General features: G+C 34.4%; 12 protein-coding genes and 1 non-coding gene across 24 annotated transcripts in view; 2 read left to right on the top strand and 11 right to left on the bottom strand.

The window, feature by feature from the left end:
- LOC110629327 (histone-lysine N-methyltransferase SUVR5) overlaps window positions 1–7,365 on the bottom strand; it is a 13,229-nt gene extending 5,864 nt beyond the window's left edge. The window contains exons 1-7 of one of the 7 annotated variants that reach the window (XM_021776237.2): window positions 6,984–7,359; window positions 6,453–6,683; window positions 4,400–4,900; window positions 3,804–4,106; window positions 3,578–3,688; window positions 1,658–1,768; window positions 1–921 (exon numbers count right to left, since the gene is read on the bottom strand). The exon at window positions 1–921 is cut by the window's left edge and continues 1,914 nt beyond it. In XM_021776237.2, the coding sequence (XP_021631929.1) occupies window positions 1–921; window positions 1,658–1,768; window positions 3,578–3,688; window positions 3,804–4,106; window positions 4,400–4,885 (1,932 nt within the window). In that variant the 5' untranslated portion in view covers window positions 4,886–4,900; window positions 6,453–6,683; window positions 6,984–7,359. Of the gene's footprint in view, window positions 922–1,657; window positions 1,769–3,577; window positions 3,689–3,803; window positions 4,107–4,399; window positions 6,278–6,452; window positions 6,946–6,983 lie in introns of those variants that run through there. The other 6 variants (XR_002490191.2, XM_043949447.1, XM_021776238.2 and 3 more) reach the window with 6 other exon arrangements.
- A 5,456-nt stretch (window positions 7,366–12,821) lies between these two features.
- Window positions 12,822–18,788, top strand: LOC110629996. Of its 5 annotated transcripts, XM_021777268.2 has the most exons (14): window positions 12,823–13,434; window positions 13,562–13,634; window positions 14,217–14,289; window positions 14,614–14,694; window positions 14,800–14,916; window positions 15,104–15,532; window positions 15,799–16,199; window positions 16,315–16,414; window positions 16,532–16,591; window positions 16,677–16,763; window positions 16,955–17,083; window positions 17,398–17,691; window positions 18,380–18,436; window positions 18,649–18,788. In XM_021777268.2, exons 2-14 carry the CDS (start codon window positions 13,564–13,566, stop codon window positions 18,673–18,675), a joined length of 1,926 nt encoding a protein of 641 aa, XP_021632960.1. In that variant the 5' UTR covers window positions 12,823–13,434; window positions 13,562–13,563; the 3' UTR covers window positions 18,676–18,788. The 5 variants fall into 5 exon arrangements, with proteins under 5 accessions (XP_021632963.1, XP_021632960.1, XP_021632961.1 ...); XM_021777271.2 differs by lacking the exon at window positions 18,649–18,788 and having other exon boundaries at window positions 12,822–13,434; window positions 18,380–18,602; XM_021777269.2 differs by lacking the exon at window positions 18,380–18,436 and having other exon boundaries at window positions 12,824–13,434; window positions 18,649–18,785.
- LOC110629997 (STS14 protein) lies at window positions 18,735–19,544 on the bottom strand. Its single transcript, XM_021777272.2, has one exon. It carries the CDS (start codon window positions 19,397–19,399, stop codon window positions 18,869–18,871), a length of 531 nt encoding a protein of 176 aa, XP_021632964.1. The 5' UTR covers window positions 19,400–19,544; the 3' UTR covers window positions 18,735–18,868.
- Window positions 19,545–21,537: 1,993 nt separating this feature from the next.
- On the bottom strand, window positions 21,538–21,894 carry LOC110629303. The gene has a single exon (XM_021776211.1). The coding sequence runs from the start codon at window positions 21,892–21,894 to the stop codon at window positions 21,538–21,540; it is 357 nt and encodes a 118-aa protein (XP_021631903.1).
- Window positions 21,895–28,519: 6,625 nt separating this feature from the next.
- LOC110630454 lies at window positions 28,520–29,309 on the bottom strand. The gene has a single exon (XM_021777962.2). It carries the CDS (start codon window positions 29,260–29,262, stop codon window positions 28,753–28,755), a length of 510 nt encoding a protein of 169 aa, XP_021633654.1. The 5' UTR covers window positions 29,263–29,309; the 3' UTR covers window positions 28,520–28,752.
- A 4,985-nt stretch (window positions 29,310–34,294) lies between these two features.
- LOC110629653 (pentatricopeptide repeat-containing protein At2g22410, mitochondrial) lies at window positions 34,295–36,859 on the bottom strand. The gene has a single exon (XM_021776727.2). The coding sequence runs from the start codon at window positions 36,733–36,735 to the stop codon at window positions 34,762–34,764; it is 1,974 nt and encodes a 657-aa protein (XP_021632419.1). The 5' UTR covers window positions 36,736–36,859; the 3' UTR covers window positions 34,295–34,761.
- Window positions 36,860–37,518: 659 nt separating this feature from the next.
- Window positions 37,519–40,017, bottom strand: LOC110629566 (CASP-like protein 5C3). Its single transcript, XM_021776591.2, has 3 exons — window positions 39,413–40,017; window positions 38,076–38,208; window positions 37,519–37,989 (listed from the first exon to the last, which is right to left on the bottom strand). Exons 1-3 carry the CDS (start codon window positions 39,541–39,543, stop codon window positions 37,780–37,782), a joined length of 474 nt encoding a protein of 157 aa, XP_021632283.1. The 5' UTR covers window positions 39,544–40,017; the 3' UTR covers window positions 37,519–37,779.
- Window positions 40,018–41,219: 1,202 nt separating this feature from the next.
- LOC110630259 (oxygen-evolving enhancer protein 1, chloroplastic) lies at window positions 41,220–42,827 on the bottom strand. The gene is made up of 2 exons (XM_021777669.1): window positions 42,457–42,827; window positions 41,220–42,138 (listed from the first exon to the last, which is right to left on the bottom strand). Exons 1-2 carry the CDS (start codon window positions 42,700–42,702, stop codon window positions 41,380–41,382), a joined length of 1,005 nt encoding a protein of 334 aa, XP_021633361.1. The 5' UTR covers window positions 42,703–42,827; the 3' UTR covers window positions 41,220–41,379.
- Window positions 42,828–44,584: 1,757 nt separating this feature from the next.
- On the bottom strand, window positions 44,585–48,346 carry LOC110629490 (cold-regulated 413 plasma membrane protein 2). The gene is made up of 4 exons (XM_021776478.2): window positions 47,989–48,346; window positions 47,080–47,187; window positions 46,909–46,979; window positions 44,585–46,300 (listed from the first exon to the last, which is right to left on the bottom strand). The coding sequence occupies exons 1-4, from the start codon at window positions 48,162–48,164 to the stop codon at window positions 46,047–46,049; spliced, it is 609 nt and encodes a 202-aa protein (XP_021632170.1). The 5' UTR covers window positions 48,165–48,346; the 3' UTR covers window positions 44,585–46,046.
- Window positions 44,787–44,874, bottom strand: LOC122721664. Its single transcript, XR_006348368.1, has one exon. It is a non-coding gene; the product is annotated as a small nucleolar RNA SNOR75 (small nucleolar RNA).
- Window positions 48,347–50,189: 1,843 nt separating the features above from the next.
- LOC110628975 (BTB/POZ domain-containing protein At5g66560) lies at window positions 50,190–53,061 on the bottom strand. Its single transcript, XM_021775793.2, has 4 exons — window positions 52,643–53,061; window positions 52,461–52,530; window positions 51,034–52,341; window positions 50,190–50,934 (listed from the first exon to the last, which is right to left on the bottom strand). The coding sequence occupies exons 1-4, from the start codon at window positions 52,678–52,680 to the stop codon at window positions 50,380–50,382; spliced, it is 1,971 nt and encodes a 656-aa protein (XP_021631485.1). The 5' UTR covers window positions 52,681–53,061; the 3' UTR covers window positions 50,190–50,379.
- Window positions 53,062–57,338: 4,277 nt separating this feature from the next.
- Window positions 57,339–60,877, bottom strand: LOC110629847 (NASP-related protein sim3). 2 transcript variants are annotated; one of them, XM_021777012.2, is made up of 6 exons: window positions 60,520–60,877; window positions 59,510–59,772; window positions 58,636–58,836; window positions 58,423–58,513; window positions 57,969–58,242; window positions 57,339–57,890 (listed from the first exon to the last, which is right to left on the bottom strand). In XM_021777012.2, the coding sequence occupies exons 1-6, from the start codon at window positions 60,840–60,842 to the stop codon at window positions 57,564–57,566; spliced, it is 1,479 nt and encodes a 492-aa protein (XP_021632704.1). In that variant the 5' UTR covers window positions 60,843–60,877; the 3' UTR covers window positions 57,339–57,563. The 2 variants fall into 2 exon arrangements, with proteins under 2 accessions (XP_021632704.1, XP_021632705.1); XM_021777013.2 differs by having other exon boundaries at window positions 57,969–58,239.
- A 151-nt stretch (window positions 60,878–61,028) lies between these two features.
- LOC110629848 lies at window positions 61,029–61,700 on the top strand. The gene has a single exon (XM_021777014.2). It carries the CDS (start codon window positions 61,029–61,031, stop codon window positions 61,563–61,565), a length of 537 nt encoding a protein of 178 aa, XP_021632706.1. The 3' UTR covers window positions 61,566–61,700.
- Window positions 61,701–68,871: the final 7,171 nt, after the last annotated feature.

The raw sequence follows: 68,871 nt of genomic DNA, 5'->3' as shown, positions 1-68,871 counted from the left end.
CATGATTGAGATAGGCTCTACTTGAAGGGAACTTTCAACTTCTCCAACCAATACCATATCTTTGCAGCGCGTGGCCTCTGAACCTTCGATAATCTCCTCATGCTTTCTCTTATGTGTGTTTTCAGGTGAACTCGAGGTATTTGTTGTGTCAATCCGGGGTTTGTGTTTCTTACAGAATGAGAAACCTGGTAGAGACCGATGTTTACATCGAGTTCCAAGAACAGTGGTGCCTTCACACATTGGAGTATTAACAGGAGGACTTGCCTCAGCCCTGTTGGAGCTGCCAATGAAACGAGAGGCCAAATGTACACAACAGTAAACATCACCGTCATTTGCCCATCTAACACACTGCCTTCCTTTCGATTCAATAAAGGCAATGCATTGCCGATTCTTATTTCCAGGATCTATCATTTTCTTATCCACAACTTCATTCATATGAGTACTTTCAATATCTTTGGTTTGCATGAGTTCAGATTTTCCAGCTTCAAGTACAATTCCATCCCATTTGTCAGGCACACTGCAAGGAGACTCCATAGGCGCAGATCCCTCTCTAAAATCTTCCTCCTTAGAAAGCTCTAATGCCACAGTAGAAGCATTAATGATGTCTCGGTTATTGAAAAACTCAGAGTCAATTTCAACAGTCATAGTTTGAAGTAGACTGCTTGTTTCCAACTGGGAAGCATGTGAATCTGCACGGCGCACTTCAAGCTTAGGCCTCTTCCTGCCAACTTGCGGACTCATGGTTGAGGGACTGCCATTGCTCCTTGGCTCTACATCTCCACAAGTAGATACAGGATTAGATGTTGAGAACCATTTCATAACTTCATGCTTCCAGGTTTTCCACTCAGAACCTAAAGTTGGCTGCACTGGTGCATTCCAGAGAGAATTGACTTTGTTCCATAGGATAGAATCAGACAATTCCTAACAAGAAACAGGAATCAGCATAAAGTAGAGGATGAATATATATATATATACAGAGCAAATAATTTGAACAGCAATCTTAGAATGGCAATAATTTTAATTTGATTAAGTGAACACAACTGGAGAAGACAGGCAGTCAGGCATAGATGATAATTTTTTTTTCTTTCTTTAGCACCAATATGTGCGAGTAAAGCTGGTGCAAACCATGGCCTTGAAGGCAGCAATAAAGAAATCTTAAAAAAGGTCACCAATTGCAACACCTACAGCATAGAAAAACTTGTGTAGCTACAGGCTGAATACTGCTGTATCTCTAGATACTTCAATCAGTTAATATCCTAAGAAATAATGTAGCCCAGATCTTGTGACAAATGCAAGTCCTGGAATCAATTGGTTATTGGTTGAACATTCTAGAAATACTTGGAAAATTACGAGAGAATAAGCAAGTTCTTAGTAAAAATTAAGTGATATAGAAATGCAGCTAAATTACCTTATTCAACATTTTCAAGAGAATCTAGCTCAACAAGTGGATATCTCTCACATATCATAAAGCATACCAGCGAACCAATTATTCCAATATGAATTTAGGATAACAGAAAATCACAACTCTTGCATATCTGGGACACAGTAACAAAAAGAACCATCCAGACATGGTGATATGTCATATATAAAAAATTATTACAACTCTGCATAAACTATGGTCATTCAACTTCTTAAGCAGCAATACTTTAATGCCTACCTCCCTCAGCAATTCAACAGATTCAGCACTTTGTACAACCTGACACCGTTGTTCCCAAGATTGAAAAGAATGTTCAAGCCAGTCAGATTTTATGTACTGCTGCAATATCATCTGTAGAGAAAGGAGAAGTGACATAACTTCACTGCAAATTGACAGAGGGAGAAGTGACTGACCAAAAATTTCAGTCCACAAAAACAATTGTAGTCATGTACAATTAAGCTCAAAAGTACAGTCCCATAATAAAATTTTAAACATGAAAAAAGGATAGAAACAAAACAGTACATTCACATTCAAAAATAGAAGTTTTTTTGCATGCTCTCTCATATGTAATATATACTTGAACATCATAATACAGGAAATCAAAGAAACCCATTCAAGTAACTATACACATGGAGGAAATGCAGCTCAATAAAACTTTATTTATAAGAAAGAAAGAAAAGACAATGGTTTTCTTTTCCATAATTTCAATGAGCACTATATGCATTATGTCACATGACAAACTCATAAATAAAAAGAACTAAACACATATATGGAAATAAAGTGATATAGCAATGATTTCCAAACAGGCAAGTTTACTTGTTAATTCTTTCTCACTTGTATGCAAAAAGAAAAAGAGGCAAGCACAAGTGGCTCAATAAAGAATTAATGCCCACTCAAATGGAAAATAGACACACTAGATGACTTTCTGTGATGCAGAACATATTTAATTTATAATGCTAACTTAGATTTTTGTTTTTTTCCCACAGATGACAGACAGAAAATCCAAAATATATGCAGTTATCCTGATCAAGTAGCAGTGTCATGTGATATATGGTGAATATATGCTGTTATCATGGTCAAGTAGCAGTATCATGAAATATGGGTGAAGTAATAGTTGTTGCAAGATGGGGACATGTTGTAGCATTGATAATGATCTTAAAGCTCTGCCAAGATCATATGGTCCAAAATAACTAATATTATCATTTACATTACAGAAATAACAACAATGACTGGCAAGAGTTGCAAGAGAACTCTGTAATATGCATAAATATCACATATGTTGTTAGAACTTTACACGGACCAAAAGGCACTAGTTTAATACAGTATAGACAAAAGAGACTTTTTTTATAAGCTTCTAAAACAAAACCTATTTGTAGTTTAATTAACTAAGTAATACTAACACGTAAGCCTTGGAAGTACCTAAACACACACCTAAAATTAAAAATAAAGAGATAGTGAACTGAAGAAGCAAAAAGAAGAAGGGAAAAAAAAAGGGAGTATATTGCCATCGGTAATTTTCATCATTTAAGGTTATTCTTAATTATATTATTTGCTAGGCATGATTTGTGGCAAGGCTAAGGCTAATTAAAAAAAATTGAAAATAATTTTCGTTTGTACTAAATCTCTAACTATTGTAATAGCTAATAAAATAATAAAAAGATCTATATAAATATTTTTAGAATTAATATAAATTGTAAATTTCATTGCATCATGCGAGTATATTGGATTATTTGATATAATGTTAAATATAAATGCTTATAAAATACACATGATTGCTCACAATACAAAAAAAAAAGTACTGAATTGTCATTCACTTATAATTGTTATTAGAAATTTTACCATTGGAATATGAAGAAAGTTTACTTACTTTGCAAGTTCCTAGAATTTATATTATTTTTATCTTTGAAACAAATACTCGCATGTTAACTCTTTGTACCATCATGGCAATGCACATGATGAAATGTCTACTAACTTAAAAGCATAATAAACCAGAAAAGCGCATTTATCTTGAGCAATTTTAGGTTCACAAATGCAATGTTGTGAAGATTCTGGGAGAATGCCTAGCTGTCATGTATTGTAACTCTCAATCTCCACATTGGGAGAAACAAGGACAAAATCTTTTATTCCTATTATCAAAACTATCAGAGCAAAAGAACTTACATTTTGAAGCTTCAAAAGCATTCTTCCAAGATCAGCATAACCACTACAACGTGAAGCCTCCATAGCAAATTCCTTCCAGACCATTACGTCTCGAGCAGTGTCTATCAGAGCCTATAATAAATTTGAGAAAACCAGCATGAAAATTGCAAGAAAATGTGAAGACAAGTATAAGACTACATGATTCATTAGCTTAACAAAGTAAGAACAAGCAAGCATAAAAGTATACCTCACTATGAAATTGATCAACAATATTTAGCATGCCAACAGCTAGCTTTTGCATTATAAACCGCCGTGCAACATTCAAATCCTTAACCATTTTAAGTCCAATTTTATGTGTCCTATATGCAATAGGCTGTGGAAATTCGTTGATTGATCGGACAAGTAGCATATCTGCCCAGGAGTAATTCCTAGTATGTGGAAAAAATATCACAAAATACTTCTTTCGATCATGAGTTGGTTTTGCTTTCAAAGTTGATAGCGGCCAGTCTGCCCTTGCACATCTAATTCCTGCCTGCCACTTCCCTCTCCACTATAAATCATAGAAGTACAAAAGTACTAATGTCAAAACCAAATTGAAAGCACATATTCAATGCATGGCTGCAAATGTTCAACTCATGAATAAACAATGAAAGGAGTAATAATGTCAAAAGGATAGTGCGACAAAGCAAAGAAATTCACATAGTTAATTCTCAAAAAGAAAATTTGTATATGCTGCACATGAGTCATTGTGAAATCAAGGAAGTATGTGTATCCACATGATGTATTTACTCAAGGGAAAAGCTGTTCATTGAAATGAAAAGTGAAAAAATATACACCGTTTACCTTGACCCACAATGCCACAGATTCATCTTGTTCTAGCCACTTGGGCTCTAAAAGGGATTCTGACTCTCCATCCCTATTGTTTGTTGGCTCACTTTCAACACTATCCACAATTAAATTGAAGTTCTCGGGAGCTTCACAAGGTTCTGTACAAGAATTCTGTACATTCAAGTCATCATCTTCAAGATCATGAGAATCACCAGATAATTTTTGGCTCTCCACCTGAACATCAGAATATGAAGGTCCACTTTGATGTCCTTCAGAGAGAGGCAATCCATTTGCTGCCCCTTTTCCATCACTTTGCCTTTCTATTTGAGACCCTTCCCCAACTGGTGATAAGATATTCACTCCACTATCCACCATTTGAACTTGTTTTACTTGTTCAAAGCTATTAGATTCTCCATCATAAGTAAAACTTGTTCCTGAATTCTGTTGAGCACAATCAGATTCTCCAACATATTGAACACCAGAAGAAGGAAGCACTTCCATGACTTAAATTAAAATCTGTAATCCCATATAATGCACAGTGTAATTAATTATTTCAAAATCAATTACCTATTCAAAAAAAAAAAAAGGTTCAACACATAGAAGAATCAGAAGCATGTAAAAAAGAATCAACAGATAATGTAATAGTACAACTGCTTCCGATGCTGGACAGAATCAACAAATCATATGATGGTGCAACCTGAAGATGGCCTTCATAATTTAATGTTCAAAAACCTATGTTGTCAAATGATTGAACATAATGATTTTTCTTTTTTTCTTCTTTTCTTGTTTTATCATCTAACCAGCACCACTATTTGCCCAAAAATTCCCCCAAGATGGTACGGGTATATCAGGCAATTATCTAATAGATATATGCAATGTTTCTACTTCTAAATGTTTGAGAAAAACTTCTAAATGCTTATGATATGGATCTGTCTCTCAACCTTCAAGAAAATTTAAGCATCTTTTTCTCTAAATCTTGTAAGTACACAGTCAACAGTGCACTGCATCCTATAGTAACAAAAGAAGACAGCAAAATATTTCAACCTAAATCAGCTAAATGTAATTCTCTATGTGCAAGTAAAGAAGAAAGACAAAGAACATAACTCCGTGCACTTACATATGTGAATAGCTCATATTTCACCGGGTCAAAGTGACTGAGAAATATGTTGAAAATGTTATAAAAAACCATAGTTATGCATTCCATTTTGAAAGTTGATCTAATAAACTCTAGCAATTTAAGCAAGTTTATCTGCTAACTTTCCTTTTTTCTTAACTTATGTTGCTATTTTTTCTCCACAGTTCACATCTTCCATCATTATTTTCTTTAGACCATATTGACAAGCCTCGTAGTTACCATTTAAATCAATTAACAAAATGCCATATACCTATAAATCAAGAAGCCTTAACCTAATTACTTAAATTTTTCACAGTTGCTTATTGAAGAAACAACATAATATTTCACATTCAACTGCTCAAATGCTTAATATCATTTGGAGTCTTTTTAGCATTATTGTTGTAGTTATTATCACCTCTTAAATGCAAAAAAAAAAAAAAAAACACTGCTGAAATTCTCATGGGATTTTTTTTTAATGATAAGATAGATTTAAATATCTACTTCCAATTGCTTAATTATCTTAAAAATATGGGCATAAGTATAAAATTACATGTAAATATCAAGTGAAAGCTAGTGCAAACATATTGAAGTGGAACTTTTTCATCAAGGCAATTTTTTTTCCTTTCAAAAAAGACACAATAGAAAATTTTACTAAGACGTAGCAAATGCTAAAAACAAGCAACATGGATTCCATCAAATTCTAAAGAGCAAAGGAAATCACTTGCACGCAACTCATTGACACTCAAGATACACAAGAAAGCAATACTAAACATTTTCACCAAGAATCTCACTACCTATCATGTAACTGTACGATATTAGCTTATGCCACTGTCCAACCGCGAGAAAACAAAACAAGAATGCAGCGCGAGCCCAAAAAAAAGCACATGCAAGAAATAACTCAATAAATCAACAGTTAACCAAAAAAATTAAAGACACAGATCCTTAACAACCCACCTGAAAGCCTATAAATTTTGCTAGAAATATGAGCTAAAACCCTAATCTACTAGACCCAGTAACAGAATTTGCCACAGAACCCTACATTATTACGAATTCACCATTAATTCCCTTCACTACTTAAACAGCATCCAAAACCCATGAACATGATCAGATGTATGATCAGCATGTGAAATATATGACCATACGGGTGACCCAAAAGGTGGGGTCCCGATCCAGGATTCTCTAAGCCTGCAACGAAAATAACATCAATAACCCAAAATTGCAAACAAAGACAAACTTTAAGATGAATCAAACAAAGGATTGTTAGATTTTTCATTCCTAGGTCATCCAATTGTAAAGGTATCATAGGTTTTTTTTTCTTTAAATCATTATCTTGTCAAATTGGGCAGCAGAAGAAGCAGCAGCTACAACAGCTAGCTAGGTCAATAAATTCCCCCAAAAAAAATTAATTAATTAAAAAAATGTGACATACATGGTCACCTCTAAAGAGAAAATAAGGGAAAAGGAATCAAAACAGTTGTAATGTACCTTTAAAAGAGTAGCAGTAGGGGAGAATAAGATCAAGTTTTTCGCATGGCTATGGCTTAAAGGTTGTGAATTTTGGCGTCGTGCCCCTTTTGTTTTTGATGAGTTGGGGGTTGTGGGTTCTCCTAATTTGCTTATAAAAAATAAAAATCCTGTGAAAATTAGGCTTTTTTATGATACATACATGTGGGTTTTTGTGACCAGTGTGCCGTGCCCAAAAATTGAAAATCTATATGACTCGCTGCGTTCCGGGGATCAGATCAGAACCGAGCTTCTACTGTTTCTTTTTTTCTTTTCATAATTAAATTAAATATTTATTTTATATTTATGAAAATATAAAATCGAGATTAGAGAAAAAGAGATTGTGGTTTTGGTCTTGGGTTGAATTTGGGATTTTGCGGTTCCAAGATTGGACTTTCTTTCTTCGAGGTATGCCAGATTTATCGCATCTGCCAATTGGCTGGCTCTATCGGGATCCTTTGCAGAACCAACTGGCGACGACATCGTATTGTAGCTGATGATTCTATTCTTGGGATGGGTGGGTGTCTAAGCCCAACCACATTCTGGAGCCCATTTTGTATCTTTTGGGCTCATCCCAATCCACTTTTTTTTTTTTTAATTAGACATGCCGAATCGAAAGTCAATTTTTAATTTTAAAATTTCTATAATAATTACATTAAATTATTTAATAAATACAATTTCTCGTAAATATAATTATGTTAATAAAAATATCCATGTCAACTTTCATTGGATTTTATTCTGCTAATTTCTTTTTCTTTTTCTGAAAACAAGAGAACATGGAATGGGAAGCCATCCCTTCCTTCAATGAATCTTAAGACTAGTAGTTTATCCATCATTAATAATAAGTTCTGCTTAACTTAATTTAGAATTATGGATGTTTGACTAGAATGAAGGGAATAATAATAATAATAATAATAATAATTTGGCTTCTTTTTCTACACTTGAATGATGGTTGGTGTTTTCTTTTTATTCATATACTCATGATTGCAATTTAAATTCAAAATTTTATAATTATAGAAATAACTTTCTTATTATATCAACCTCACTGCCTCTACGGAGGAAGAGAGCTTAACTTTTTTCAAAGCTCAGCATCTTAGATGCTTACTGGTTCATCTATTTCATTTTATTTTTGATAATTTTTTATAGCTGCAGTACATCTTATCTTGGGGTGAAACTAAACTATGAAAAAGAATATAGGTCTAAATCCCATAAAACTGCTCTCAAGTAAACCGGCTCAATCTCGCATGCTTCAGCTCGGTAATGTGAAGCAGACCAGATTATACGCGCAAGTTCAAAAAAAATAGTATAATCCGGTGACGTGAGAAGAGATAAGAGAGTAGATCCAATCACCTCGCAGCCCTATCAGCATGCACGTCGAGAAAATTAAATGGCCGTTTAACAGAGAAGGATATGTTGGCAAGTCCGTACGTATGAATCCGAGTAACAAAGATATGACACTATAAAATGGTGGCGATTATGCGTCATTAGAAGACAAAAGAAAAAAGAAATAAAGGGAGAAGGAGGTGATTTTCCCTGACTAAACTTATTCTCATACCGTAAAACTCTATTTTATGGATCTAACATCATTTTTTATATCATTCAGGGTGTTTATATACTCAATTAATATAGAAATCATTATTTTTGTTAACTAGATATATACACTCAAAATATATGTAAATTTTATTTTTAATCAAAAAATTTATAATCAATCGAACAAATGGGTTAAAAATTCATTTACTTAAAAAAAATATTAAATACTTACTTGGAAAAAAGACTAAATGAATGAAAATTCACAATTCATAACATGTTATGAATTGTGAATATGATAATCCTACCGCTTAGATATTTGTTTATAAGAAAACAATTAGTCTTTAAAAATGCAATTATTGGATAACTAATTAATTAACTAGGCCTAATAAGAATTCATTTTTGGAGTTGGAAGTTGGGACTTGGGACCATTTTATGAGAAGGGGGTGAAAAAAAGGAAGAAAAAGGTGGGGACACAAATGGAGGAGAGGAGGGAAGAGGGAGAGATGCCTTTTGCTGGTTATGATTGGAAGGGACTGATTGTCCAAATGTCTTTGGAAAGTTCACTTTTTATGTCCCAATTGTGGGATTCTTCACCCTTCTCTTATCTCCATCACTGCCATGCATCAAACCTTGTAAGCTCCCATTTTCCCACCACTTCTTTCTCTCTCTCCTCCACCCAACTGACCTTTTTTTATGGATTTTGTTGCTAACTCTTGGCTCTGCTTACCAATTTCAAATCATCAAATTATTCATTCAGAGTTTCTTATGCACTTTTTTTTAAAACAATTTCAAATCATCAAATTATTCAAATCATCAAGTTTCACTTTCTTTAGAATCTATGCTTTGGATTTTTACAAGCTTCCTTTTAACTTCATCTATATTTTTATAGTCATTTCTAATTTGTCTTGTTTTATCATTTCAGTTGAAGATTGTGCATGACTCCTTGAGAATTGAAATTTTGCAGCAATTTGGAACCTGCAGATTCAAGCTTTTGCTCTATCTCATCTGATTTTTCAAATCTTTCATTGAATTTGCTGTCTCTTAAGTAAAAAATCTATGTGTAATTTCATCAGAAATGGTAAACAAAAATGCAAATCTCCAATGGGATCTTGGCATTATTTAAAAAAAAATTAAAAAATAAAAACCATTGAATTGTGTGTGATGTAGATCATTGTAATCAATGGGTGGATTTTATTTTTTGTAATTCACAATTAAAAGAATATAATTAATGAAACAAATAATTTCATAAATCTATGAAGCATGTCTGTCAGATTTGTTGAAAAGTTTGAACCCACTTCAAAAATTCAAGAGATTAATATAAATATATTAATTAGGATAATAAGATAAAATAGAAGTTTCATCAATTTTTTATTTATTGGAACCAGAAAATTTTAAACTTATTATGAAGCTTGAGATTAAAGTATCAGATGTGTCCAAACTGCAGAATCGCTAGCTAACAAAGATAGTATTAAATCCATATGATTCCACTGCCACATATATTTGTTAAATGCAAGATTTTTGTCCCAAGTTAAATTCTCATTTGATGACAGATTAATTTCTTCATGATCACCAACTTGTTACTGTTGAATCCTATATGGCTGTGAATGAAGTCTTTGTGGTTATTATATCCTCTCCTTCCAATCTCAACAAGAAAAGGTTCCCATTAAACAAATCACTCAATGGAAAGTTTTTCAAGAAACTCTCTCTCTCTTTCTCTGTCTGTTTACAGTGAGAAAAGAAACTTTATTTAATTATTTATCTTTGGCAGGTGAGTGTGAGGACCAAAAAGAGAGATCTGGCCACCTGGGACCTTACCCAAAAACCCATAATTATTTAAAGGGAAAATTACTTTTTAGTCCCTGAGGTTTAACGTAATTAACACTTCTGTCCCTCTATTTTGGCGACCCAACACTTAAGTCCCTCACTTTCTCTTCCGTCCAAATTTGTAGTCCTTCCGTCCAAAATAGCCGTTTGGGACACGTGAATTGACAAAATTAACCCTCACTACTTCTCTTTCTTCTCTTTCTTCTTCTTCTCCTTCTTCTTCCTACCTTTTTCTGCAACTTCTCCTTCTTCTTCTTCTTCTTCTTTTCCTTCTTCTTCCTACCCTTTTCTGCAACTTCTCCTTCTTCTTCTTCTTCTCCTTCTTCTTCTTCTTCACTATTCTAATCTCAAGTCTATTCCCATCTCTTTCATCTTCTTACTCTACTTGCTCTGCTACCACTTTCATTTATCTTTCTCTCTCTAAACCCACCATTGCACAACACCACCAGCTCCTCCGTTCTTCTTCTGGGTCTGATCAGAAAGAGTGAAAGATTTCTTTTTTGGGTTTTCTTTTTGGTTTTCTTTATTCTTCTTTTATTATTATTATCGTCATTATCTCTAATCTTGTTCTGATTTTGAATTTAATTCTAGGTGATTATTTTGTCTTTGATAGTGATTTCCACCACCACCTTTATGCTTTTCTTTTTCAAATAGTGGATTTCTTTCTTTTTTAAAAAAGATGCTGCCAAATGGAAGTTGCAGATGAAATAGCCAAGGGTTTATCTTATGATTCGGGTGTTGAAGAACACACACGAATTCAAAATCACCATGGCTGCAACAAGTTAGACTTTTGTTTTCTTGGTCTCTGAGGATAATCTGACAAGAAAATGAGGAGAGAATGGAGGGGGAGGGTATCATCACAAGAGCAAGGCATCATGGGAATCTTTAGCTTTGGCTATATACTGGTGCTGCTTCTTCTTCTTCTGCAACTGGAGAAAACATGAAAAAGAAAAAAAAAATAGGAATTTCACATTAAAAGAGGGGTATTTCTGGAAAAAATTATCACCTCTCACTTTTGACTCTTTGACCAAACGGTTTAAATGGACGGAAGGACTACAAATTTGGACGGAAGAGAAAGTGAGGGACTTAAGTGTTGGGTCGCCAAAATAGAGGGACAGAAGTGTTAATTATGTTAAACCTCAGGGACTAAAAAGTAATTTTCCCTTATTTAAATTGCTGATTCTTTGACAAACGTTACTCTCTTGGATGCTCAAAGACAACATGGGAGCATCTACTCTTTCTTTTTACCCTAATTTTCTCAAAGACAAACACAAACCCCACAAAACTTCAAGCATCCAATGTCTCCTTTATCCCTCACCTTTCATCCCTTTTGAGGCGAGACCTTCTGCTTTTCTTCTTGCCTTATAAATCTTTTTACCAACTTACATTTGGACATCACCCTTTAATTTCCCTTTTCATGTTCAATGTCCTTTATATTTGGAATTCAACTTTTTTACTTTAAAAAACAAAAACTTTGTCTAGAAAAGGAACTTCTTCAATTGTAAAAATAAAAATTTGGTAAACTGGTCCAACAATTTCATGATTTGATATCTTCCAACTATTTAGAAACAAGACTATCAATAATTAGAAACCTCCCATCTATTTTATAATTTATAATTTATAATATATAACTATTATATATTCTATGATTATATATTAAATTTTATTTTTAATGTCCTAAAATCTTGTGTGTAAATTTAGTTTAAAAACATTATGTATTTCTTTTTATTTTCTTTTTTTCTTATCAACAGTTATTCTTTTACAATGTCATTTATTATTATTACACATATCTATACGTACAGACGTACCAGCGTATCATCGGCCATTTAATTCCTTTCTATTACGCATGCTGATAGAACTGTGAGGTAAGCTCTCCTCTAATGGACTCAAGTTTAGAATCAGTCTGATTTGTTTTAGTCACGAATTGAATGGTACGATGATAAATCGATCTGCTCAATGAGATTTATTGAATTTTGAATCTATTTTCTTTTTTAAAATTCAATCTCAATCTGAATGTCAGAAATTTGATATCGTAAATTTTTATATAAAAGTGCAATGTCATATAATTATATATATATAATAAAAAATAAAATAAAAAAACAAAATTTTATTGGAAAATCTCTATTAACGGATATGATATGAAACTATAACACAAGAACTGAATATTTAAACGTTTATCAAAATAAAGTTAAATATTAATATTGATTTTTACATAAACAATCTCCCAATTTTATCATATTTTATAATATTATTATATTTTTAAGTCGATGAATTAAAAAATAAAATATTTTTATAAATATTTATTATATTTATAAAAATTAAACATTTAACTTTATTTATAAAAAATATATAGTATTGAACCACTAATCTCGATGGCTGGTTGATGTCCGTTGATTCTTATCAAGAACACAAAAAGTAATGTGGGAGAGAAGGCAGTATATTACTTGAAGGGACAGGACAAGGGTGGAGGGACGGTCAACAACTCCCACTAGCTTCACAACAAGAGAAGAGAATGTGCAAATTTAGTCGTAGTTATATTTTATTATTATTTAGACTTAGCAGTCATAGGCTCATAAGCCAACTATTTATTTTCCTCAATCAACTGGTCTCCTTTTGTCCTATGGGATCTCTGAGATTGAGAGAAATTGTCCCTTTTTCCACATTTTGACATTTAGAGTCTTCTCTTTACTCTTTATTAGCTTTTACTTTGTAATCTTTCTTCTTCAATTAAAGCCCACGAGCTGGTTTTGTTTCTTTTAATGCACAAAAGACCCTCCATTACCAAAAGCTTACTGATAAATTAGTAAGGTCTAAGGGAAGTCCCTTTAAAGAGAAGATTCACTGGTCAAAATCTCAAAGCTCTTATCTTTACTTGCCCATTTCAGTCGCTGCTATGTTCAGACTCTTAGCTGCAAATGATGACTTTGTGGGTATTTCTTGGAACCTCGTGTTTGCTCAACTGCATTGAGAGAAGTGGAGTTTTTGGAATCTAATTGGTGCTTGCCGTTAACCCATTTCGTTCTTTTTGGACTTCTGGCAGTGGGTCGGCTACCTCTGGTTTATCTCTGGACTCATCTGGGTAATGATTTTTTTTTTTGTTTGCCCAGTGTAATGGTAGCTGTTTTTAGCTCTATTTTCATTTCTTTGCTTCTGGGAAATATTGCTTTGTTTTACTGAAAGTTACTGCTTCTTGGGATGTGTTTCAGAGATGTGGTTTGAAGGTGGAGACAGCAAAATGTTGGGACTGATGGTGACTCCTGCACATAAGCGTTCAAAGAGGTAGCTTTAAATCTTTTGTTAGTTTGCAATTATTGTTTTCTTTTGCATATTTCAGTTCCCTTGTGATTTTTACAACTAGCTGTTATGCAAGTACAATTATGAGCCATGGATGATTTGTGATCCTAATGAAATTAAGAGCTTCAAGAAAGAGGGACGATGGGGTGTTTTTATAGTAGTTTTCAAGAACCTCTTGAAAATTGGGTTTAAGGCAGGAAATCTTCAGAGTTCTCAGTTTATAACATGAGGGAACTTGCTTTGCTTTTCTTTCAGCTTCCCCTTGTTTTCCCTGATCTACTAGGAATGACTGCTTGATTTTGATGAAAGTAAATGAAGATTGTTTACTATGAGACTTGGGAAAATAATTGCCAAGTGGGCCTCTACTAGACGGTAATTGCAAATATATCTGATCTTTTCTTTTCTGATGAGAAAAAAGAAAAGAAGTTTCAACAAACCTGATGTAGATTTTGTTCAAGAATTTGTTAGAAAAAGAAGTGGCCAGAAGTTTAGTTGCAGAATTTCCATTCTTTTCTTCTATAATCCCTAGCCTCAACATCTAAGATTTTGCTGTTTGTTCTTTGTCAGCTTCCCTGATAAGAAAATATTTGAGGAAGATGGAGGAGATAATTCCTTTGAAGCATCACATCGCATAAAGCTGGTAAGTTTACTGCCTTTTTTCCTTAGGAAAAAAAAATCATGTATTTGTTTCTAATGAAGTTTAGAGAACCAGCACCAGAAATATCTCACTATCTTATGTACCAATATAGCCCTAATAGAGTTGAATAGAATAAACTATTCTTCTGAGTTCAATAGAAAAATGATTCATGCACTCAATCCCTAGAAATGGATTCTATTTCCTTTTAGTCCTTTCCAGATCAGTTAATTCACCCATTGAACATTCATCGAAAATGAATGCTCTCCTGGAACATAATATTTCACTTAATTCCCAGTTATATGACTCCTGGGTATGATCTGATAACAGGATATGGGACACTTGAAGAACTCTGTCAAAACCAAGAAAGAATCCCCCAAGACTGAAGTTCAAGTTTCTTTGAAGGAAGAGGTGTGGAACCAAACTTCTTCATCCTTAAAACTACGTGCCATTTAGTTGTTTATCACTTCAAATATTTTTATTAACTACATCTTGGATCTAATCTCTTATGTGCAGATTCTACAGCTTGAGAAAAGATTACAAGATCAGTTTGAAGTCCGCCGCACTCTTGAAAAAGCACTTGGTTATAAGACTTCCTCCCATGATTATGCGCCTGAAATGTCAATGCCCAAGGTAACTTGATGCCATTTTTAGTTAGTAGAATAGCTAACAGTTTCTTGCAGACATAATCTTCATTCTAGTTACATTCTCTAAATTGACTAATGTGGCACTAGAGGCTATTGACTTACTAGCACATGAGGAAACTGGGAACTGTAATCACTAAAGGTTTCTGATTTCCTCCTCTCATTTTTTTTTCCAGCCGGCTACAGAATTAATAAAGGAAATAGCGGTGTTAGAGTTAGAAGTTGCATACTTGGAACAGTATCTTCTTTCCTTGTACCGGAAAGCTTTTGATCAGCAAATATCCTCAGTTTCTCCATCTGGCAAGCATGAAAAACCAAAATCACCTGTGACAACACCAAGAGGGAGGTTCTTGGATGTTTCTAGACCAGATACATTACCAAAGAGGGAAACTTCAGCTATCCAATCTGGTTGCTGGTCACATGACAACACATGGAAGGAATCTAGTGGTATTGGAGGAGGAGAAAAGCTATTAGATTCTGGTGTTCATCGATGTCACTCTTCATTATCACAACGTTCGGCGTTTCCAACTATAACCTCTATTCCAGAAGAGTCTTTCGGAAGAGCTGTACGTGCCTGCCATTCCCAGCCACTGTCCATGATGGAGGTAATTTAGTGCTGAATTCATTAATATGTCCACTTTTCTTTCGGCCCCTACAATTTCCAAGGGACTTGGACCTGCATCATAGCATGAGTTTACTAGTGTTTTCCAGAATTGAAAACAAAAAAATGTCATGTACTCGAGCAATTCTTCCTTTTTGGAGATGTGGTTCCTATCACTTGCATCTGCTTCTGTAATAATAATAACAGCAACAACTACTTAGGAGAGATAAATGCTTAGCTGGAGTTTAAATTGTGATGACTTTTGTGCAGTATGCTCAGGATGCAACAAATATAATCAGTTTGGCTGAGCATCTTGGAACACGCATTTCTGATCATGTTCCAGAGACGCCTAACAAGCTTGCGGAGGATATGATCAAGTGCATGTCAGCTATATATTGCAAACTTTCAGACCCACCTTTGACACATAATGTCCTTTCATCTCCCAATTCATCATTGTCGTCAGTTAGTGCATTTTCACCGCAGGATCAATGTGACATGTGGAGTCCAGGGCTTAGGAATAATTCATCATTTGATGTACGGCTGGATAACCCTTTCCTTGTTGAAGGATTGAAAGAATTTAGTGGACCATACAGTACTATGGTTGAAGTTCCATGGATTTATAGAGATAGTCAGAAGTTGGGAGATGTTGAACACCTGTTGCAAAATTTCAGGTGAGCTATTCTTTGGTCTTTACGAGAAAACTTAATTGATGAAGTACAAAATGAACATGTATATTTTGTGCTGTAATTGAAATTCCCACATGCTTATTGAGTTATTATGTTGTAGATCACTTATCTGTCAATTGGAAGAGGTAGATCCTAGGAAGCTGAAACACGAGGAGAAGCTGGCTTTCTGGATCAACATACACAATGCCTTAGTGATGCATGTAATGTTTCTCTTTAATACAAGTATTTTTGCTTAAAATGCTGACTCATTCATTGGGTTCCAGTTCTGTTTCTGTTGTGAGTGGAAGTGGAACATAACCTTTGCTGTTCCTATACAGGCGTATCTGGCTTATGGAATTCCGCAAAACAATGTGAAGAGACTTTTTCTGCTCCTGAAGGTAAGAAGACCCCCTTAGACTTCTGTAGGGAGGAAATTTTGGTTCAATTCTCTTTTTCTTTTCCTTACAGTTGCACTCTATGCAGGCTGCATATAATGTTGGCGGTTATACAATCAGTGCAGACACAATACAGAATTCTATCCTTGGATGCCGGATGTCTCGTCCTGGACAGGTATGTCCCAGATCTTGGATTTGTCCTTTGTAATAAGATTTTATGGATGTAGAAATGTGTTTTACCTAAGAATAAAGTATATGACTCAGAATAGTTCCCTGGAATTCAGTAATTCACTTGATTTACTTACAATTATGTACAGAAAAATGCATCTAACTTAATGAGGCTTACAAAGCTTGCTTTAATTGTAGTGGCTTCGTCTGTTACTTCCATCAAGGTCAAAATTTAAGACAGGAGATGAACGACAAACATATGCGATTGAGAATCCAGAACCCCTTTTGCACTTTGCACTCTGCTCTGGAAGCCATTCTGATCCAGTGGTACGTAAACCTCAATCTTCTTTTAGTATTTTTATTAAGATGAGAAGTACTAGCAAATGTACTGAGGTGCAGAATCAGCTTTTAAAACTTTATACTTAAGATGAAAAAAAAAAGGGATCACCAAATCAAGTAATTATTACAGTTTTCATTCTGAAGTGCTAATTTCCACCCTTACATACTCTGTATCCTTGCATGGCATATATCATGGAGTTTTAACTTCTTTGTTGAATCATCTTGTTGTGCTCAAAAATTTCCAAAAAGCTAGATTCATGGAGTTGAACAGAATATATTAAATTCATAATGTTGTATTCCAGGTGCGTATCTACACACCGAAAAGAGTGTTTCAAGAGCTTGAAGCTGCCAAAGAAGAATACATCCGAGCTACCTTTGGTGTACGCAAGGACCAGAAAATCCTACTTCCAAAGCTTGTAGAATCCTTTTCAAAGGATTCTGGTTTGTGTCAGGCTGGGGTTATTGAAATGATCCAACAGACTTTGCCTGAATCTCTAAGGAAGTGTACTAAGAAAATCCAACTTGCAAAACCTCGTAAGAGCATTGAGTGGATTCCTCATAACTTCACTTTTCGCTATCTGATATCTAAAGAGCTGGTAAGATAATCCAAAGTTTTTACTACCAGTTGAGTTCATTGGCATTGCTCTCAAGGTTTTTACATATTGAGATTCTATACTTGTACAAAGTAGAAGTTGTTAGGATAGAAACAATGTGCTCTTTTATACTGTATGATGTGATTACCAGTCTGCTATGCTGTGTCGCGGAAGTATTCTTGATTTTTGTAATGCTGGAAAAGAATGATGAATGAAATTGTTTATTGAGCATTGTACATAAATTTGGTTAACTGCTCTTCTTTTTTATAAAACCACAAACTGATTAATACCCTAGAAAAGTTGTTATGAATAAGAAATATAAATTTTAAAAAAATTGATAATGCTCAAGAATATATCTTGCTCCTCCTTTACCAGCTGAAGCTTCTATCTGTGTGTGGGACTTATGTACTATTAAGGAGTTTTGTCAAAATTGTCATGGTTTTGACTTGGATTCAATAGTTGCGTGGCCGTGTGTGCACATCAATCTTTTGACAAAAAAAAAATAAAATAAGGGTCTTTCTGTGATATGCCTCCAGTTTATCTTTTACACTGTCTGCTCTCCTACTGAACCTGAGCCTCGAACCAGCAATGTCTATACTCCAGTTGTTCCCATGAATGTTTAATGTTGTGGCATGGAAAATGAATGAGGCTTTAAAATGATTTGCTGGTTTTTACATTATTGAATGTACAGGCTACATTGCATCAAGTTATTGGATCTAAAATTCCCACAAAAATATGCAGCAGCAAGGTACATCTCATCAATAATTTAACCATTTCAGGTTCACATCTGTCGGTGGATGGTATCCATTTTTTTCTTTTAATAATAATAATCTTCTCTCAAAAAACAGATCATTTATCAGAATTTGTCCTTTATGGACCTACTGTGAGGTGGGGGTAGTTAATGTGACTCTGCATCCTGTCATCCTCATCTCATCAATATTGTCTATTTTGCTTCAACAGATTTGCCTCTGCAATCCTATCCGGTGAAAAATTGAAGCAAAGATTAGCACTTGGGAGATCTAAAGAGGAAAACAAAAAGAGCGAGAAGCTTTAATCTAGAGCACAATTAAAGATTAATTTATAGTACTACACCATGATTTCAGATCTCATTAGCATTTAAATATTGAGAAACCCATTTCACAAACAAAGCCTAAAGAAGCTACATACGAGGGCAGCTTCTCTAATATGGGCTCTCTCCTACAACATTCCCAGGGGGATTATAGAAACACACAGTTAAACTGGCTCGCTCCTTTACACAAGCAGCTTGTGCGCATCCCAATTCCAGAGACTTCTTCCACACAACCTGAGTGTAAACACCGCACTGGTGATTTGGTACACAGGAGTTACTAGCATGGTTGTAGTAAATCTTCTCTTGCACCCAGTGATCAACAGCCATGCGTGGAGTCACAGCCATGCCACTAGCCCATAGTTGGTTTCCACCGTAGGAGCTGTTAATGAGGTTGGCAAATTGACAACCCATTTTGTTTCTTTGGTACCTGACTAGTCTGCTAGAGGCATTGGCTAGCTTCTCGCTCCACTCGAGAGGGCCAACCCCAACTGCTGCTCTTGCCTGGTTGTGTGCTTCTAGGAATTCGCTGGCGGCGGTTGGCAGAGCGGTGGGGCTGGCGCTTGTTGGCTGTGCTGCACCGTTGGAAGAGCCGTGGAATGTGGACAGAACTAGAAGAGGAAGAAGAAGCAAAGCAGAGTCCATTTCTTTGACTCTTGAAAGCTGATTTGGCTTGTGCGTGACTAAACAAGTTAGACCCGTAATTGACAGTCACATTCATTTATAGGCAGGGCCCCTACCTAGAGAGAATTATTCGGTACGCCCAATTTTAGGAAAAAAATTATTCAGCGAAAATGATTTGTCTATAGTAATTCAATCTTCTATTGATTGTATCATAAAAAATGAGGTCCAGGATGGAATGATGCACGTGAGTTACTTAGTTGACTTCGATCTCTCCTGGAACGTTATGTGACCATGTGTGCGCGATACGTGCGTTCCATTATTTGGAAGATTAAATCCTGGCACGCGTGTCATTGAAATTTTTAAATGACATTATAAATAATTATAAATTATTGTTTTTCGCCTAATTTATCTAAGAGGAGAGAAATGATTAAATACCTCTATTATGAATAAAATAAATTTATTTCAAATTAAAAAAATTAATTTTTTATTTTAAATAACAGAATTAATAAAAAATTAATATTTTTTTTATTCCAAATGGGATGGTGAGGTAATTCCAAATGGCTGCAAATTGGAATTATTAAGAATGTAGGGTGTGGTCCCAAGGAAGCATTATAATTGAATTTACTGTTAAGTGAAGCTCGTGAATTCATTATCATTTTAACAGCAATGTTTGGAGAATATGTATATTCATATAAGCTTAAATTTATATGACATTTATTAATTAAATATTTATATTTATATATTTATTTTATGTATAATTGACTTTTTTTTTATAAATTTAAAGGAGTTTTTTTTTAATAAAAATTGAGAATCGAAGGGTTAAAATTTAAAATTTTTTAAATTTATTCAGATGTATTTACTATCAAACTAAATCTGTGAGTGCAAATTTAAAGGAGTTTATCTCGCTAAATAGTTTGATTCAATTTTATAATTAAAAGTATTGCATATATTTGGTAAGTTTAAGTTGCACTCTTTATTTTCTCCCAATTTTTTATATATCCTTGGAGCTAAGTTGAGCCCAAGAATTATATCCTCAGATATTGGGCTTTGACCCATGGGCCCTCACACTGACCCACAAATTCCATTAATAAAATATATCTATATATATTTACCAACAAATAAAATACGATATTTAATATTTTTTAATTATGAAATGGTAATGATGGATGTGTTTCATTTATTTTTTTAGTTTTTTTAAAATTATTATTTTTTTTACACTATAATAATATATAAATAAACTATTATAATTCTATTTAAATTTATTTTATTTTTAAAAAAATCTCTCAAAATATTTTTTAATGTTTAATAAAATTTAATAAATTTAATACGTATATAATTAAAAAATTAATTAAAAAAATTTATTTTGTATAAAAAAATAAAATGAATAAAAATTATAAAATAGAAAAAAATAAAAATTTATCTCAAGGTTAACTTTCCATTAATAATGATGCTTATTAATTAGAATATAATTTTAACTAATAATTTTTTATATTTATTTATTATGATTTTATTAAATTAATATGAACAAGGTATGCTTTTAGAATTACTTTAAAAAAATTAATTTCAATAAATAAAAGCTAATTAAAAAATACTTTTAATATCAAGAAAGCTTAACAAGTAGATACATGAAGATTTTTTATATTGCATTTTATTTTTTAAAATTTGTAAAACTAAATTATTTAATCTTTCATAATTTTCTTACCTTATTATATGTATGACTTTTCAATAAATTGTCTAATAATAGTTGAATATCTATCTCATTTTTAAATATGATACTCTGTAAAATAATTATATAAAACATTATAAGAATATCTAATTATCTATGACAATTTCACAAAAAAAACCTTTTTCATCATTATTTTTTTCCTTGGAAAAAAAAATAAGAACCTTGAAATTGGAAGTTTCAAATAAAAATATTATATAAAAACAAATAAAATCAATATATATTTATATTTTGAGTCTATTCACCAATTTTAAACAAAGAAACTAGCATGGCAAGGGCATAACAGTTCAAAGAGTAATAGTGAGGGATAGGAGTAAACGTGTGCATGTGAAATAGCACCGGATGCATTTCCTTACTCTTCATCGTCTTCCAGACTTGCTTCCACATTTGGATTGGAATCCCATTGACTTCCGGCCACCGAAAATAAGCATATTCACTAAAACACGACAAAAGGGTAACCGGCGTTCCCAATGGACGAACTTGCTATGGCGGCTAGAGCACACAAATCCGGGAGGAACAGAGGCTTGTGAGCTTGAGAAAGTGGCAAAAGGAAGTAAATTTGACCCAGTTGCAGCTCTTCATCATCTGATATCTCAGGAACACACATGCCAACGATCATCGACTCTGAGCTGCAAAGAAAGAAGTTTGGATTCTGGGTTTTGATGTAACTGGCTTTGATTGGCTGTTTCAGCTCCTGCAGCTTCCCGTCACAGCGAACTACCTTGATCGTCGACTGTGATGGTGAGTGATGTTTGATGGAGTTTCGGCTTTGAGAAGAAGCACACAGGCCCATGTTTGCTGAAGAGGGAGGAGTAGGGGAATTGGGTTTAAATTACTTTAGCCATTGATGGATTTGAACTGCATTGCGTTGCAGTCTTCTTTTTCTTTTAAATAAATAATGTTAGAAATGATAAAAGAAATCATCACATCACAGTGCTTTGGACTCTAGAATCCAGAGTCTTCAGCTTTTCTTTAATTTCAGAAACTGTATTTTAGTGGGTCATCCTTTTCTAAAAAGTATTTTATTTTAGGCAATTTTTTCATTTTTTTATTCTTTATAATATTTCTTTTAATAATTATTATGTCTATTTATCAGAGTGGACAAAATATAGATAATTCTTTGAGGACTTCTATGAAATTATATTGATACTTTCACATATTATATTAAGAGTAATGTGGAAAATATTTCTATTTTTTCCTCTAAAAATCTTTAGAATTATTACTGTTTAATTTAATTATTTTTTCTTTTTTCATTATGAATATTTAAAAATAATTAAATGGATCCTACCTTTTAACCTAACCCTTTTTTTTATTATTATTAGTACTGTTTTGATGGACTTTAAATAACAACGACAAGATTCCTAATTCAAGCAGCCAAGTCCTTGCAATTAAAAGTGAAAGTGAAATCCCTCAAACTATATTTAGCTATTATATTAATATACTTACCAATTAGGAAGCTTCCTTGCAATTGAAAGTTAAATCCATCTTTGTTGGCAAATGATTCCAATCATATTAACAAACTATATAATATGTGTGATAAAAGTTAAAAAACAGAGCTATACTCTGTAATTGGTTACACCTATGAGAGAGAATATGAAGTGTCTGTAATTGGTTACATCTATGAGAGGGAATATGAAGTGTCGATAATATTCATAACAGTCACTTTAATACTTAAATCAGTATATTAAAAAATAAAAAGAATATAATAAATTGATTAGAATTTAAATAGTATTAAAAAATTAATACTTTTATTTTTGTGATTTTTTTTATATTATAAAAAATATAATATTTTCTAATAATTCAGCAATGATGTAATTAGAGTTATACAATAAAAAATATCGTTAATTAATAGATTGATGATCATGCGATTACGGTCGTAATAAAAGCAAACTGTATTGTATTAAATTTTGTCTTATTCAAAACAAGTAAGTATTAATAATAAATCGAATATTAAAGTGTCAGTAAACTATATTACTCACTTATCAAATTATTGTTACATGAATGTTTTTATAATTACCGCTCGTGATTTACTTTAAACTATTATTATATAGTATCAATATATATTTTTTTAATAAAATATCACTTAATGTTAACTATTTAAGTTTTATTATAATATAAATAAATTTAATAAAATATATAAAAAATTAACAAATGAAATATAAAGTCAAATTTTAAAAGAAATTTTCATATGATATTTTATCCTCTCTATATTTTCACAAATCACAATCAAACAATTTAATCCTTATTATTTTTAAAATATTTCTTCCGTGCATTTTTATCCATCGCCAATAATTTTTCACAATAATTAAATCTTTTAAATTATATTGAAGTATTAATTAATTAGACTAAATTACCATTTATCTTACTTAATTATCCAATTTTAATAATTATTTTTTAATCAATTTACTATTAAAAATTGAAATAATTAAGAAAGAGAAGAGAATTGGTAAAATATGTTTTAAAAAAATTTAATAATAATTACTGTATTTAATAGATACGATAGTAAAATTTACAAAATCTAACCAATATTTTCTAAAATTCATAAAATAAATAAATAAATAAATAAATAAATATATATATATATATATATATATATATATATTTTCTGTTATGGCATATACGGATGGTGATTTAGGCGATGAATGTGTCATTTCAGCTCGTTGATTTAAATAGTTTTCTACAGAATTATAAACTGCTTGAGAAACTGAAAAGTTATAATCTATTCCTTTCATTTTAAGGTGCCAATCAAGAATATCTGACCTAGAAAATTTAGGTTTTATTATAGTTTGAATTATCGATTTAGGTTCATCTCCTATATATATATATATATATATATATTCAGTTTATTTTTAATTATAAAAAAAAATCAAAATCCTCGTAACTCTATATAATTTATTTTTAACTACACAGAAAATAAAAACGAAGCAAAAAATTTAGTCAATCCATAATATTATATTAATTTACTGATAAAAATTAAATTGAAAATTTTATACAAAATTATATTTTATTTTAATTAATAACAATCCCAAAGGATTGGAAACAAATTAAAGTTAATTAGAAACTTGAAGATGAATTAAAATTAATTATATAATAAAAAAAAAATTCAGAGAGGGCGTAGTCGGTTGCTATCGTAGCACGACCACAGCCACAAGCTTTTGTACGTCCCAGCCAAAGTCCACGAGGGCCATGCACAGCTGTGGGCCGCTAAACGTCAAAGCGACGTCGGTTCTCTTAACTAACAGCTCACTCCCGACCCAGAGAAAAAAACAAAAGTCACATTTTTTTATTAATTTAGATTATTTAAAATATTTATAGTTATTATTCTGCATTCGTATATGCATAAAATCATTTTGAAAAAATAAAATAAAATCCATCAAAAATAAAAATACCAGTTCTGTTATTTTATTAAAAATTTAGTCATTTATAAACTTTATCTAATTTTTATATATACAAAAATAATTATCAATTTAATCATTATAAAATAATAAAAATTATAATTTAGTCTGACAGTAAATATATTCCAATAGATTGAGAAATTTTAAATTTTATTTTTATAATTTTCGATCTCCATTAATAAAATCCCATGAATTATGCATGCAAACTCCTATCTACATTCACTTTTCAATCTTCAACCATATTTGAAGTGATAATTTTGGAACACTATTAAATTTAAATTAAAAATTAAATTAGTGATTTTAGAAGGCAAGAATCCTTTAAACTTTTCAAACCTAAAGATTAAAATACAGCTGGATTCAAAGGGCTCTAAAACCAAGATACCAATAAACACTATAGAACGGAAAGGGGAAAAGAAAAAGAAAGGAGAAGCCTTTGCCTATGTTGAAGTTGGAGACTTTATAACAATTATAATTAGCACTAACAAAGCTGAAAATAATGGTTTCATAGTAAAAGAAAAAGTCATCAATCATGCATTCTTTTTTTCAACATCAATATAGTAATTACAACTCTTTTGCAATGGAACTAGCTTGGAATCTTCCCTTCTCAAACTAAGATCGATGGCTTTATTAGTGGAGCACATCCCAAAGATATATGTAAGAAAGACTTTGAGATTTCTTACAAACATCCAAAATTTTTTATAACTTTAACCATTAATGCATTGATATTATTCAAAGTTCAGGGGTGGAAAAGAATCTAATAACTATTAAATATTTTGGATGGTTTTGGGACATCTAGGGCATATGGGCACCATGTTTTTCATAGTTACCTCTGCTCTGTCTTTGTACAAGACTGACTTTCTCTGTCACATTGAATTGCAACAAATCCACAATTATTGAATGAGAGAAGGGGTTAAATTTGTTCACCAACTTGCATTCAGAATCTATCTCTGTCAATCATTATAAACAATACATGAGAAATAAATATAAATTATTATTATAAACAAACAATCTAGATCAGTGCACTCCCTTTTCAACACTGTCAAATGGTTTGTCTTCTCCTTTTCTTTTTACAGTTTCCTGTTGATGGAGATTTTGTCCCTGCTTTTGTTTCACCTCCCTTTGTTGTTTGGGTGAAGATGCTTGTTGACGTAGTAGTAGTAGTAGTAGTGGGCGGATGGTTTCTCCGATGATGCCTCTCTTCTCCAACGACTATGTTCGACCTGTTGATGGCATGCTTGATTCCCGGCTTGTCCAACACTGACCTAAGTTGGCGGTGCTTCAAGGATTTACTACATATTGTCCCTTCCAATGACTTGATGGAAAAAAACTCAGAAGCCTTATCTCTTCTCCGTTGGATTTCACGTCAAGAAGTTGCAAAATGATTGATGATTTGTTTGGATACAAATAAATTTAAATAACTTAAGATATTAAGGATTTATCTTTGATTTAAAATTTAAATTAATAAATAAAATTAATTTAAAAATTTTTTATTCAAAATGATATTTAACACATAAATTAACTCAAATATAATTCGAAACACTTTTTATACTATAATATAATAACAATAACATAATTCGATATCTCTTAAAAATAAATAAGATTGTAAATAATTTATAATTAAAAATAAATCTAATTTATTCTGAAAAAAATATCTATTTATTTCATATGGTTAATTTAATTAATAAAACCAATCATTTGCTCCTCAATTTTCAAAAATGTTGATAATTTTTTAAAATTATTAATTATTTAGTCACTATATTTTTAAATCTTTAACCATTGAATCTCATATTTTTCTTAAATTGTTAATAATATATATAATTAAAATATTTTTATAATTTTAAAAATACAACTATTCAATATAATTTTAAAATCATATTAATTTAGTCATTATAATTTAAGGGAAAAAATTAAATAATTTATAATTTTAAAAATAAAAAATTAAATAATTAATTTTATTAAATTATAGAGAATAGTAGTAATTTTTGTTGTATTCAATTTGAGCCCATTGTGATGAGCAATATTTGCCGCCTTTACTCATAATACTAATTTAACTATTAAATAAAATCATTGGATGTTGAGAGAAATATATTTTATAATATATTAATTAAAAATTAAATAAAGCTTAGTATAATATTTTTTTCAAAAAAAATTAAATATATATATAATTTTTTTAACTTGAAACTCAATGCACTAAGAATAATTTCAAATCATGAAGGCTCCCACTAGGTGAGGAAGGTAATGGGCAAGTTTCAACATTGAACAAGCTGCAAAATCAATAGTTTTGTCACCTCACCTCCATGTTCTATAAAGAAACACCACCATTTATTTATTTATTAAAAATAAAGTTTGATTAGTACCCATTAATAATTTATAATTTCTTTTTTTCTTTTCAACCTCCAAGTTGCAGATAAAGTGATGGTTGGATGTAGCCAATATGATAATATGGTCCAAATTTCTCCCCACTTGATTTTTCACATGCTATGGTAAAAATTTAAATAAAAGAAACGTTCTCCTTTTTTCTATATAAAAAAAAAAAAACCCAATTGTTCAAAAATGAAGTTATTATGTTTTGAATATAATAATATAAAATTAAAATTTTTGTAGCAGTATTTAAAATAATATAATTGTTCAAAAATTGTATTTTAAACACTAAAAAAGAGACTCATTGATGTGTGAATCACTTGGACCCACATTGAATTCAATCCACTTGGTAGCTTGAATAAAAACATTTCACCTTTATGTACGCCTAATTCCATTTGACAAAGACTTGAGCTTTCTCTCTCACTTTCCTTCTCTTCAATCAAAACCAAACAGAAAATTACTTTAAATTCATTTCCAACTTCTCATTTATTCTTTCTCATAAATAACGCTCAATCCAAACATACCCTCTGACCACTTATACCAAAAATTTAAATTATTACTAAAAAAATTTAATTTTAATTTTTTATAACATACCAATTCAAGCACAATAATTTAAAGAAATTTAAGTAAAATATTAAACCCACACGATTAACAATCCTCTTCTCAATAATCTTTTCAAGATTTGCTCAAATACTAATTATAAATTTAAATACTTACTGCACTCACATGTTTAATTTCGTGATAAGTATATTTGAGTAAATATAAGATATATCAGATTCTATACCTCTAATCCCATTTCAAAAAAATTTAAATACTTATCATCATATTAAAATTTTAAATATAATTATGTAATATGAATAAAATAATTTGTTATAAATTTATTAATATAAGATTTATTTTACTTGGTTTTAATTAAAATATGATTTAAGTTTTGATAATTTTAAAATAATTTTATGTAACCTTTTATCAACACTCTTATCCAATGTCATTATGTACAATAATGCAGAAACAAACTTCCAAACAATTTGACAAAAATTTCCATTAAAACTTGGAAGTGGAATTTTTGGCTCCCTCTTATAAAAACAAATCACATCCTTCCAATCTTCATTATTTTTTCTTTATCTTATTCTCTTTATCTATTTTTTAAAACTTTATCTTTCTTTCTCTCTCTTTATCCTTGTAATAATATTGTTTAATTGGTTTTTTCTTATCGCCTTTAATCCACACCACCTCCACTAAGACTGGCCAGCAGTCATAAATAATTTTTACATGAAAAATATTTTTCAGTAAAATAACATGTTTTTCATTATTTAATTATAATAATAAAAAATAAAAAGTGCTAATAAAATTTAATAATTTTAGTATCTTTCTAAAAGAATGGTCATTTTTCTAAAATTTTATTAATATTTTAATATTAAAAAAAGAAAATTAAATTTAGATTTCAAAACTGGATTAAATGGATTTGGAAATTCGTAGCTGCTCTCCTGCTGTTATGCTTCTAATTTATAAAATAATTAACTATTTCAACAGCTCATAATTGGTGTTTGTCTTGTAGAATAAGAAACTAAGAAAATAAATAATATAACCTTTAACAGTATTAATTAAAAAAGCAACATGGTCGGATGGAGATTAATATAATTATTTTTTTAAGAAATTTTTTTAAAAAAATAATCATTGTAATTATTTATATATAAATCTCATTAGCTCATCAACTCATCTAGGGGTAAAATTGTAATACAACCCTTCAACGGGTGACAGCCAAAAGTAATGCATCAAACCGACTAATCACATCACCGAGAGCAAATCCTACGAGAGAGAAAGAGGACAGTTCAGAATGATCCCCTCATCTTTACAATATTTACACTCATACCCCTCTTTCATTTCCTAAACTACCCCTACTCAGGTATTGCACTTAACATTGCCGTAAACTTCCTCCTCCCACCACCTCCCCTCAACCCCCTACCACTACCGCCTCCTATGCCTGTTGCGGCGGAGGCTGTCATGCTCCTAGTAGATTTCCCATCACTTTCACCGGAAAATACAAACGGCGACACTGATTTCCGGCGGCACCCACATTTATCAGAACCATTATTATTACTTTTCATTAAAGCTGAGCTAGCTTTGACAGCCAATGCAGCCATTTCTTCCGGCTGCAAAGGGTGTTTTAACCGACTCAAAGGCAAAGCGAAATAAAGCTGCCCAGGTTGGAGCTCTTCATCGTCATTAATGGCGGAAACGACGTCGTCAAAGTCCATTTCATCTGCGTTGCAGATGAAATAAGTGGGATTCTTTTGGAGAACATAAGAAACTTTAACAGGGTTGGAGAATTCTTGGAGCCTCCCATCAAGTAGAATGAGCTTCGCAGTAGCTACATGGGTAGATTCACAGGAATTGCAAATCCCCATTTGAGCTTAAAAATAAAAAAACTTTTATGATCAGTAAAAGAATGTGTTGAAATTATGAATCTTGAGAAGGGTTGAGAAAATGGAGGAGATGTATATATAGGGGAGAGAAATAGCCTCGTAAGCTGAACCTGATATCCACGTAAGATTTGTCGTTTTATGGGATTGGGTTTGCGTTTCATCGATCAGTGGGCAGGAGTTGCCAGGCTGTAAGTTGTTGGAAACAGCTTGTATAATGTGTTGCATTTATACCCTTTTAATTCTAAGCCCTCCTTTTTTTAGTTTATTTTTCGCACTTAGGAACTACAGCTTTTTAGACCAAAATAAAACATAATTAGTTTTTCCATAACCAAATCTCTTTTCATCAATTCAATTCTAGAGAATTTTATTTCTTTTTATAGAAGATTTAATTTTCAAAAATTAGTTTTATTTTTAAAATTTAAAAGAAAATTACTTTCTTTTAATGATTTTATTTATGTAAATTTAAATTATTGATTTTTTTTTTTTAAAAAAAAAGGGAGAAGGAGAAAGGGCGTGCGTAAATGTAAAAGAAGTGGGTGAGTGAGAGAGTGACGAATGGGAAAAGGGTTTCACGTGAAATATTTTGTGTGGGACAGTGTGAAATGGGATTGGATGATTACACACTCGCTTCCATCATCACCTTCCAATTTCCATCTTTGCATCACATCATTTAATCTGTTTAAAAGGTGTTCCACGGCCATTTACACAATATTAATATTAATAATATTCATTTAAGTTTTTCTTTTTAATTTATTCAAATCTTGCAATTTAAGATTAAATAAGCCCATTTTTATAAAAAAAAAAAATAATTTTCAAATATTTAGTAATGAAATATATTTTAATATTATAATACTTATAATTTAAAAATTATAAGACTTATATTAATAATACACTCTAAATAGTAAGTAATTTAAATAAATTTGAGAGATTTTAAATTTTATTTTTTTATTTTTAATTTTTATTTTAAAAAATTATATTAATGATAAATATTAAATTTTTATTTTTATTTTTTTTACTTTACATATAAAATAAATAATTTTCAATATTAAATATATAAAATTAATATTTTATTACTAAAAATTGGGAAATTATTAATTTAAACTTTTTAGTAAAAATTGACCAGTTGACTTAAATAAAAAATGTTAGATAAATTAGGAAAAACTCAACTTTGAGCAAAATTAAGCATCACCTTAAAATTCAATCCAAAAACAAATTGTTAAAATGAAGAATATTATAAATTTAACTATTGGATGAATTAAAAAAAAATTAACTTTAAAAATTAATTTCAATTAATACAAAATTAGTACAAGTTGACACAATATTCAATTATTGATTTTGAATATTGTGACTTTGTGTAAATATTATTTATTTAATATTAATTTAATAAATTAGGTTATTGGTGTTTGCTTTACATGTCTTGTACGTGGGGATCATAAAGCATGCTTTCTATTCACATTAGCTAAGTACATGGCGGAATCTAGTTTCTTACAAAAGTAATTTATGTTTAATAAACTTTTAATTATTAAATTATTTTTTTTAATTATTATCTAATTAGTGTATAATCATGAAACATATTATGTGATCGCTTATCTTAATAGGTTAAAATCTTAGTAAATTTGATCATCTCTTCAAAAAAAATAATTTTATCTAAATTTAATATAATATATGATAAACGCTGGATTTTTTTGTTTCAGGTCCTGATTTGGCCCATCAGGACTGTTCGCGATTTGAAGGCCCCTAGACTTCCCGACTGAATCCGATCCATCCCGCTCAGCAAACTAGACTCCTACTAAACCCCAGTCAGACCGGCCCAGTCCGTTTGATCCTGAAATTGGACTTCCATTGGGTTTGGTCTCTTTCTCTCTAATCCTGTCGTGAGAGGAGAGGACGATAAGCTCAGTCATTTTGCAGCCATGTCCACTCGCGCGCCGGATGGAATTAAATGGCCGCCTGACACAGAGAGGGTCACTGCATTATACATTATCTATACATATGAGCTCATACGACAGAAAAGGTGGTCCTGTAGCAGAAAGGTCGTGACACACAACGGAAAAAGCAGGATAAAATGAGAGACACCCTCCTCACGGAAGAGATTTTTTTTAAACTTACAGAACGTTTTATAAACTCCATTTTTCTGGATCTCAGATCATCAATATCAAAGCTAATTTTTATTAATATTGAATCTCTTGTAAATATTTAATATTTTAAATATAAAAATATATATTAAATTTTATATAAATTAATTTTTAAACGATTTAAATTTTGACTTTAATTTAATAAAAAAAACACGTGATAGTGAAGGACCTTGGGAAAAGCTAAGTTAGGAAAATGAAATGAAAAGCTGAACAAGCCGACAAGAGGTGGAGTAATTAGATCTGGTCTGGGTCTGTTCTTCTTCATTGGCACACCATACATTTGCGCCTAAACAAAGAATGGCCTTTTCCTTCTTCTTCTTCTTCTTCCTTTTCTATCACTCTACCCATCATTCTTGTTCTTTTGCTTCCTCTTCTTAAGCTTAAAAAGAATTAATTTCTTGATTGAAAGTTGAACTCAAAATCTTATTATTATAATGGAGATCACTTCTAAGATCAATGATTTAAATTTATATATATAGAAAAATATTGAAGGCAAAGATAAAGGAGAGTACATATGCAATGTACAACTGAAGAAGCAGCAATTGAAAATTAGAGAAAGAGGGGCCACAGACAAGAGTTTGTTTTTGCAGTATGCATGTTCTCTGCTGGATTCTGATTTGCTACACTTTAAATCCTATGGAAGATCTCTAATTTATTATTAATTAAATTTTTATATCATAATTGCATTAATAATTGAGGGAATGAATTCCTAATTTCTCAAACCTTTCTATGAAGCTTCAATGGCTCTTCCTTGCAGCCTTCAAACCCATCCAAATTCTCAAAAGCAATCAATGATTCATGGGCTCTTTAGAAATATTCCTCAACTCGAATATTACCTTTTTTTTTTCTATTATTATTTTATATTAATTTATTATAATGGCATAAAATGCTTTTTTTTCTTCTCATGCATGTACTCATAATTAATTAATTTTTTAATTTTAAAAAATTTATTAATTAAAAAATTATTTATCTACTTTAATGTGTTTTTATTGATTAAAATATGTTACCTTTAAATTTTAATTTTAATATTTAATACTCAATAATTAATATTTTTAAACATAAAAAATATCTGAAAGATAAAAATTCATAAATTATATATATATATATATATATATATATAAGTGGGCATTTAGTCGTAATTCACTATTATTATAATCATTATGAGCAATAACGAGATCTAAAATCCTAATAGAACTCATCGTTTTTTTGAATTCATATAGATTCGATTTAAATAAAATTTTCGCTCTTCTAATAATCTAATAATATTTTATATCCTATTTATGTATCTATGGAATTGTTCATAAAAATAATGAATGTTTTGAAAGATATTAGGAGCCATGACATTCCAAGATCCTGTTCTTGCACAATTGACAGAATTATGAACCAAAACCTGGTTGGCAAGAGCAAATACTAAAACCCACCAACCAGCATAAACACATTACCATTACAATTATATTTGAACATAGTGTCTAACAAAATCCTAATTAGGGTTTAATTATTCTAAATAATTTCAATTAGATCTAGTAGGTTCTTCTTAGTGGAGACAATATTTCTAATTGTATCTTTGACTTTATTCATGGATTCATTGTAAAGTTTGCCTTTGTCATTGCCAAGAAAGTTCCTCCATCATAATTTTGTCTTTTTTTTTTTTTTCAAAGCTATATTGCAAGCTAGGTTGTCATGACCAATGGAAATGTTTGCTCCCCCTCAATAATTCTTCTTTGTTCAATACTTGATTATTGAAATACTTAATATTTTGATCCAATTAAAATATTAATATTTAGAAATTAAAAGAATGTATTATAAAAAATATATATTTTTTTAATAAATTTTAATTAACCAGATCAGCTATCAACTATTATACATTGACATGGTATTTTTGAAACATTCATGAACTTGGAATGAAGTTTGGCAGTTGTTTTTATCATAAAAATTCTTTTCTTTCAAAACACACTAGGATTGATTATCATTATATTAATGGAAGATTGTAATGATTTATTGGTAGGTGCTTGAATTGACTCCTTTTTATATTTGTACATTCATCCTTTAAGCTAACTAATAGTTTGCCAATTATTCTTACCATAATTGTGTTCATGAACACTGCCTTATCCTTTGGCACACCTGCAAATCTAAACAACAAAATCTTATATTATTATTTTTTGTTTGGTGGATACATTTTTGGCTAAGCTTTATCTCTTTATGTTTTGACAAATGCCTTATCTAAGTTTATGTATCTATATATGTTTCTTGAGGATTAAGGATTTAGCTCTATCTTAATCAACCATAAATTCTCTAACAACCATATCTCAACACTATTTGTTTTTGTATTTTTTAGATTCAAACTTCAAATGTCATTTAGAATTGAGAATGTCAAAGGTAGAAGTAGCAATAAATTATTTGAGTTTCTCAGAAAAAAAGGAGGCTGTTCCTGTTTTATTTGGCAAAATTTATGTAGTAAAAGATGATGATCATAAACATAGTTGATTGAAGTAATTTGGAAAAAAAAAAAAGAAAGAAAGAAATGAATCTGCATAAATGTGTAGCATTACATCATTTGCATGTAGTTTATAAAGGTGTGCAGGTGGGTTCAGTTTCGATTTGTTTTAACCTGATATTTTAATATTTTAATTTTAATTTTGATTTAGTTCGACCAATTTCAGTTCAGTCGTCAATTTTCTGAAATAAATGAATTGTATTTCCTGCAGAAAGCATTTTTCTATTTGCTATTTGTTTACAAAAAAAAATTTAAATGAAATAAATATAAATGTTTGGATATCAAATACTCAACAACAGGTTTGCTTTTGCAACTTCAACAGAAGGCAGCTCTCCTTCAAACTATGGTTAAGAATGTATGCAAAATAAATCAGTTTCTTTACTGATTTTTAATCGTCTAATCATGTATGTTTAATCATTTCCAATATCTGCAAACTGATCAAAATTTATTGTTCAAGAAATCTTTTTAGATTTCCATGAATCTATTTCTCTATAGATGCCACTTCCAGTATGCATGATCCTATACTGAAAGAACATTTCAAATGTTTAAAGAACATAGGCATCTGGGCATAAAGCATGTAATAAAGAATCCAGAATGCAAAAATTGCAGGAATGCTCTAAATACCCATCCTGCGAGAGTGAGTTGAGAAACTATTGAGTGCTGCGGGTGGATGTCCACCATCACTCACATTCATGTGGCTCCTACGCTCCATATTTCATAGAGAAACTGATTATGCACCATGTTTTAGAGCACCAGGTATATCTTAGAATTTGCTGAGTTCATGTACTTACAGTTAATAGCAGTTGTTCTTGTTTATTGGTCGCATATTGTACTTTCAAGGATTTGTTGCCACTACACTTCTGGTGATTCTGAGCAAAGACTTGGGATGTTGCAAAAGTATGCTATCGACTTCATATGGTCAGTTAATTGATCAAGAATGGAGTACACATTGCACGAAACTTCGAGTCTTTTGTCATCAACCATGAACTCATATACACAGCCCTCAATCTCAACTGAGCTAATTGCTCTGCACTTGATGATTTCATGGTCATTCATTAGTTTTCGAATGTTCTTCATGTCTTCCCATCTTCCAGCATCAGAGTACAAGTTCGATAGAAGGACATAGACACCAGAACTGTGTGGCTCTGATTCCAACAACTGTTTCAGGATTTGTTTCCCTATCTTAACGTTTCCATGGGTCTTACATGCACCAAGTAAAGCACCCCAAATCACAATATCAGGTTTCATTGGCATTCCTCTTATTAACCTAATAGCTTCATGTAATTGACCTCCTCGACCAAGAAGATCAACCATGCATGCATAATGCTCAATTTCATATTGAATCCCGTAAACAGAGCTCATTTTGTAAAAGTAATGTCGCCCAATGTCTACAAGACCACTATGACTACAAGCAGAAAGCAACCCTGTGAAGGTTATCTCATCAGGACAAACACCTTCAGCTTGCATCTTTTCAAAGAGCTCAACTGCCTCTGGTCCACAACCATGTAATGCAAGGGCCCCAATAATAGAATTCCAGGACACCAAATTCTTATTCGGCATCCTGTTAAAGATATCCATGGAAAACTTAAGACCTCCACATTTTGCATACATGTCTATAATTGAGTTACATAAATTAACACTAGGTGTACTACAAGTGCTATGTATGTAATCATGGATTTTCTTTCCCATGGCTAAATCACCAAGTTGACTACAGGCTGGAAGAACAGAAAGTAGGGTAGCCTCATCAGGCTTCACTCCCAAATTATTCATCTCATGGAACAGATCTAGAGCTTCCCGCCATTGACCACCCTGAACATAACAAGAAATCATTGAATTCCAAGAAATCACATTCTTCACTGTCATCTGGTCAAAAATTCGCCGAGCAAATTCGACAAGCCCATTTTTAGCATATGCACTAACCATAGAGGTCCAAGAGACCACATTTTTATCAAGCATCCGCTCAAAAACTCTTTCAGCTGATTGCAGTTGCCCACATTTTGCATACATATCTAGAAGAGCGTTTCTCACAATTAAATCTATCTCCATCCCCGTTATCTCAATATACAAATGCACAAACTTGCCCAGAACTATATCACGGTTCTGTGAACAGAGTGAAAGCAAGTGAACCAAAGTAAACTCATCAGGCTCCATCCCAATTTCTCTCATCTCGTTAAGCAATAAAAACGATTCTTTACGCCGACCCATTTTGGCGTACCCACCAATTATCGAATTCCAAGAAACCAAGGTCCTATCAGACATATCATCAAACACATCCCGCGCATACTGTATAAACCCACAGGCAACATATGCATGGATCAGGCCGTTTTGCACACAAACATGAGACCCAATACCCAATTTTTCAGCGTGGCCGTGGACAAGTAGGGATACCCAAAACGCGAATTTCGAAGCGCAAGCTTTAAGTACAAAAGGGAGAGTGAATTCATTTGGAGAAAGACCACAATCAATCATTTGGCGATACAATAATATAGACTTTATGGGATCATTACTACTGGAGTAACCCCTTATTAGACTATTGTACATGAATTTATTGGACTCAGGACTTTGATTAAATACGAGTTGCCCATAGTCGATATTACCTGCATCAGAAACAGCACAGAAAGAGATTAACTTGCCGAGAGTGAAAGTCTCATTGACGAGGCCATTGAGGATGATTTGGGCATGGATTTGCTTTATTTCTTTCATGGAGGAACATTTGTGCAGGAGTGCATGAAGAGTTTCATGAGTTTGAGACTTGAATTGGTGGAATGAGCTGAGAGTGTGGTTAAGGCGGGAAGCAACGGTCAAATATTTGAAAGAGAAGAGCATGGCAGTTGGGCATTTGATCTAAGTTGGGAATTCTGTCTATGGCTATTTGTAAAAGAACAAGTGGAAAAACTTGAATAAGGTAATTCACTAGGCAAATAATTTTGAATTAATAACTTGACAATTTTTAAATTAAATATTTAAAATAATTTATTTTAGTATGAAATTGAATGTATTTTTATAAATTCAATCTAATCGAAAACATGTTCAATTAATATTCTTAAATTTATTATTTATAACAAAATACATTTTTATTATATATATATATTATTTTTCCAATAAAGTTAATTTTTTATTATTCAGTCCTAATAATTTAATAAAATTAATCATTTAGTCTATCTATTTTTAGAAATATATTAATTACTCCTTTTCTTTTCAAACCATTAACTATTTATCTTTCAATAGTCACAAGTAGAGTTCAATTCAATCTCAATCATTTGAAATTGTGTAGACAACTTTGAAAGGTTGGCCCTGGCCAGCCCCTCGTTAAGAGATGAAAAAGCTATTCAACTAACCTTGGTGATCCAAACTTGTTCAACAACAAAAAAATTGCCTTTACAATCTGGAGCCACATAACATTCTTTTCTTTCTTTTTTTTTAACTCATTACTTGAAATATTACCCAGAAAACAGGGCCGTTTCAATTTGATTCTGATTCTGAATCGATCCTTAACCGGTTCTGAATCGACCCTTGGCCGGTTCTAATGCTCACCATAACACTTAAAATACTATTAAACAATGTTTTTCCAACTAAAATTAAATACAGCAGAAAGATGATGTGAATATGATGGTAAAGAGAATACTATTAATCAATGCCCTTATTGTGGGTTCTATCAATTGTTTATATGAAAAAAGAATGACCAAAGTACAATTGCAATGCATATGAAATTATACACCAAGCATATGGCTATAAGAGAACTAATTTAAAAATCTCCAGAGCTAAGAAGTCTCAGTTTAAACCTTAGTCGGAACTTTTTTTTTTTAAAAAAAAAAGAAAACTATGGCTATTCCAATACACAATGAGAGAACTTCGCTGGGGGGGTGGGGTTCACATCTCCACATTAAGCAAAGAAGGTAGAAGCCAAAGATTGAAGAGAGAAGAGGCAAATGACAGAAACCAAGACAGGAAAGCCATAGCAGCAGACAACTGATACCTGCTACACAATGTTACAGGGCAATATGAACTTCCAGCATCATGCAGAATATCTGTAACGCTTGCTGTTGAGCTTGCTGCTGCTAAAGATAGAAATGATAAAGCCTGTGATACAATCAAGTGGTAATATATAATTCACATTTTCTCTTTTTAAAAACAGTCAACTTTAGAGAAAAAAAAACACTGCATACCCAATCTCCAATGACAATGGCTGACAGAATTCTTGGTTGATGAGGTAAAAATTTAACAAAGACAGAATATACATCCACTAGCACCAGTGTTATACTCCATGGAATAACAAGACCCATGATAGTCACCAAATAGCTGTCAGAAAAGGGACAAGTAATTATGAAAATCGCACAAGCTGACTTGATTGTTCTATCATCTGAGGAAAATTGAGAACGTCATGACATAAATTCTTTCAATTCTTCAGAAGGACAATTCTGATCAAGGGGCAGAAACAAATTCATAAACCAAGGGATCTTTACATAGAAAATGGAACAACAATTACTATATTCACTTTATTTGCATCTAGATCACATAGCAAATTCAGTAGTTCATTGAAAATCCATAAATTTCAGAAAATTTCATGGGCTAGATACTTGACCAGTATTTTTCGAAAAAAACACATTTTTCAGAAACATTATCAGAAAGATAATTTGAAGAGAATAACTGCAGCTAGCTCCAAGTGAATTGGATTCACTCCGTACCGGATACATTGGATATCAACAAGTTCCTTAGAAGATTGCTAAAGGTTTGAGCACCAACAGTACTTTTCATTTAGAATCAAGAATTTTCACAAAAATTCAATTTAATTGATTCTTTTCTTACAATTTTCTTGTTTGGAATAAAAGAATTCAATTTTTTTTAACTTAAAAAATTTCATCATGTATGAAAATGAAATTATACATAATTTTAATGGAATTCATTTGAATTCTTTTCATATAAAGTCATTAAAGTCATTCATGCCAAACGAAGTGTTAAATTCTTCCAAGTTTGAACACCTTAACACTATATTAACGGCACGACATGTTTTAAGACATTTTTCAAAACTGAAAAACCAACCAGTGAATTTCTCCATATCATAGAAATAGAAATTGTGATAGAGATAATTCAAAGTGTTTAAGCAACAAATGTAAAATGCACTTTGATCCCTAATTGCTAAAATTTTGCCTTTGGCACTCACTCACATCTCCAAATGTTATTCCTACACCGTTCTCCCTGTCTTAAAAGACTCTCTTATGAGCTCAATTCAGTTTCACCTTTATATCACTGATCTTTATCATCTTTCCCTTGTATTAATCCTAAGGCCACAGCTGATAATTAACCAGTAATTAGGAGGAAAAACAAAAGAAATATACAGCAAAGAACAGAACAGTTGATCAGAGAAAATATTCTGCAGCATCAAATTGCAGACAATAACACAAACAGAAAAGAAAAGAGGTAAAAGATAGATATGGGTATTGAACTAAGATCAGAAAATGATATATTTTCTATCAAAGTGCAGGAAAATAGAATCAAACAATACCAAAAAGCAGTATAACTGTAGAAGTCAATGCCCAAACACATGAAGAGAAGGGAAGCAGTTGAGAAGATAGCCTGACCCAATCTCAGAGCCAAGCTAGCGCTTGTCCCCATTGCTCCAGGCACCTTTTCCATCTTCCAACACCACTTCTCTGTCCTTCATGTCCAAAAATTCATTCCCCTGCAACTTTTTTTATCAATCACGCAAATCAAAAAGAAAAAAAAAATTTAGAGGGAAAATAATCCAGTTATTATGATTTTGCAATTGTGGGTAATCAGAAAGATTTAGGATTTGTGTTCTGGTAAATGAATTTGGAAGGAAAAATGAAAGCCAGAGGAACGTAATGGCAACGCTCGCATTGAGAGCTGTCTTCTTCTCTGGTTCTTCCAATTAGAAATTTGGTTCTCAAAGATTTAAGCGTGAAATAAACTGGCGATGGATACGTGGATTAGTGGGGCCCCTTGATAGCCCCATTGGCAATTAGGTCAGAGGTTCAGTTTGAGTTGGCTGCTTGCCTGCCGCCCGCCCGCCGCTCCAGAAGGTGACGCACGCAGCCACAGCGGGGGTGAGAGAGTAATGATCCACTGCCATTTTTGGGCTTTTTTTTCCCGAAAATTAATTAATTCGTATTTATTTTTAAATGGTTACTGACTTCTTGTTCGCGTGGTATAATTAGTTTTGCGAGAAAAAATTTTAAATAAATTTTTATAAAATATTATAATTTATTTTTAAAAAATTATTTATAAATTTAAAAAAAAAAGTTATTTCATTCTAAACAGAAAATTAATAAAAAAAATTAAATTGAATTCGCATAAAATTTTTTATTTAAAAAATAAAAGAAAATTTAAGCAATTTTATTAAAAAATTTTAAAAAATATTTATAATTTCCTCATTCACTCTAAAATTTATAATTTAATCTAAAATATGTGATTTAATTTTATATTTAAATAACATCTATTTGATATATAATTAAATTATAAATTTTAAAATAAATCACATATTATAATGTGAAAAACTAATAAAATAATATGATATTTTTTATTTTTCCTAAATTGTATATATCATTCATTAATATACCAAATAAGTTTTTATATATTTATATTTTAAATTTATAAGAAATAGATTTAAAATCAATAAAATAAAATTGATTAATTAATAATAAAAAAATATTAGTGTTTTATAATGCTCAAATTTTATAAATCAACAAATCCAACATTTACATGGTAATAAATTAAAACCTTCAAATTGAACAATTTACAATAAATTATTAACAAAAAAGATGTGAAACTTAATAATCAACAATATTTCAAGAAGAGTAATAGATGATTTATGACCACAGAATCAAAAGCAATAAAGTTTTGAGATGGGATTTTATGGATGGAAATTGAATGGTTGGTTGATTAATTATACTTTCTTAGGCTCCACCAAACACAGAATGGACCTTATCATTGGCTTCAATTTATTAATATTAATAATTCCATCTGATTCATATTCACTAGTTAGAATTTAGGAATATTATATTTTGACTATTCATTAAAAAAAACATGGAATATTATATTTTGACCATAATTATTAAATTATTTGAAGCCTAGTTGCCTCTTCCCATAAATTCTTCTTAATTTTTGACATGTCCACACTATGATAGTTTATTAACTAAACTCAGTTTATCATATTATTTATACATTAAATTAATTAAATTATTTATGCTATTTATATTTTTTATAATTATGTAAAGGTAAAAAATACTGAAAAGTAAATTATATATTTATTCAAACTGTAATATTATATAATAAATTACTTAATTTATGAATTATATGGTAAAAAGACTTTGAAATTTCTCCATTAATATATGCTTCCAATAGTATTTGATCATCTCAATTGGGTAGAGGAAAGTTTTAGCAACACCTTCAACACTTTGCAAAATCTGATCCAAGAATATAAATACACAAATTCATGCAAGAAAAAGAGCTCTACGACTCAAGCTGAGCATACCAAATTCCCTGGATCTTGACCTCCTTTGGAGTCTTTGCTCCCAAATCAGTATCAGATGGCTGATAGCTTTCAAACACTCCAATAACTTCTCCAGTGTCAGGATTGCTTCCAGTGACACTAAGTGTAATTTTCCCCGTTGATGATGAAACATTCTTATTATTCTCTTTAGCTAGCTCTTCCTCGTCTCCTCTACCTCCTGCAGGCAAGGCAACTGCATTATCATAACCTGTGGAGCCACCTCTGCCTTTTGGGTCCAAGAAAGATGAACCTCGGTAGGATGGTACAAGAAACTCTCCGCTAAAGCTCTCTGGTTTCCCAGTTGCCACCAACTGTTTGATGGTGAAAAGAAAAGGGACACGTTCACCACCAGGAAGCTGCACAGTTACAGCAGCATAATCTATTCCATCTTTCTCCTCAAACTTCACTGTTCCATCAGGGGAGACTTCGAAAGGTCCCTCCATTTCGTCGAGAGTGTAGGTCAAGCGTGTCATGAGCTTAGTGTTCTGGAACTCTGGTGGAGCATTCTTGTTTACACCTTCTGCCTTGACTGTGAATGAAGTTGGCTCTAGGCAGAATTTCTTGGCATTGTATTTGCCAGGTTTGAAGGCAAATTTGTCTACTCCACTTGCAATTGTTGGGCATTGGTTTGCAGTTCCAGTTCCCTTTACTTCCAGATATGTCTTGCTTTGAATTTCATCATAGGTTAGCCTCTTTGGGACTCCTTCAGCACTTGCTCCCTGGAAAAAATCTAAGTGGTTACAACAGGGCTCGCCTGTTAATCACTAATCAACCTTCTTCTGGTTAATTAAGGGTCTTAGCCAGAGACTTTAGACAGTTGCATACAGTTTTCTCAAGCACAACCTCCGAGAAGCTGATCTAAGATACTAATTAGATAAATGAAAATATCGAACTCGAGGTCTCTTCACTCTTAGCTATGAAAAAATATACAGATGAGGGACATAATTCTGTCCAAAAGAATGTGATCGTGCTGATTAATTATGTCGAAGCAGATATAGTTAGAGAATTAATGGGCTAAGGGGAAAAAAGAAGTGTACCGAAACCACAAGAGCAGAAGTAGCAAGAGCAAATCCAGCAAGCTTAGTAGCATCAACACACTTTTGAGCCAAGTCCTTAAGGTCAGATTGCAAGGAGCAAGTGATCCTAGCATTACTGGGGTCCAACCCAAAAGCCTTTGACACAGTCTGGGTAGACCTGAGCTGGAGGCTGCTGGTCCTGGAAGGCATCCCTCCTGCCTTGGTGGGTTGCAGAAGTGTAGCAGCTGCTTGTGGTGTGGCTGCCATAGTTTCAGTCTCCTTGCTTCTTCTACCTCTGTGTCTGTGTCTCTTGTGTAAATGGATTCCCTATGAATAATAAGGAATAGAAGTGTGTTGTTTGTGTGGGGAGTTGATGGATTTGGTGTGAGTAAGATAAGGGATAGGATAAGGCTTTCTCTTATTGGTTGATTGATGAAGGTAGTGAAAATGGCTATGAAGTTTGCCACGTGGCATGTGTCTAATCTGGGATATAGATACTCTGTCAGTCAGAGTGGATGATGGCATGTACCTGAACTACTTCCACAGTCTACCTCCCTGGCTTGTGTGCGCTGTAGGACTCGATTTTAATTTGAATTAATTTAATTTTAATTTGGTGAAGACAAAACCCTCAACCATAGACAAAATGAAAAAAAAAATTCATGTGTTTATGTATGGTTGATGATCAAGACTGAGTGAGAATTGTTTGAGACAAAATAGCAAGCGAAACACCTTTACCTGTAGACATCGAATGAAAACAAAGTAAAAAAAACTCCAATCTCAATCAGATCCTTGGCAATAACAATTAAAATCGAAATTAACAATTAAAACAAGAGTAAATTCCATCTCAATTTGGACACTTGCAGCCAATATCAAAGGCCAACACCAAAATTTGATAAAAGAACAAACAGATAACAAACAAACCCATCTCAACTAGAGGCTGAGGTCGAGGCCCTTGTGAACCGCACCCTCCAGATGATGTGGCCTTAACAATAGAGCTGTTTGAGGTAAGGTGTGGCCTTGTCAACGTCGTGATGGAGCGAGCGAAATAGGAAAATGGCGATGCAAGGATGGGTTTAACTTCGATAATTAAAGAAACTGGGCTTGGCAAAAATATACAAGGCACTTCACAGTTTTGCGTATCTTCCCTTTCTGCTCCTCAATCGTAATAGGCCAATCCCAAGAGTCCATCCGCTGACAGCCTCTTTACTATGTAATGGGAACATTCATTAATCACTTTGAAAAATATGTTAGTATTTTAATATGAATTATGATATAAAAAAATTATTAATTAATCACTCAAATATTTAAAAATATTTAAATTTTACAATAATTAAAATTAATAAAAATTGATTAATAGACTTTTTTTTTTTATACAAATTATAAATATTTTGATATGTTTAAAACCAATGAATTATTCAAGGAATTGAGTTTACTGTATAAAACGACCATAAATTTCTTCTTTTTGTTTTTTCTTAGCTTCTTTGATTGCTTAACTTATAGAGAAGCTCGTCTTTCTATCACCTTTTTTTTTGAGCTGCTCGTCTTTCTATCACTCTAAACCAGGAGATTTCAACCCAAATGATCTCATCATTAAGTCCCTTCCTCATCTCATTATACATGCCAAGTTGGACGTAAACTGTTTTCTCCAATCTGCTTCAAATAGATATAGATGGACTTGTTCAATTTTGCTCAAGTGGATTTGATTAGCTTAAGGCCAAAACCCCAATCAAGTGTAGTATTAATTTGCTCAAAAACTTTTAAATCCTTAATCAAATTTATCATTGATTAGCTTAAGGCCAGTCACTAATTCTCAAAAAGTAGATTGGTCATGACCGAATGACATTGTAGTAATCTCAATTGAGGAGAAAGGGGCTGGGTCGGCGAGCAGCTCAAAAGTGCTTGAAGACTATCATAGGCGACCCTCAATGCATTAAATGAGAGGTTACTTCTCATCATTGCTGCAAATTCCTTCTCCCTCAAGTCTCAACACTTGGGAAAAAGGGATTTGTAATACAAAAATCATGCACACCATCGTTTTAAAAAAAATTTCTAAAATTTTAAACCAAATTCAAGATGATAATCCGACTAATTAAATCCACGAGAATAAAAGACAAATAAAAATAAAAGCATAAATAACAGGCGTTCAGAATGAGTAGGAGGAGTTAAAATCATCATATAGACATATGGAATATCTCAATCATCACTACCGCCCGCCTTTCATCAGCAATAATTTTTCTTTTTTTTTTAAGAAAAAAAAGAACCATTTCATAGAGGTAGAGCTATTTCTTGAACAAAAATATGAGATCATAAACTAAAAATAGGGAAAAATAAAGAATAGCAGTGAAAAGGATTTCTCTCAGACAAATGCCTCGATTTGTCGTCACAATTGAAAGAATGGATTGATCGGACTCGTCATCTTTTTTTTCTTCATCACCGAGAAACCCTAATCATTATAGCTGAGTAAAACGAAAAACGAAAAAACAAAAAGCAAAACAACAAAAAAGGAACAGGAGGGAAGAACTCAAAGAAAAGTAGGCCTTCGTTACCATTTTATAGGCAAAGACTGATACAGCTAGGGTTCCGTTTTGCTCTATTCTCGTTTAAAATTACCAATATACCATTGATTTACCTCTTGCCCTCATCCAAATTCGAAACTCAAAGCGGCTACGACACGTCGGATACTTATCGAAATTTTTTTTTATTAATGTTATACTTTTTTATTTAATTGGGCGGGCCTAATCTAACTTGGTAAAACTTTTGAGGCCCATATTTTGATCAAGTCTATAATTAACTAAAAGTAATAAATCAATTATTAATTTAAGGGTGAATACCATGGAGTGAGTTTTAATGTCCACTTGATTGAGCTTTTGCTAAATTAATTGCGTTACATTTTATTATTAATAAAAAAATTAATCGCATTACTTTGCTTAACATAAAATTAATTGTAACACCACATTAGCATGCAATAACCTTTTGACGAACTTCAAATATTTCCAATCCCATGGCGATGGATGGGTTGGATTTTAGAGTCTGAATGGGTTGTCTTGGTTTTTTTGTGGGTGGGACTGTTTTAATTTGATTTAATTGATTTGATTTAAGGGTTGGGTGAGTTTTTAGTGGGCCTTATATTCAATCCTCTGTTGTACTCTTTGCCTTACACAGACCTTGTAAAAATGTAATTTATAATGCATTTGTCCAAAAAAAAAAAGAAATTTTATATTATTATGCATGACTTCAATTTTTTTAAAAATAACTTTTTTAAAATTAAAAAAATAAATTATTTCCTTGCAAATTGAGAGAATCGACGGAAAAAGACAAATTAATTTTTACAAAACTCTCGATTTCAAAATGGGTATGAGTTCCAACAATTGCTATCTAAAATGGAGAACTTCCCAATTCCAGTGTTTTTGAAGGTTATGAACCTCAAGATCAAGTCCATTGAGCTACACTTCATTTGCACTATAGGTGGCCTAAGAGACAAGTATGAATTATCAAATATTGCATTCATTAAAATTAAAATAATTAACCTGAGTTATCATTAGCAATAAGATTTCAAATATTAGATACAAATTTAGACACGACATGAAAATGATTGTTCAAGTTCCAGCTGATTAGATGAAGTGAAGCACCAATGCCCATACTGGGTAAACTAACAGCAAGATAATACCAAGAGTGTTTGATATTCCATGGGATTGAGTGAAGGAGTTTCTGAATCCACCAGATGCCCTGATGTGCTCTTGCAGTAGGTAACAACCAATGAGGAGGCATATCAAAACACCAACCCAGCTGTCCTTCAACGTGTCCGCAAAGAAGTTGGGAGCCACAACTAGAAGAAGAATCAATGATCCTGGCATCTCCAGCCAATCTGTCAATGGCAATAACCAGGGATTAGGATTAAGAAAAAGGAAAAGTTAAGGCACTCAATTGACACATGAAAATCATAGTTTATAGCCCCTGATACTCTGACTTCTCATATTGTACGACATGATATTTCATAGGATACGACATGAAATGTGTCTGACATATTTCGTACATTCAGACATTTAAGTGACATAATTTCAGTACCCATAACTAAACTTAGATCCATATTTCTGTCTGACAAGTCCAACATCGGAATATGCACCTATTTCTCACACTCATATTCGAGTCCGAATAACCTAGGTTATAGCTGCAGCAAAATCAAGCCAATATGGAAATCTACTTCCGCATGTTCTCACAAATATTGTATGGGCACTAGGTAAATGTTCATTGTTCATAACTGAGATTTAGGAAGCATCTCCAAAAGTTACAGAGGTGCACATTGACCAAAGCTAAAAGATAATAGCTTATCTCCCAAATTATCATAGTACTTTGGGAAATTCTGGTTCTCTTGAGCAACACAGCTCATTAACAGTCAAATGGAGGGGACAAGGCAAAAAGAAATTTGAGAGGGCAAAGCTAAATAGAGCTTGAAAAAAGAGCTGAACTTGATACCTGGGAAGTGTCGAGGAAAGAAAAGCCTGAGCACCACTGCAATGAAAGCAATCCATTTTCCGACCTCACCTCTGTACAATTTAAAATACAGATGTCAATAAATAAAGTTCAGGAGAAGGTAAGTGAAAAATTGAAGAGCTCTATAAGTTTATTATCAGAGGAAGTTAATACCTTAACAAATTAAATATTGCTGCAGGAAGACTAAAGAAAATGTAAGGGACTAAGAGAGAGGTCAGTATGTTCGTTCTCCAGTTTGTCCGATCCAATATCAGCAAATATCTGCATTGAACATTGAAAATTGTCAATAACTTGCAAAATATTCACATGCTAAAAGAACATGATATAGAGCAGAACACATAGAGTTCATATCAATTAGAAAGCAACTAATAGAAATATGCAGTTGCTAGATAATTGATTTAGTCAGAACCAAAATCCAAATGTTTTTATTCTACTTGTCAAGTGTTGGACAGAATCTAGGCAAGAACAAATGCAGTCAAGAAGAGACTAGGCTTCAAAAGCACCTAAAATGAGATATAATCCTTATATTTCTTTCATCGAATCTCCCAATTCAAGAAGGAAAAGAATATTAAACAGCATCGGATTACTTCTGTTTTTTTTTTCCCCAAGTTTTACAAGCAGGAAACTCGCTGTGTAGTCAAACAATTTAACTCCAACAAGGAACCCAGCATAATAGAAGAACCCAATCACATCTTATTTGAGAAATAAGCATCTTTATCAACGCCATAGTCCTGCTTGAAAATGGGTTATCCATCCAGCAATCTGTCCATTAATGGGATTTCTCTGTTTTCATTTTTCTTTTTCAAATTTACAAATAGCCAAAATTGACACAAACTATTATCCATAATTAAATATTGTTAAACTAATTTTCTATGGAAACATCGTCAAGGTGAAACCTCATTAATCACAGCAATAAACAGGCACAATTACATCCTACCAAAGCTAAATTTCAGTAACCCAAGTATGAATTCAAAGTGACACTCATGACTCCACCCAGCAAAAACCCACAAGAAGAAGAACCAGCAGCATATAAAGATAAAAGGGAGAGAGAGTGAGACTCACATGGCAGCAAAAGAAGCCACCCATTTGAGAAATGAAGTACCAAAGCCGAGCCCACCCAGCAGAGCGGCATCATTGATGAGTCGCTTGGCAGCAACCTTGAGCTCATTGAGATCAGACCGGATCAAATCGGCTTTTACTTGATCAGTACTCATTTTCAAGTACTCCGTCCTCCCCATATCCAATCGATTTCCCTTCCCTTTACAAAATGTTTCAAGTTTTGAGATCTAAAACACAAGAATTGCAGCGGATATCAGAGTGGGGATCAAAGAACAAATTGCGTCTGAGCAGCTTCGTAGCTGGATAAATGTACAGTTCTGGATGAGGACGTTTTGGCGCGTGAGGTGGGACCTTATTTTTAGCGAAAATTAAAAATTAAATATAGTAATTAATTAATTAATAAAATGGAACGGTGACGGTGAAGTTTCAGATCCTTCCTTCCTCCTTAGTTCTTGTTCTTCGCTGTTTTTCAGGCCGTTGACCGTTGGCATTACGTAATTTTGCACGTGGCTTCGCTTGACTCGATCCTATCTCACGTTTCCACGTCCGATCCCTCCCCCCATGAAATTCATCCATCGTTGTTTACCAATTACTCACATGAAAAATATGTTGAGAGTTTTTAGTTAATAGAATGTTTTGTACAAATTGATAAGTAATCATTTGTTATGATAATAATAGAGAGGATAGGAAAGCGAAATTGTGCTATTGCTGAATAAAGAAAAAAAGTGGAAATATGAGGACACAACATTTACAAGAAAAGTGATTAAATTTAAGATAATTTTTTTTAAAATTATGCTAATTAATAAAAATTGGATGGAGAGACTTTAGCTTGATAAAATTAAAATATACAAATTAAAATATTAAATTTAAAAAATATATCAGTGTATATATTATTTTAACGTAAAAAAGAAAACTCTTAAATTTAAGTTGAGAGGACTTCAATAAAGTAAATGTTATAAGAGTTTTATTTTATGATATGGTTTAAAAAAACATAGTATTATTAAAAGTTTAAATTAAAAAATAATGAATAAAATTATCTCAAGCATATTATTTATAAATAAAAAATTATAGTTAGAAATAATTTATTTAAAAAAACGAATCTCTCCAAGGTTTGGTATCGTTTGACTAGTTCTGTTATTTATTTATTTTTTATTTTCTTTATAATGAATTTTAAATATTGTAAAAATAAATTATAATATTAGACATTTTTTAGTTGCAATCATATCATGACTTTTTTTTTTTCCTTCGTTTTCCTTTCCCTTTTCTCTCACCTTTTATCCTTCTTGCTTATTCACTTCTACTTGCAATTGGATTAATATTAAATAAGTAATTCTTAGTGAAGGCGTATATTCATAAAACACACTGATTGCATTATAAAATTTACTCAAGTATAATTGAGATTACATTAAGAATTAAAATATGGATCCTATTTATTTGAATGTGGTGGAGAAGTGTAGGTACTAGGCTGGCAGTTGTTAGATTAACCATGGAAAGTTTGCTTGCAGCATGTGTTTCGTGAAGGTAATAAGAGGGTTGATCTTCAAGTTGCAAATAAGATATTTACAATAAACACAGGATAACTGAGAAAGAATATTTCTAATAATACAGTATTAAAATTATTTCATATAATGATTACGTTTTAATTATTGATGGTGGAGTTATATGGATCCATAATATAATGGATATAATAAAATAACGGTTGTATTCTAAAATTTTTTGCACTCTAGACAGGCCAGCAAGTGTTTCCATCTCTGATTCTTTATATGTAATAGCTTTCTTGGACGACTGCTGCACAGGATGCCCTCTTCTAATTCAGAAACTTCCGATGACTTTGCTCATTCTGAGCAATTCTTTACTTCTTCCACAAGCATTGCAGCTTTGACTTGCAAATTGATATAAGGGGTTGCTCCTTCCTTGTCAGATTCGGTTAAACATTACTTCATTTTTTTTTATCAGATAAATATATTTTCTTTTAAATTAATACATTTTAACGACAAAAATAAGCATGGATCTACCCAACAATTTCTGAAGCTTCTAAGTTCTAAAGCAATTTTTCAATCTGAGAAAGAGACTCCGACACCATCACTGTGCTCAAATTGCAGAAACTTTATACAGACGAAAGACACTGTAATTTCCACTAATGGCTCAAGCTCTTTAATTGAGGCACCTATTTCCTCAAAATCCGTGTAAATTTGGCCAACCAAAGCAAATAATAATTTCACCTTTTATTTTTATTTTTCCAGAATGCTTACGTGGCAGTAAATTACATGTGGTGCTTACCAGGCAGGCGTAACAAATCTGGATAATCGTCTACACAATGAAAATGGGTCAACTCAAACGAGACAATATAACAATTAACGACATGTCGTGTTCTCTGTTCACGTAAGGGAAGGCCTATTGTTGGTGATGATGGTGCCTTCCTTTCCTAGCATTTACCACCGTTTGTTCATGAGAATCACACACTTGAGTCTTGAACTTGCACCCGAACCGCTTCCACCCACGTGGGTTCACTTTATCAATTTTTTCAATCACTTTCTTCATTGTGGAACATTCTCTTTCCAGCTGATGCACCCGCGTTCTCATGCTATCCATGTCTAGTCGCAGCACCTGATTCTCTCTCACTGCTGCCCTCCACGTATTGCTGCTGTCCTGTGCCTCCTCTATTGCCGCCGTTGCACCAGCCGAGACTGCTCCCTCTTCAACGCCTTCCTGTTCCCGTCTCAGCAATGACGGCCTAGCGGAATCCTGTTGCGCTGCATCTGCCGCAATCAATGTTCCGGCGATCGCATGGCGGAGTTGTAACTGCTCGAAAAACAAAACTTGAACCACCGTCCGCAGCGGAAGCCGCTCATTCTGCGCCGCGTGCGTGCATGCCTCTAAAGTTAGCTTTTGGCAGTCCATCACTCCACAAATTTTCTCCCGCTCTGCCTCTGATATCCATGGATGCGCCTTCAGTACAAAAAGAGTCAAAATGAATGAGAAGCACGAGACATGAAGCGAAAAATCATAAAAAAAATGGAAAATCAAAATGTGCATAGTGATATCTACCTTCAGGTAGACGTCGACGGCTCTGTAGAGACCATCGTCAAAAAGCCTAGCTTGCTCCGGTAAGGAGATTGCCAGATTGTAGAATCTGTCAGGTTTTAGATTAGCATCAGAGGCAATCTCAGCCAGATAACCGTCGATTAATTTTCCGACGAGCATGAAAGTAGGCGATCTCACGTTGCGATCACCGTCCTCCTCCGCTTCAATTACAGCTGTATTTCTCTCTTCCATTCCATCCAAGAAGTAGCTTAAGATTCTCTCCAAGCAATCAACATCATATAAAGTCTCGTTAAGATATGAATAGCTAGGAATCAGTAGATCATCAAGTGTAGCTTGCTCCAGTTGTGACCCGATCTTCTTCTCCAATGCGGAGCGACACGATTCGGATGCATTTAATATGTTTGCTGTTCTTAATAAGCCGAACAGAAACCTTGTTGTCGTTGAAGATCGAGAGCTTTTCTCCAGTGGAAGATTTGAAACTATTTTCTCTAATAACTCTCTCTGCTCGCTCTCTGAGGTTGTAGAGGAAGACGATGATGGCTTCCGGTTTAATCTCGAAATTCCTGGAATGTGCTTCTTGGCATAGTACATTAAGCAGCTCTCTATAACGTCTGGACTCAAATCTCGCTCTCTCATGGCAAGAATTAATCTCTGAAACAAACGCAAGCTCAAAAGCGCTAAATGTTCAAACCATGAATCCGCATTAGTACCTCTACCGACAGGGGCAGCTGCGGTGGAGGCAGAGGCGGCCCCTTTTCTACGCACCGCTGATTCAATCCCATTCCATAAGGCCTGATTGGATGTGGCTCTATTCTCATTAGCTCCATCGCTAACCGGCCAGCCAAAAAGTGTCGGATCGGTGGAGGAGGCTCTAGAAGCAATGGAATCGATGCAACGCTGAGCAATGCCTAAGCTCTCTGCAAGAGGCATTACTTTCTCGCACGATTTTAATGCTTTTATCGACTCCTTGAGACTCTTCAGCACAGATTGAGAGAGAAACCGTTCTGTTCTGGAAATTAGATTGTCTTCTGAATACTCTTCCGTCATTTCGAGAAACTCTCCGGCGCAGCGAAGAGGAGCGACGGTGGAAGAAGTGAGGTCCACCTTGACACCGTAGCAGAACTTCACGGCCGCCTCGAAAGTCTCGGAGCCGCCCGGGAAATCCGGGAGCGAAATCTGACAATGAGCTTCCTCGATTTCATCTCCTCCAGGTTCTTGCTCTTCTCCTTCTCTTTCTACTATGGATGTTGGGTTTGTCTCTTGCTCGGTTATTAGTTGGTGAAGCTTTCGACTTTTTGACATCAAAGGAAACTGAACAAATCCATATAACCAAACAAAAAAAGAGAAACACAGAGACTGGTATTAGGTCTCAAATAGCCATGGATTATACTATAGTGCAGGTAAAATCTTCTGGGTATTATTAGGCTGACCTTGTGAAGATGAAAGGTCATATCTTCCACCTCTATTACAACGTCACTCGGCAACCCAGTTGTGCAAAACCTGCAGCAACCCAAAAAAAAAAAGAACATATATGAGTCAACATTTTCTTGATTTTGTGAAGCAGAACGATTGCTAAAGAAATGGAGAAATCTGAACCAAAGATAGCTCTAACCAGGCTTGCCCCTTGGAGCTGGGCTTCTCAGCTGCCATTTTTCTTGTAAAGAAAATGTGTTCCTGTTTAGACTCTTTTATGGAGAGTTAAAGCTAGATCCATGAGTTGAGTACAGAGGACAAGAGTAGGAGTCTTTAGTGGGGGGTGATATTAACTATTCACTTGAAAGAAGCTAAAAAAGAGAGGTCTTTGCTTCTCTTTCTAGCACACTGTTTCTCGAGGAAGAGAGAGTCTGAGCATCCAAATATAAACTCAAAACGGACAAATAAAAGCTTCAACAGATTTCAAAAAAGTGGATCAATAAATTATCTCTTTTCTTTTGCTTTCTTTGAAATCGTATCACACTCTCAACTACTGCACTGCACTCAACCCTCTCTTTCCCTGCCTTTCCCCCTCTCTCTCTCTCTCTCTCTCTCTCTCTAGATGAACGGAAGTCTTTCTGGAAGAATTCCTTTCCTTCCTGAAAAGGCCATCAGCCCATCATGACATCCCATTAGACAATAAACGCATTGCTTGCTTGCTTGCTTTTTGCGTAATTTATGGAATAGTTTAATTGAATATTTCGGTGGATGGGCCTGGCTTAATCAACCCTAGTCCAAGTCCAAGGTCTTGTATTGCATCCAGAGGATAGATACATAAATAACGCGCACCTACCTTTATAGGTTAATGATCGAAGGGTACAGAGATGGGGTATACATAATACAATATGAGAGTTCAATAAATGATATTTAATCTGAAATTCAACTAAAGCTAGAAGCAAAACATTGAAGTATGTCATTATTATTAACAACCCCACATTCATATTTTTAGTTGAAACTGTACATCACAGCTAAAGCGACAAAAAGATGATGATGATTGGATTTGAATAATTTCTTCTTATTTTGGAAGCTAAATTATTATAATCAAAGCCAAATAGCATTAGTATAGTACAGAAGTCTTAGCTGGTCCACCCATTTAGTTAATTGGTGAGAGCACTATAACAGGGAAGGTGCATACATGAAATGAGAGGGTCTAATCTTGGGAATTATTCCAAGATTAAACTAAAATGACCATGCGTAGGGTTCATGCAAACATTTTCTTGGAATAAATGATCACATGGATGACATGACCCGCATGAAAATGAAACCTCCTTTTTCTTTTTTTAATTTCGGACTCTTTAATAGTGTTCCAACTGGACATTTATGCCTAATTAAAAAAATGCATTATTTTTCATTCTCATTCTCATTTATAGCAGCACATCTACCATTCTACATTTCTTACACAACATTTATTGCCATGTTAATTAGGTGACAGAAGCAGTATGTGATCATACCTTGCCAGTTAGTAGTGTTTACAACTGTGCATAATTTCGTCAAGAGAACGCGCTAAACAGAGGAGAAAAAGAAATTATAAACACAAATATGATTAGGATGAATGAGTCATATGGGTGATTATCAAACTATTAAACGAAAATGTGGATATAAAAGGTGATTGTGATGTCCGAAATAGTGGCGATGAAAAGGAAAAACAATCCCATCCCACTTGCATAGAACTGAATCTTCTCATCTAATAATTGTTACTGAATTAAAGTTTCAAAGATAGGGTGATGATTGCCGGAGTGGACTAATGGAGCCCTTTTATTTCTACATGTCACGTGGTTTGGTGACTAATCATGAGACAAAATGCATAAAAAGAGCGAATGGCTTAGTTCAGCTGGGCACACCATTTTTGTGGTATGTGTGTGGTTTATGCACCTCTTGAATGAAAATGACAACAAAAGCCAAACAATAAAGAGTTATCTAAGGTCAGACTATGCTTTTGCTTATAGAATGCTTGATTGGTGGGTCAAAATGTCTTGAGTACATCAGACCATGGGCATTCTGCTCCCCCACCACTTTAGAAACTAAAGTGCACCATTTTCACCTCCCTAGAACCCCCTGATTCCTAGATTTCAAACTTCTCTCTCATCAATGCTTTTACTATTACAGCAAAAAAAAAAAAAAGGGCTAGTGGGTAACACTAACGAACTGGCTGCACAATGCCCATGACAAAACCATCCAAAAATTTACCAAAACCCAAGAGACTAGTCCATTAAACGGAACTGTTATGGCATCCTGCACAAGATAACGAGAGTTTGATTCTTTATTAATTAATCCATGCACTAGGATTAAGCTAGCAAACAAAGGAAATTTTAAAAGTAGGAGTGGGATTGGTCAATACAACATTAACCATAGTTGTCCCATTTCATTATTTTTAATTACATACTGTCCCATAGCCCAGCTTAGACAAACATATTCTGGTAGGGTAGGTGGTAATAGCCCCATCATGACTCCCTAATACTGCATTTGCTGACCAACATCCATCTTTTTAAGATTTTTCGACACCTGCACATATTTATATGATATGAGATTATTACTCGTATGATTATCTGAAGCTCAATATTTAATATTTGTATCATTATTCATGAATAAAAGGGAAACTTAATAAAGAACGAACTTGCATAAATTATTAAACAAATTTCTATGTAGTGGAATGAATTTAGTAAAAACTCTTTGTACAACATTGTTTCTTTAATTTCACCTCCACCGTTCTATTCTTTATATATTTTGCTTTACAATATGACATCGAAAGGCTTTTTTTTAATCACTATCAATGAAAGAAGAGATCATTAAATATTCGGAATTAGAGCATATCTCAATATCATTATTCTTGGACAATAACCCACCAACTCTTGGATTTATAGCTAATAACACTCTCATGCATGACATATAACAGCAGTATCTATATATATATATATATAGAAGAAAACTACGTTGATGATTGCTGACCTAACTAAAAACATACACCGCCTTTCTGCTGCCTTGAATCTCCAAAAAAAATCAAGAAAGCTGTAGTCATTAATTTACATAGATTATTATTCACTTGGCATTTGCAGGCACGCACATATATATATATATATATATATATATATAGATATATACCTGATGAGGTGGTTGAAGATGACGCAGCTAAAGTTTTCGGTGCTTGTTGGCCAGAAGCTTTCTCCTCAGTTGGGATGGTAACACCTGGCCATGGCCGGCACATGCAGTGATTTCCCTTGTCTATACCATCATATATAGCGGAAAGGTGTTTACCACAACCTCCCCATGAATGCTTTCCGCATTGCTTGCAGTCCACTTGAAAGCACATTGCTTTACTTCCTAAAGATGTTATAATTAAGGGACTGCTTTCTATTTTAGTATTGGTGAGTCACTTCTCTCATCCAACTTCAGTTATATGGCAATTCTTTCTTTTGATATTACCGCCTTCCAAGCTCAAGTTTGCCTTGAACTCATCGTTCATATATAAAAATACTATCTCAGTGCCTTAGTAACCTCCCAATCCAATGGCTGTGATGTTACGAAGTTGCAACTAAGAAATCTAGACAGCCAATTGATACTCTTGTTTAGGTAAGAAAATAAAAGTGTGCGAGTCCAACAAAGTGAAGTTTACAAGGAAAAACAGGAGGACAAGTAGAAAGATAATAATTTTGTCTGATACCAAGCAAAAGATATATTTGGACAAAGGATGTTGAAATCAAATTGTCCTAATACACTATGTTTGCTTTGTACCATATAACCATCCTAGTGTAATTGCTACCAAATTTCTTCTCATCATTATTGTCATTATTGTTGACAACCAGACATATGGCTGTGTTTTCATTATCAACGTTGTTGCCTTCACTATCAATACAACCCCAAATAGTTGGCTTCGCACGTTTGTGGTCCTGATTATAATTTGGATCAGTTTCCTTCAGCCGCAAATTCCCAGTTTATAATTACACTTTTTCAAGTTCAAAATAGTTTGAAATTTCAACGCATCTTATTGCAACTCCGTTCATTAATTAAGATATCATCACACCATCGTTTCCCCAAATTAATCAACTTTTTTGTTTCATACGCTGATTTTTCCATTAAAGCTATCCCAAAAGATAGTCTTATACGCCCATCCTAAATCGATGGAATGCTAAATGAAAACACTTGGAGTCCCCGAATTAAATCAGCACCAGCATGGACTTTTTAATTGATAGGCTGTCGAGACTTTATCAGTTAGTATCATTGATCTTTATTTTTCCAAAGAGTCAGTTCCACTTCTTATCGGTCAAATTCATCCCCCGAGATGAGGCATAATACAAATATATAGAAAGAAAAGCTAGCACAGGTTGCTTGCAACGTCAATTAAATTGTAGGACCTAAATAACTTTCCTGCCAGCTTGGCCGACTATAAAATGTCTGCATTTTATAGAGCTTAGGATAATTTACTCAACCAATACAAGGTCGATATCGTTGACAAAGAGGGCTTAAAGATAAAGGGGACCAAACAGAAGAACCAACATATGGAAGGACAATCAAATAATGGAGTCTTAAAGGCAGACCGAAAAACAGAATAAAGATTGATAACTAGAAGCACTGAAATCATTCGATGGTGCTGAAGTTCACACTGCAGTATCATAAAATCAATTCTGTTGTGGGCGTAATTAGAATTTACTGAGAAACTAAACGCAAAAGCATGAGAATATAAACGTATTTACCATTAGCTTGTGAATGGTTTAAGATAGAACCACAAACCAATATCGCATTATGGATTGACAAAGTTCATTTTCTCAACCATGAAAAATAATTAAGTGGCAGAATGAGAACAGTTGAAACCGCTGCAAAGGATTAAGGATATTAGAAGCTAAAGAAATATCATTTTTCCAAATTACATTCCACAATGAGTAATAGATAAAGGTTACTTCCTCCTGCCTCACTAACAGGATCCAGCTCAAGACAGACAATTGTGCTGCTTACAAGGTTTTATGTTATCAATATTTAGATGAGAACATAACAAAGAAACTGAAACTTACCAGTTTGGACTACAAATACCACAGCTCAGAGCATTCAAGATTTGGAAAAACTAATGGTTAATTGCCATCTTCTTTGTCTGCTACTGAGGGGTCCAATGTGGGTTTCTTCATTAGGCTTGATTCTGCTGAGGCTGTACTCATCAACACTCGCTTGACTCCTCTTCCCACAACACCAAGATGAGTGACCGCAGCCCCATTCGTGTGAGCAGTGGAAACAGTTGGGGAGTCAAAACCTCCACTGCTGTTAGCAGTAGCCATCTGTGAAGAACTCAACACAGCTGGAGCTGCACTTTTCTCACTTCTTATTGCCTTGGCAGATGCCATTCCCAGGATTTCAGAAAGAATAGATTTTGGATTCAGAGCTAGCTGTTGAAGATCTTCAAGCTGCAAACCAGAGATCTACAATGAACACATGATAGCTCAAAAAAAAATTCCTTAATCAAACATTCTGGTGGTACTTGCCTTCTTTTCTAGCTCTCCAGACAGGCCAGTAAGTGTTTCAATTTCTGATTCTTTATCTGCAACAGCTTTATCACTCTCCAAGCCATTGGATGATTGCTGTACACCCTCACTCAATTCAGACACTGTTGATGACATTGCTGATTCTGAGGAACTCTTTACTTCATTCACAAGCCGCTGCAGCCTTGACTTGCAAATTGATATTGCTTTCTGGCAATATGGGATTGCTTCCTGAGGCTTAGAACCAATCTCCAAACACAAACATATTCGGAAACTTCTGAATTACAGTTAAGATGTTATAGAGAAAACGCTTCACAAAATTTCAAGGTTTGGGATAATTGATTGGTTTAATAAAAAAAGGAAACATTTTAAAACTTGTCAAATAAAAAAACTTGTTAACAATAGGTGATATTCATCATCCCAAATTGATGGAGCAATTAAACCTTTAAAAGGATACAATTCTGCTATGAGTCTACTGTCTGGTTCAACAAGCCGTTCTAGAATGGACAATGCTTTCTGGTAGTCACTGAGAGATGTTTCAATATCCTCTACACAAACAAATCAAAAATAGAAACCACATTTAAGTAAAAAAGGAGGCTTAGAAACCAATGCAACAATTATCAAATTGTACATATCTAGTGACCCATATTACAAATTTCAATCTAGGTACCTCTTTCCAAAGCAACTTCTGCCAATGCTGATAGCACATCCACTTTATCCATTGTGTCACCTGAGTGTTTTTCAGCAATTGCCCTGGCAACATCTAGCATTTTCCAAGCCAAGTCAAGGTCAGACTCATCTTCATCAGCTTCTGCCAAGTCTTCATCTTCACTATCCCCCCCTTCCTCTTCCTGATCTTTCCCCCCAGATGCTGCAAAGAAAATATGACAGCAGGAAACAGTGAAAATATTATACTCTCAAGACTGATAACTATTCTTTTTCCACCATCTCAGTGCACCCAGAAATGTTAAAAGCCTTTTGCGAAGGCACAGAAGGATGCAACTAGAAATAAAAAAAAAAGGAGAGCAATCTTGTAATAAAAACAATTATGCAACTTTAGCCATAATATAAAGTGCAATTACTTTCTTCTCCACATTTTGATCAAATAATACAACCACCTATTCTACTGACTACAACTGTAGCTTTGATGATCACATGCATGCATATGTCAGGTCAAAATTAATTCTACTCATTGTTTCTTGTTAACAAATAAAAATTTTAAAAGAATAGAGGAGTCTAGTGATATCAAATAGAAAACTGACGCTACAATTATTATTGAACAACTTCTCAGTAGGGTTTGAGGAAAAAAAAAAAAAAAACTCTCAGTAGGGAGAGAGTGAGAACCCAAAAATCCTAGGCACTGCAGTTTATGCACCATTAAACGACTAAGAATAAGGTTAATAAATTTCAATAGTGTGCACTATATGTTATTACAAGCATGCTAATCACCCATTTGTAGAAAAAAGAAAAATTACAAGTCACTTTGCCAACAAATTTAGTTCTAATAAAACAACCTATAGACATACTGATAACAGAATACTAACCATCATCTGCTGCTCCTCCTTGATGATTGGAATTGTGCTTCCCATCCTCTTCTACATTACTTGAAACAGAAGCAGTAGAAGATTCTCCATTTATTGAATTTTTAACGGATCCATCTTTATCAGAGTCTTGTTTAGATTCACTATCCTTCTTGGGTACTGTAGCCAGTGGATCGGCCTCTTCTTGAGCTTTGTACAACAATGCACGCCCATATTGGTAGTAAGCATTTAAGCACTCATAGGCAAGTTCACCATAGTGTGAAACCCTAAGATCATAAGGATCGGTTAATTATTTACAAGGGAGATGGCCAAAGCACCCTCCAATGAGTGAAAGATGTCCTATATAATTCAATCACAAGTATTTTTGCCAAATACTAAAACAACTCCACCAAAGCAGACAAACAATTACAACAGCACAGCAGACAAACTTGCCCAGCATTGCATAGCAATATTAGAAAACTCATTATGGTAACCGCAAATAGTGAACATGAGAGTATGTGAAACTAATACAAAAATAAATAACTAATGGATATCGTAACAAAAACATGCAGAGGAGGGAGGACCCCATAATTGCTTAACTAACACAAAAGCCACAACACAAACTAGAACAGCATATCCAAGCAATGTGCAATCAACTTCTACCACAATTTGTAGCATAGCGCGCCAATTTAATCACTTCGTTCCTGTTCATTCACTCGGAACCTGAAGGATCATAATGACTGCCTAAAACCTAACCTCAGCAGATGCAAACACCATAACTAATAATGTCCTGCGGTTTATGGAGAACAGAGAAAGCAATGCATCGAACATGAATATTTAAGGAAGGCAAAAAAGCATGACAAAAAAATAGCTAAAAGATAAAAGAAATTTAACAAACCCTAACTCCTTAAAAAAAACATTCAAGAGGAAAAGAAGACGGATAAATTAAACTTGATTTTACACGTTTTTTTTAATTCATGAGCAATGAAAAGCAGAATGAAAATGAAGAAATTCATGGAAAATGAAACCCTAACTTGATTTCTAGAGCACGGCTGAAGCACTCGGCAGCCTCGCCATAATCACTTTCCTTAAGAGCTTTGGTTCCTCTATCAGTCAACACGTCCGCGAACTCCAGAGATTTCTCTCCATCTCCATCTCCATCTCCATCGGAAGTCAGAGCCGAAGCTTCTCCACTGTTGCTGATGTTATTGCAAGTGGACTCAGTGCCTCCCTGGACGTTCGATTCGATGGTGGCCTCGTTCGAGGTTTGAATTTCCACATCGGTCGGAGCCTCAGTGACGGTGTGTTCGGTCATTGTCAGTGATGATGTCGATACCACAGCTTCGTCCTCCGCCATTGTTTAGCTCTGGATTTTGGAAAAACGAACAACGGAAATGTGAGAGGGAAACGGTTTGGTCTAAAGTTCTATTTAGCGCCTCAAAACCCTTTTTGGATTAAACGAGGGAAATTATAGGGAGACGCACAAGGAAAGAACGACAGCGTTTTATCTCATCGGCTAAATGACCGTATTGCCCATCGGTAAATGCAGAGCACCACAGACCACATATATTCATTTCTCTTTCATTCAGATAATCCACCATTAGAATCAATGGCTTCCACAATCTCTCCTACTCTCCAAGCTCTCTCTCTCCGCCGCGCGTGCAATGCGCACCCTCCACCATGCAAGGCGCACTGTCCCAAATCTTTCGCCAGCAGGAGGCAGTTGCTATTCCTTCTAACGGCAATACCGGCATTGACAGTCAGAGAATCAGCGTCGAATGCAGAGGATATTCCACTGTTCGGACTGAGGAAGAAGCTGAAGAAAGCGGAGGAAAAGGCAGAGGAGATAGTGAAGGAAGGATTCGAGGCAGCAGAAAAGGGACTTGAAACAGCGGAGAAAGGAATAGTGACGGCGGAGAAAGGGATCGAAACGGCAGAGAGAGAAATAGAGGAGGCAGTGAGCTTCGGAGGGCTGGCACAAGCGGGAGCGGTGGCGGGAGCGGAAGTTGTGGGCGTTTTAGTGGCCACTTCCGTAGTAAATGGGATCTTGGGTTCTGAAGCTAAAGGTCAAAAATCATGATTTAGTTTTGTGATGATCTGATATTTCAAAGAGCTTTTCTGAGCTGGGAAATGTAAATTTCATTTCTGATAAACCCCTTTGCTGTTAAATTTCTCTGCCTGCGCATTAAATAAAATTAATTACGTATTAATCTTAGTTGTCTTATCGAATTTTGCATTCCACCTTTCTGGAGGCCCGAGAAAGAGGTGCACGGTCACATTTTAGAAATGGTTATAAAGCGTAAATGTGAAAAATAATGACTTTAAAAAACTTCAATCTCTCTTTAAGAAATTTTACCTAAAAATGTACGTTTATAAGAAAAATTTTACATACAATTATAAAGTATAAAGTGTTGTTATAATAATTTACCAAAAGTTTTTTCAAACATGAGGATAGAAGTTATAGTAACTAAACATAATTATCAAAATTAAAAGACTTATTAGATAAAAAAAATTCAAAAGTTCGTGATTTTTTACAATTATATCATGATGAATCGAAATTCAGTGGAATCGCTAGATGCGCGTATTTGAATTGTGATTTAATTTAATGGGCGGATCAAAAAATTGTGATCAGTTTTAAGATTTTATATAAGTCCTTCTATGTTCAATTTTGAGAAAATAACCTGTAAAATATGAAAAAAAATGTCTAAGGGTCTATCGAGGATGTCTCGATGGAGATCCTCTAGTACTTAAGTCAAATTTAGAACTTTTTAGTGGTGTAAAAAAAAATAAAATAGAGAGAAAAAGAGAAAAGAAAACTTCGAAGAGAAGAGAGATGATGTGTTTGAGAGTTTCTGTGTGAGCGTGGGAGAGAGAGTCTAATCCCTCTTTTAGATTAGATCAGTGATATATATATACTTCTGATTGGTTTTGATATCCCTTATGTTATGTCCCAACAAATTGGGCGGAAAAACTTTTTTACAAGGGTATCAAGCGGCACATTAATAATGGGCAACTGGATAATAAATGCCAAGTCAGTTAGTCCATACCTTGTCTATCATGTGCGTCACATCAATTTATTTTACCGCATGCACATTTATGATCCCAATGATGTATGAAGGAAACGACCAATGCGCAGTGTGTAGGAGGCTAGCTGTAACGATCCGGAAACCGGACCGCTACCGGCGCTAGGATCCAGATAGCTTAAGGCCGCCGGGACCCGTAGCAAGCCAAACATACATCCTATATACCTGTTTAATCCCATACATGATCAACACATACATAAAAATTTTGAACTTTTCTTTTCATTCATTCACCAAACTCAACCTGTGCATGCACTAAACATAAACATAATCATTAACCCCACACTGGAGTCCTCAACAATGCTCCAATGGGGTAACATAACATGCATTAAGTTTGGTCTACATAAAACATCACTAAAATCATGTACTCAAGGGGATTAACAACATACTGGGGTCAAGCACAACTCTAATCCTCAATAACATCATTACATTACATAATTGTTCAATACTTTACATTTCATCATGTCCACATCTACCTATTACATAACATAACTTTACTCTTCTTGACCTCCTGGCCTATCCGGTACCTGCAAACCTGGGGGATTAGGGAAATGGGGTGAGCTACTAGAGTCCAGTGAGCAGAATAATAAAACATTACATTAAAAGTTCATGCTATCATGAAATGCATCACAACACAAACATATCATAACAAGGATGGACTTGTCACCAATAGCCCTCTACATATCCAATCGTGCCAGAACGTAGAATGGGTCCTGGTCTTTCACTTAAGCATAACATTCCAAAGTGCCAGAACGTAGAATGGATCCTGGTCTTTCTCTTACATAGTGCCAGCGAACGTAGAATGGGTCCCACTGGTCTTTCATTCCGTACCGTACATATCATATCATCACATCATAGATCGAGGGCTATGGATCATCCAATATCCATCCGCACCAACATAATCATATGCAATGCAACATATTCGTGAATTCTAGTGCAACATGGCAATTATGATGCATGAATAATGCTAAAACCTTCATTATTTGCTTAAAAACATAAAGAGTCATTCTACTCACCTTTGGCTAGCTCTGACAAGACTCTGAAGCAGCTGACTCTAAATGAGGGACCTAACATACTAGAACATGACTCTAAAATACTCCCCCAAAACCCCCTAAAACACCATAAAACAATCATAGAAATCATGCAAAAGAGGGCTGAATAGGGCACTTTCGGCGGCAGGTTCGGCGGCCGAAAGGCCCTCCAGAACCGAAAGTCATGCACCTTCGGCGGCACTTTCGGCGGCCGAAGGTTCCCTCCAGAGACGAAACTCATGCATGTTCGGCGGTCGAAACTCCCTTCCAGAGCCGAAAGTCCACTTTCGGGGGCAGGGTTTGGCAGCCAAAGGCTGGCCTCCACAGGCAGGTTCGGCGGCCGAAAGAGCCTTCGGCTGCCGAACCTGAGTTCTTTCCAAGGGCAGAACTCAGCCTCTTTCATGCATAAAAACCTTCAAATCCATTCACACATGCATTTACCTATTCTACAACAAGCAAACTCAAGCCAACAAGCATATAGGGGTCTCAAACTATCTTAAACCCCAACTACAACACATCAAACATGTATAAAAGACCCACATTGTCCATAAACACAACATAAACCAAAAACTCAACATAAACCTAATCATGTATTTCTACCCCATAGATCTTCATAAAACTTGTTTAAAACATACAAGGAAGGTCGGATCTAAGCTTACCTCTTGAAGATCGAGAGGAAAGACGATCCTAGCTTGGAGATGGGGAGAAATCAACTCTTTGGTCTCCAAGCTTCAAAACTTGCTCTTTTGCTCAAATATCTTCAAATCAAGTGAAAACTCATAAGAAAATCATGAAGATTCGAAGGAAGAAGCTCAAAATCGATGAGGCACGACGGAGAACTCACCTTGGCCAAAAACGGAGAGAAAAGCTCACTCGTTCGGACATGGGGACCCCTTTATAGGTGGCTGGCTAGGCCACTTTCGGGGGCCTAACGTGCCTCCGCATGCATGCCATGTTCGGCGGCCGAACATAAGGTTCGACGGCCGAACCTGGACTTTCCTCACTCATGCCTTCGGGGGCCTAAAGCACTCCCGAAGCGCATGCATGTTCGGCAGCCGAACTTGAGGATCGGCGGCCGAACCTGAGTCTTCCTCCAAGGCTATTTTCATACAAAACTCATTTCCTTTCTTGCTTAAAACCATAAAATACATTAAAACATTTTATGAAAACATGGTTTTATCCTTCTAGAGGTTTCCGACATCCGAGATTCTACCGGACGGTAGGAATTCCGATACCGGAGTCTAGCCGGGTATTACACTGGCATACTACCCCAATCTCGTCAGGTTATACTCAGTTCATCCAGTCTGTATCGAGGTGGAGACCCCTCGGTCACTAAGGTCGATAGTGTCCATATTTAATTTTTATTTGTAGTACGAGTTTTGAAGAGATATGTCTGTCCGTTCCGGGTTTTGCTAAAGTAAAGGTATTAGTGGTATGATTTTCATGCTCCACATATCAAGCTTTCTACTGCCCAGTCGGACCATATAGAAATATTTCACACGACCCTTCTGAATTCCGTATACACATGTCATGATCTTAACGAGGCCTATTTTATTTACGTTATCAGATGCCCTTTCATTTCTTTGAGAATTATTTATAATAGTTGGAAAAGAGAATTCGATCTGCTAATTTGATGCCAACTGTTTAAATAAGAGGACAAACATCGTTGAATCCACAATGACAGACAATAGGAGAACATGAAAGGAACGAGATTGAGGGTGTAACAGCCCGCTTACCGGACCATCACCGGCACTAGGATCCAGATCGGCTTAAGGCCGCCGGGACCCGTAGTAAGCCACCTGTGTACCTGATAAAACCCATACATGATCACACTTAAACTTAACACTGTTACTTACTCTTCTCTATTATTTTCTTTTTTTTTCTTTCTTTGCTTGACTATCTTTTCTTTTCTTGAAACTTTTCTCATCAACTAAGCCTGGACTATGCATGCTCTGTCTGTATGCACTCGAAGAGTGATACCTGCTATGGTACCATACAGTAACTACAGAGATAGAAATACTACCATGCACCAAGCCTAGCTCTCATCACAACATTGTCTCAAACATATATAACATAAAAGGATCATGTACAAAGGATAACAAGCACTAGGGCCAAGCACAATACTCTAACACTCTATATAACTTGCTTTTACATCATTTCTATACATTACATAAACTCTGTACTGTACATTATTATCATGTCCACTATTCTATACTAGTACATATGCGTTTACCCTTGCTTTCTCTTTCTCTTTCTCTTCTCTGAGGCCCTGAAAAAATGGGGTTAGGGAGAGGGATGAGCTGCTAAAGCCCAGTGAGCGGAAACCATAAAAACATTTAAAATATGCTATAATGAAATGCATCACTGCACAAACATTTCACATCTCAGATTGGACATGACCCCAAAACTCCCTCTGTCGGTGCCCGGCCCCCAAAGGAGCTCACACAGGTCTTTCACTAACTACTCATGGTGCCCGACCCTATAAGGGCTCTCACAGGACTCATCCAAGTTAAATGCCCGGCCCCAAAGGAGCTCACACAGGACATACAATAATGACAGACTTATGGGCTATTGGAGTCGCCTCGGTCCAATCCACATAAACAAATAATAATGCAATGCCTCAACTTGGTGAATACTAATGCAAAGCATCCTACATAAACATGGCAGTAATGATGCATGAATCATGCTAAAACATTCATTAACTTAAAACAAAGTTCTGTTCCACTCACCTCTGTCAACTGCTGAGCAGTCGCTGTAACTCTAACTCTGTGGGCCTCCTTGGTCTCTCGGGTCCGTACCTACACAGGTGGACTCAAATGAGGACCAAACTTACTTAAACATAACTCTTAATATCTCCCCAAAACCCCTCTAAAACATCATAAGCATGCATGACAAAATGGGCAAAGGAAGGCTGGTCAGGGCACTTTCGGCGGCTGGTTCGGCGGCCGAAACCTCCCTCCAGAGACGAAACTCATGCATGTTCGGCGGCACCTTCGGCGGCCGAAAGCCTCGTCCAGAGACGAAACTCATGCACTTTCGGCGGCCGAACTCCCTCTTTCGGCGGCCGAAAGTCTCTTTCTCACCCAAAAGCCTAGCTTTCGGGGGCAAGGTTTGGCAGCCGAAACTGCCTCCACAAGGGGTTCGGCGGCCGAACCTTGCTTCGGCGGCCGAACCTGGATTCTCCAGAAAGGCAGAATCCCGACCCAACTCAGGGTTCCAGCCTCCAAAAACCTATAAAACACCCATAACATGCATACCAACACTTCTCAACTAGCACATAACATATCTCATGCATATAGGGGCCGAAAAACTAGCTCAAACCCCAAAAACAACAACAAAACTCATACGAACTCATATGATTAACATATGCTCAAACTCATGCTTATACCCCAAAACATGCCATAAACCTCTCCAAAACTTCTAAAACTTGCTTTAAACATAAGGGGAGGTGAGGATCCATGCTTACCTCTTGAAGAACTAGAGGATTGATGATCCAAGCTTGGAGATGGGGGAAAACTCACTCAAAATCTCCAAGTACTCAACTTTGCTTCCTTTTGCTCAAAACTCTAAAACATAGCTCAAATCAAGTTAAAACATGCAAGATTTGAGAAAAACATGAGAAATCACACCAAGGAGAGCTTGAACCTACCTTTGACCCAAAAACAGAGTGTTTCACACTCAAGTCTCGGGAAAAAGGGCTTTTGTAGTGGCCAACCGACTCTTCCTTCGGCGGCCTAACGTGCATGCGAAACCATGCAACTTTCGGCGGCCGAACTTCACCTTCGGCGGCCGAACCTGGCTTTTGTCCCCTTGGCCTTTTCATTTCAAAACTCAATGTTCTTAACTCAAAACATGCAAACATGATAAAAACACTTAAAAACATCTTAAAAACCTTTCTTATACCCTTAGGGCAAGCTCCGACATCCTCGAATCCCGACTTCCAACGGAAAATCCGCCGGAACGTAGGAATTCCGATACCGGGGTCTAGCCGGGTATTACATTCTCCCCCCCTTAAGAACATTCGTCCCCGAATGTTCCTCTCTAACGCAAAACAGAAGAAAAACATAACATAAAGCACATAAAGAACAAAAGAAGCTAACACTAACCTCAAAAGAGATGGGGGTACTGTTGGAGCATAGCCTCCCGTGTCTCCCAGGTGCACTCTTCTATGTTATGGTGGTTCCAGAGGACTTTCACCATCGGGATCTCCTTGTTCCTTAGCTTTCTGATCTGGGTGTCAATGATCCGCACTGGTTGTTCTACATACGTGAGATCACCTAGGATCTCCACATCTGGTTCGCTGAGAACCTTATTCGGATCTGACACAAACTTCCTTAGCATCGAAACATGGAAGACTGGATGGATTCTTTCCATAGACATAGGCAAATCAAGCTTATACGACACATTTCCGACCTTCTGCAAAATCTCAAAAGGTCCAATGTACCGCGGAGCCAACTTACCTTTCCTCCCAAAACGAACCACCCCTTTCATTGGAGACACCTTCAACAAGACCAGATCCCCCTCCTCAAACTCTATGTGCTTTCTGCGAACGTCTGCATAGCTCTTCTGCCGACTAACAGCAGTCTTGAGCCTCTCTCTGATAATGGGCACCACCCTGTTCGTGATCTCTACTAACTCAGGCCCTGCTAGGGACCTTTCTCCAACCTCTTCCCAACAAACTGGTGACCTGCACTTCCTCCCATACAGAGCTTCATATGGGGCCATCCCTATGCTAGCATGATGACTATTGTTGTAGGCAAACTCCACTAAGGGTAGATGCTGCCTCCAAGATCCGCCAAAATCTAGCACACACATTCGAAGCATATCTTCTATGGTTTGGATGGTCCTCTCTGACTGTCCGTCAGTCTGTGGATGGAAAGCAGTGCTAAAGTCTAATCTTGTGCCCATAGCCTCTTGCAGACTTCGCCAAAACCTGGAGGTAAACTGGGGTCCTCTGTCAGACACTATAGAAATAGGCGCCCCATGCAACCTCACAACTTCCTCAAGATACACCTGCGCTAGCTTGTCCACAGAGTAGCCACTCCTGACAGGAATGAAGTGAGCAGATTTAGTCAGTCTATCCACAATCACCCATATGGAGTCTAGTCTGTTGGACGTCGCCGGTAACCCCACTACAAAATCCATCGCTATGTTCTCCCATATCCATTCTGGAATCGGCAGTGGGTTAAGCATTCCAGCCGGCTTCTGGTGCTCTAGCTTCACCCTTTGACATATCTCGCAGGCTGACACAAACTGTGCCACTTCTCTCTTCATT

The sequence above is a fragment of the Manihot esculenta genome, chromosome 13 (assembly GCF_001659605.2).
Source record: "Manihot esculenta cultivar AM560-2 chromosome 13, M.esculenta_v8, whole genome shotgun sequence".
Taxonomy (NCBI): domain Eukaryota; kingdom Viridiplantae; phylum Streptophyta; class Magnoliopsida; order Malpighiales; family Euphorbiaceae; genus Manihot; species Manihot esculenta.
The sequence above is the reverse complement of the archived record's forward strand: the minus strand, read 5'-3'. Positions and strand labels throughout refer to the sequence as shown.

Excerpts from the sequence above, each read along its gene's own strand:
- LOC110629848 (XM_021777014.2), top strand. The coding sequence starts at position 61,029 with ATGCAGAGCACCACAGACCACATATATTCATTTCTCTTTCATTCAGAT.
- LOC110629997 (XM_021777272.2), bottom strand. The coding sequence starts at position 19,399 with ATGGACTCTGCTTTGCTTCTTCTTCCTCTTCTAGTTCTGTCCACATTC.
- LOC110628975 (XM_021775793.2), bottom strand. The coding sequence starts at position 52,680 with ATGGCAGCTGAGAAGCCCAGCTCCAAGGGGCAAGCCTG. Across the intron at positions 52,531-52,642 it reads AGCTCCAAGGGGCAAGCCTG|GTTTTGCACAACTGGGTTGC; the intron begins GTTAGAGCTATC and ends GGGTTGCTGCAG. Across the intron at positions 50,935-51,033 it reads CCGTCGACGTCTACCTGAAG|GCGCATCCATGGATATCAGA; the intron begins GTAGATATCACT and ends TTTGTACTGAAG.
- LOC110630259 (XM_021777669.1), bottom strand. The coding sequence starts at position 42,702 with ATGGCAGCCACACCACAAGCAGCTGCTACACTTCTGCAACCCACCAAG. Across the intron at positions 42,139-42,456 it reads CTTCTGCTCTTGTGGTTTCG|GGAGCAAGTGCTGAAGGAGT; the intron begins GTACACTTCTTT and ends GATTTTTTCCAG.
- LOC110630454 (XM_021777962.2), bottom strand. The coding sequence starts at position 29,262 with ATGGGGATTTGCAATTCCTGTGAATCTACCCATGTAGCTACTGCGAAG.
- LOC110629490 (XM_021776478.2), bottom strand. The coding sequence starts at position 48,164 with ATGGGGAGGACGGAGTACTTGAAAATGAGTACTGATCAAGTAAAAGCC. Across the intron at positions 47,188-47,988 it reads GTGGCTTCTTTTGCTGCCAT|ATATTTGCTGATATTGGATC; the intron begins GTGAGTCTCACT and ends TGTTCAATGCAG. Across the intron at positions 46,301-46,908 it reads CTTTCCTCGACACTTCCCAG|ATTGGCTGGAGATGCCAGGA; the intron begins GTATCAAGTTCA and ends TGCCATTGACAG.
- LOC110629566 (XM_021776591.2), bottom strand. The coding sequence starts at position 39,543 with ATGGAAAAGGTGCCTGGAGCAATGGGGACAAGCGCTAGCTTGGCTCTG. Across the intron at positions 38,209-39,412 it reads TACAGTTATACTGCTTTTTG|CTATTTGGTGACTATCATGG; the intron begins GTATTGTTTGAT and ends CTTTTCTGACAG. Across the intron at positions 37,990-38,075 it reads CCATTGTCATTGGAGATTGG|GCTTTATCATTTCTATCTTT; the intron begins GTATGCAGTGTT and ends ATTGTATCACAG.
- LOC110629653 (XM_021776727.2), bottom strand. The coding sequence starts at position 36,735 with ATGCTCTTCTCTTTCAAATATTTGACCGTTGCTTCCCGCCTTAACCAC.
- LOC110629303 (XM_021776211.1), bottom strand. The coding sequence starts at position 21,894 with ATGGGCCTGTGTGCTTCTTCTCAAAGCCGAAACTCCATCAAACATCAC.
- LOC110629996 (XM_021777271.2), top strand. The coding sequence starts at position 13,564 with ATGTGGTTTGAAGGTGGAGACAGCAAAATGTTGGGACTGATGGTGACT. Across the intron at positions 16,764-16,954 it reads GGATGTCTCGTCCTGGACAG|TGGCTTCGTCTGTTACTTCC; the intron begins GTATGTCCCAGA and ends CTTTAATTGTAG. Across the intron at positions 17,692-18,379 it reads ATCTGATATCTAAAGAGCTG|GCTACATTGCATCAAGTTAT; the intron begins GTAAGATAATCC and ends TTGAATGTACAG.
- LOC110629847 (XM_021777012.2), bottom strand. The coding sequence starts at position 60,842 with ATGGCGGAGGACGAAGCTGTGGTATCGACATCATCACTGACAATGACC. Across the intron at positions 59,773-60,519 it reads AGCCGTGCTCTAGAAATCAA|GGTTTCACACTATGGTGAAC; the intron begins GTTAGGGTTTCA and ends TTATGATCTTAG. Across the intron at positions 58,837-59,509 it reads AGGAGGAGCAGCAGATGATG|CATCTGGGGGGAAAGATCAG; the intron begins GTTAGTATTCTG and ends TTTTCTTTGCAG.